The 70444-nt window shown below is 55.5% G+C and overlaps 3 protein-coding genes across 4 annotated transcripts in view; 2 read left to right on the top strand and 1 right to left on the bottom strand.

Annotated features, from left to right (window-relative positions):
- The window catches only part of tnfsf12 (TNF superfamily member 12), a 63472-nt gene extending 58112 nt beyond the window's left edge, over positions 1–5360 (top strand). Inside the window, exons 6-7 of the mRNA XM_070863531.1 lie at positions 156–274; positions 4458–5360. Coding sequence (XP_070719632.1) covers positions 156–274; positions 4458–4703 — 365 coding nt within the window. The 3' untranslated portion in view covers positions 4704–5360. The remainder of the gene's footprint in view (positions 1–155; positions 275–4457) is intronic.
- Positions 5361–30031: 24671 nt separating this feature from the next.
- Positions 30032–56576, top strand: tnfsf13 (TNF superfamily member 13). Its single transcript, XM_070863534.1, has 6 exons — positions 30032–30254; positions 45092–45236; positions 52501–52548; positions 53014–53126; positions 54629–54770; positions 56114–56576. Exons 1-6 carry the CDS (start codon positions 30063–30065, stop codon positions 56230–56232), a joined length of 759 nt encoding a protein of 252 aa, XP_070719635.1. The 5' UTR covers positions 30032–30062; the 3' UTR covers positions 56233–56576.
- Positions 56577–65987: 9411 nt separating this feature from the next.
- LOC139233024 (transmembrane protein 217-like) overlaps positions 65988–70444 on the bottom strand; it is a 13598-nt gene continuing 9141 nt past the window's right edge. For both annotated transcript variants that reach the window (XR_011588132.1, XR_011588133.1), the window contains exon 2: positions 65988–66063. The gene's annotated coding sequence lies outside the window, so the exon portion shown is untranslated. The remainder of the gene's footprint in view (positions 66064–70444) is intronic.

The following is a 70444-nucleotide window of genomic DNA, read 5'->3' as shown; positions in this document are numbered from 1 at the left end:
GAGGTTAGAAGGATAGGGAGGGGTGAGGCCACAGAGGGATTTGAACAGACGGGTGAGAATGTTACAATCCAGTGATATAATTGTTCCCAGTCCCCTGGTGTATTGAACCCTCGATAATGGGCCACGATTCTAGCGACTGATCTTGTGTGTTCCAGGGGGGATCATCAGGCAGTGGGCAGAGCGACACCTACAGCTCAAGAGTCCACTGTCGTACAACAACAGAACGGGAGAGTTCACTGTCCGCAAGGAGGGCATCTATTACATGTACAGCCAGGTAATCGCCTCGTCTCCGTGGGCCAGGGCACGCCTTATAGTCTAACTCCCCTCCGGCAACACCTCCGGGTTAACATTCACATTCTCCCCCTCGGCCTCTCCATCTCGGTCTCTCTCACTCTCTCCATCTCTGTCTCTCTCTCTGTCTCTCTCCATCTCGGTCTTTCTCACTCGCTCCATCTCGGTCTCTCTCACTCTCTCCATCTCTGTCTCTCTCCATCTCAGTCTTTCTCACTCTCTCCATCTCTGTCTCTCTCCATCTCGGTCTTTCTCACTCTCTCCATCTCTGTCTCTCTCCATCTCGGTCTTTCTCACTCTCTCCATCTCTGTCTCTCTCCATCTCAGTCTTTCTCACTCTCTCCATCTCGGTCTCTCTCCCTCTCACCATCTCTGTCTCGCCATCTCTCTGTCTCACTCTCTCCATCTCTGTCTCTCTTTCTCTCCATCTGTGTGTGTGTGTCTCTCTCTCTCTCCCTCTCCATCTCAGTCTCTCTCTCTCTCTCTCCATTTCTCTCTCTACCTCTCCATCTCTGTCTTTCTATCTCTCCACCTTTGTCACTCTCACTATCTCTCTGCCTCTCTCCCATCTTTCCGCCTCAGTCTCTCTCTCTCTCTGCCTCTCTCCCTATCTCTCCACCTCTGTCTCTCTCTATCTCCACCTCTGTTCCCCTCTCACTATCTCTCCAACTATTTCTCTATCTCTCTACCTCTGTCTCTTTCTATCTCTCTGCCTCAGTCTCTTCTCCACCTCTGCCTCCCCCTCTCTATCTCTCCAACTCTATTTCTCTCTCTCTCTCTCTCTATCTCTCCACCTCTGGATCGATAGAAGATTGGTTAACAGACAGAAAACAGAGTGTGGGAATAAATTGGTCATTTTCGGCTTGGCAGGCTGTAACTTGTGGGGTGCCACAAGGATCGGTGCCTGGGCCTGTAAGGGGTCCTCGGGGAGTGTTGTTGTGCCTTGGGTGTCTCTCTCTGGGCTTCTGCCCTCACAGCTTATGCCTGGCCTGTGAGGTACCCTGAATGCTGCAAGAGCACCCCTGGAGAGACTGTGTCCACAGCTTATGCCTGGCCTGTGAGGTACCCTGAGTGCTGCAAGAGCACCCCTGGAGAGATTGTGTCCACAGCTTATGAAGAGGGTTTTGAGACTTGTACGTCCCCACAGCTTATGCCTAGCCTGTGAGGCACCTGTGAGTGTCAAACACTCCGAACCCCTTCTTCCCTAGCCTGTGACACACAGTTGAGCATTTTCGAGGCGCTCCTCGCTTCCCTTACACGGTTCTGACATAAGACTCACGATCAGGAGATGTAATACAATAGAACTGAGACAAGGTGATTCCAAGAGGAACTTTAGGCTTCCAATTTATTTGGCAAGGTGTAACTCAACAAACAGCAATACACCAACAAAAGCAATCCCCCTAAATCCCACTAAACGGACACAACGAAAATCTTTACACCAGTTTAGCAGTACAATGCCCAACCTCCCCCCTTTCCTGGCCTAACTGAGTTGGGAGTTCGGAGGACCAGAGGTTATACTCACTACTGTGCCTTCCGCAGACTGGTGGTTTGTTTCTTCTATCTTCGGTGTCTTCGGACACTGGTTTTCCTTCAGTGTCGAGAGGCCTGTGGTTGTTGGAACACGAGGGCAGGGAACCACACACAATGCGTCAGAAACCCCTTTTTATAGCCAGATTATCCAGTCCGCCTCTCCTGCTGAAGTCGATTCTTCTCATTGGTGGACTTTGTGATTTTTGAAAAATGCAGCAGTTTTAGATTATTGCGGGTTTTTTCCACTGATGTTAACCTACTCAAGGTTTGAGTGGGTGTTGATTGTGTTGGCCTCCCGTAGCCATTGTGGAGGCCCTTGGGTTTGTTTTGGGTTCCCTAGTTTTCTGAAGGTCTGCATAATTTCCCTCCATAGTGTAAACATGGGGAAGACAATAGCCCGATAATGGCGATGAGTCAGTCCCACAGTTTTCGAGCAAGTGCTCTCCCATTGGCTTGAAAGCCCCATGCTTCGGGCTGACTCTGTCCCACCATTGGCCCTCCGGTGACCTCCCCCGTCCAATCACTGCTCTGCCACGGTCAAACCGTCTCGGTTTCAATTCACAGCACAGACCGATCCCACAGCCCTTTTCCTTCTGGGTAAAATGAGGGGGTTCCCGTCCTCCCCTACAGGCCCCAGCTATTCACAATCTGTATCAATGATTTGGATGAAAGGACCAAGTGTACTAGATCCAGGTGCGTTGACGATATGCAGCTCGGTGGGAATGTAAGTTGTGAGGAGGATGCAAAGCTCCTGCAAAGGGATATAGACAGACTGAGTGAGTGGGCAGTAGGGGGGGACAGTTGGAGTATAACGTGGGGAAATGTGAGGTTATCCACTTTGGTAGGAAAAATAAAAAAACAATCATTTTTAATGGCGGAGAAACGATGAAATGTTGTGTTCAGAGAGATTTGAGGGCCCTCATACAGGAAACACAGAAAGCGAGTATGCAGGTACAGCAAGCCATGAGGAAGGCAAATGGCCTTTATTGCAAAGGGGGATAGAGTACAACAGTAGGGAAGTTTTGCTACAATTATACAGGGCCCTGGTGAGACCGCACCTGGAGTATTGTGCACAGTTTGGGTCTCCTTACCTAAGGAAGGATAGACTTGCCATAGAGGGAGTGCTGCGAAGGTTCACCAGACTGATTCCTGGGATGGGGGGATTGTCCTATGAGGAGAGATTGAGCAGACTGGGCCGATATTCTCTGGAGTTTAGAAGAATGAGAGGTGATCTCGTTGAAACATACACAATTCCTACAGGGCTTGACAGGGTAGATGCAGGGAGGATGTTTCCCCCCGGGCTGGGGAGTCTAGAACCAGGGGTCACACAGTCTCAGGATAAGGGGTCGGCCATTTAGGACTGACAGGAGGAGGAATTTCTTCACTCAGAGGGTGGTGAATCTTTGGAATTCTCTGCCCCAGAGGGCTGTGGAGGCTCAGTCGTTGAGTATATTCAAGACAGAGATTGATAGATTTTTGGATATAAGAACATAAGAACATAAGAATTAGGAACAGGAGGAGGCCATCTAGCCCCTCGAGCCTGCTCCGCCATTCAACAAGATCATGGCTGATCAGGCCGTGTACTCAGCTCCACTTACCCGCCCGCTCCCCGTAACCCTTAATTCCCTTATTTGGTTAAAAATCTATCTATCTGTGACTTGAATACATTCAATGAGCTAGCCTCAACTGCTTCCTTGGGCAGAGAATTCCACAGATTCACAACCCTCTGGGAGAAGAAATTCCTTCTCAACTCGGTTTTAAATTGGCTCCCCCATATTTTGAGGCTGTGCCCCCTAGTTCTAGTCTCCCCGACCAGTGGAAACAACCTCTCTGCCTCTATCTTGTCTATCCCTTTCATTATTTTAAATGTTTCTATAAGATCACCCCTCATCCTTCTGAACTCCAACGAGTAAAGACACAGTCTACTCAATCTATCATCATAAGGTAACCCCCTTATCTCCGGAATCAGCCTAGCGAATCATCTCTGTGCCCCCTCCAAAGCTAGTATATCCTTCCTTAAGTAAGGTGACCAAAACTGCACGCAGTACTCCAGGTGCGGCCTCACCAATACCCTGTACAGTTGCAGCAGGACCTCCCTGCTTTTGTACTCCATCCCTCTCGCAATGAAGGCCAACATTCCATTCGCCTTCCTGATTACCTGCTGCACCTGCAAACTAACTTTTTGGGATTCATGCACAAGGACCCCCAGGTCCCTCTGCACCACAGCATGTTGTAATTTCTCCCCATTCAAATAATATTCCCTTTTACTGTTTTTTCCCAAGGTGGATGACCTCACACTTTCCGACATTGTATTCCATCTGCCAAACCTTAGCCCATTCGCTTAACCTATCCAAATCTCTTTGCAGCCTCTCTGTGTCCTCTACACAACCCGCTTTCCCACTAATCTTTGTAATATTAAGGGAACCGAGGGATATGGGGATCGGGCGGGAAAGTGGAGTTGAGGTCGAAGATCAGCTGTGATCTCATTGGATGGCGGAGCGGGCTCGAGGGGCCGAATGGCCGACTGCTGCTCCTGTTTATGTAGGAGCTGGTGGGGCCAGAGCGGGAGCCACGTTGAGCGGACGCGAGGGTAACGGTGCGTCTCTCTCTCTCTCTCTCTCTCTCTCTCGATGCAGGTCCACTGCGACGACAACACCACGGCCTACCTGAAGCTGGACGTGAAGGTGGACAACCTGGTGACCTTCAAGTGCCTGCAGGGCTTGCCCGCGACTCCCGTCTATGGCCAACAGCTGACTGTCCACTCCTGCCAGGCTTCCGGCCTGGTCCGGCTCCGCAGGGAGGCCCGGATCGTGGTCCACAGCATCGCGGGGGTGCGGCTGAAGACCAAAACTTTCACCTACTTCGGACTGTTCAAGCTTTAGAGCGGGGGGGGAGCGCGTCGGGGTGTTTGCGTGTGTGTGTGTGTGCACGTGTGTGTGTGTTTGCGTGTGTGTGTGTGTGCACGTGTGGGGGTCCGCTTGGAATTGTCAAAGACTTTGAACGCAGAGAAACACGGCCGCAAAGAAAGTAGGGACACCGTTTGCGAATGAACCACCCGGAGCGGTTGGTAGATTCCCTCCCGCTAACGCCTCCTCCCCCGGGTCACTCGCCTCCCGTTTACAAGCACCGGCAAAGTACTCACTGATCTGAGACTGGGCCCTTCGCCCCCTCCTGTTGCATTGGGTAAGGAAACGGGAACAGGCCTCGGCCCCCTTCGAGCCTGCTCCGCCATTCGATGAGGTCAGGGCTCAGCTCCACTTCCCCCCCAACGCCCCCCCCCCCCCCGCTCCCTGTAACCCTCGACTCCCCCCACCCCCCCTCCGCCTAAAATACCGGCATTCTTTCAACCCGGTTTACCGTGACTTGCTGGCGCTCCCCAAGGCCGATTTCGGAGGTGGGGCCCTGCTTTCTGCCGATGACCTCAGCCGCGGGGTGTTGACAGGGAGAGGAGAGCCTATCCACCGTCTAATTCGAGTTTTTTGTTTTTTTTATTCACATATCCCACTGGCGAGAGGGCCACTAACCATAGATCATCGATTTAAAACCATCGGCCAAAAGATTTGGAGAGGGGGAGACGGGTGGGGGGGCGGGGGGGGTGGGGTGTAGACAAGGTGGTTAAGAATACTTGCTTTTATTAGCTGAGGCATAGAATACAAGAGCAGGGAGGTTATGCTTGAACTGTATAAAACACTAGTTAGGCCGCAGCTGGAGTACTGCGTGCAGTTCTGGTCACCACATTACAGGAAGGACGTGATTGCACTGGAGAGGGTACAGAGGAGATTTACCAGGATGTTGCACTGGAGAGGGTACAGAGGAGATTTACCAGGATGTTGCACTAGAGAGGGTACAGAGGAGATTTACCAGGATGTTGCACTGGAGAGGGTACAGAGGAGATTTACCAGGATGTTGCACTGGAGAGGGTACAGAGGAGATTTACCAGGATGTTGCACTAGAGAGGGTACAGAGGAGATTTACCAGGATGTTGCACTGGAGAGGGTGCAGAGGAGATCTACCAGGATGTTGCACTGGAGAGGGTACAGAGGAGATTTACCAGGATGTTGCACTAGAGAGGGTGCAGAGGAGATTTACCAGGATGTTGCACTGGAGAGGGTGCAGAGGAGATTTACCAGGATGTTGCACTGGAGAGGGTACAGAGGAGATTTACCAGGATGTTGCACTAGAGAGGGTGCAGAGGAGATTTACCAGGATGTTGCACTGGAGAGGGTACAGAGGAGATTTACCAGGATGTTGCCGGGACTGGAGAATTTTAGCGATGAGGACAGATTGGATAGACTGGGGTTGTTTTCTTTGGAACAGAGGAGGCTGAGGGGAGACCTGATTGAGGTGTATAAAATTATGAGGGGCCTGGATAGACTGGATAGGACGGACCTGTTTCCCTTAGCAGAGGGGTCAACAACCAGGGGGCATAGATTTAAAGTAATTGGGGGGAAGTTTAGAGGGGGATTTGGGGGGAAATGTCTTCACCCAGAGGGTGGTGGGGGTCTGGAACTCACTGCCTGAAAGGGTGGTAGAGGCAGAAACCCTCACCATATTTAAAAAGTACCTGGATGTGCACCTGAAGTGTGGGTTACGGACCCAGAGCTGGGAAGTGGGATTAGGCTGGTTAGTTCTTGGTCGGCCGGCGCGGACACGATGGGCCGAATGCTAGTAGTTTCGTCGCTGCTTCCATCTCGGTTTCCAACAATGTCACCTCCATTTTTCCCGAACTCGATTTAGTTTCCTCATCAAAACAGGAAAGTGTGGGGGGAGGGGGGAGCCTCGAAGGCCTGAATTCGATCCCCGGTCCATCCTGGGTTAGTCAGCCCCCCGATTTGCGGCCTTGTAGTTGGGAGCCTTCCAGGGATTGCAGAAAGGTCAACTACAACAACAACTTGTATTTATATAGCGCCTTTAATGTAGCAAAACGTCCCAAAGTGCTTCACAGCAAACAGTTATAAGTCAAGTTAAATTTGACCCTGAGCCGCATAAGGAGAGATTAGGGCAGGTGACCAAAAGCTGGGTCAAAGAGGTCGGTTTAAAGGAGCGTCTTGAAGGAGGAGAGAGAGGCGGAGAGGTTTAGGGAGGGAGTTCCAGAGCTTGGGGCCCAGGCAATAGAAGGCACGGCCACCGATGGTGGAGCGATTATAATCAGGGATGCTCAAGAGGGCAGAATTAGAGGAACGTAGATATTTGGGGGTTGTGGGGCTGGAGGAGATTACAGAGATAGGGAGGGGCGAGGGCTATGGAGTGATTTGTAAACAGGGATGAGAATTTTGAAATCGAAGTGTTGCTTAACCGGGAGCCACTGTAGGTCAGCGAGCACAGGGGGTGATGGGTGAGCGGGACTCGGTGCAAGTTAGGACAGGGGGCAGTGAGCACAGGGGGTGATGGGTGAGTGGGACTCGGTGCGTGTTAGGACACGGGGCAGCGAGCACAGGGGGTGATGGGTGAGCGGGACTCGGTGCGAGTTAGGACACGGGGCAGCGAGCACAGGGGGTGATGGGTGAGCGGGACTCGGTGCGAGTTAGGACACGTGGCAGCGAGCACAGGGGGTGATGGGTGAGCGGGACTCGGTGCGAGTTAGGACACGGGGCATCGAGCACAGGGGGTGATGGGTGAGCGGGACTCGGTGCGAGTTAGGACACGTGGCAGCGAGCACAGGGGGTGATGGGTGAGCGGGACTCGGTGCGAGTTAGGACACGTGGCAGCGAGCACAGGGGGTGATGGGTGAGCGGGACTGGGTGTGAGTTAGGACACGGGGCAGTGAGCACAGGGGGTGATGGGTGAGCGGGACTGGGTGTGAGTTAGGACACGGGGCAGCCAAGTTTTGGATCACCTCTAGTTTACGTCGGGTAGAATGTGGGAGGCCGGCCAGGAGTGCATTGGAATAGTCAAGTCGAGAGCTGCTGTGATTTTGCTGCTCCAAATGCCGGCACTGGAACTCCAGGAAGCGGCGGGAAAGGGGGGGTGTGATGCCCGCCACAGTTGAATAACCCCCCGCCGTGGTAGCTCACCGACGGAGAAGGGCCTCCTGCGGGGAGGCGGCGGGAGCTGAGTAAGGAGAAAAGGAACGAGAAAATGAACTAGGGCGAAACCAACAGAGACGTTGCGGAGGTCGCTTGATTCTTGGACGCTCGGGGGATATGGGGAAAGTGGACTTGAGGTCGAAGATCAGCCGTGATCTTATTGAATGGCGGAACAGGCTCGAGGGGCCTGCTGCTGGTTCTTGCGTGGCAGCAAGTTCCACATTGTCACCACTCGCTGGGTAAAAATGTTTCTCCTGAATTCCCGATTGGATTTATTACTAACGCTCTCACATTGACCCCGGTTCTCGGCTGCGGGTCGCCTGTGGGCCGAGATCGCAGAAGTTCCGACTGGGAATGGAGAGAGATGCAGTAACTGTGAACCAAAGGTACCGGGGAAATAACCGGCCAATCACGAGGCCTGAATGTTTGCTGAGCCAGCTGTAATGTATTTGCTTCATCGGCTTTTCGCTTAAGAATTCATAGCAACATCATCATCATCATCGGCAGTCCCTCGGGATCGAGGAAGACTTGCTTCCACTCTAAACATGAGTCCTTAGGTGGCTGAACAGTCCAATACTGGAACCACAGTCCCTGTCACAGGTGGGACAGACAGTGGTTGAGGGAAGGGGAGGGTGGGACAGGTTTGCCGCACGCTCCTTCCGCTGCCTGCGCTTGGTTTCTGCATGCTCTCGGCGATGAGACTCGAGGTGCTCAGCGCCCTCCCGGATGCACTTCTTCCACTTAGGGCGGACTGGTCTTTGGCCAGGGACTCCCAGGTGTCGGGGATGCTGCACTTTATCAGGGAGGCTTTGAGGGTGGTCCCTTGTAACGTTTCCTCTGCCCACCTTTGGCTCGTTTGCCGTGAAGGAGTTCCGAGTAGAGCGCTTGCTTTGGGAGTCTCGTGTCTGGGACATGTGAACAATGTGGCCCGCCCAGCGGAGCTGGTCGAGTGTGGTCAGTGCTTCGATGCTGGGGATGTTGGCCTGGTCGAGGACGCTAACGTTGGTGCGTCTGTCCTCCCAGGGGATTTGCAGGATCTTGCGAAGACATCGTTGATGGTATTTCTCCAGCGACTTGTGGTGTCTGCTGTTCATGGTCCACATCAGATTCATAGCAACACACTGCTATTCAGAACCAGTTGGTTTATTAACATAAGGTTTAACAATCACACCACACATTACCGGTTCATCCACCAGGCTCACAACCACCTGCCCCATCGTGGATCCCCCGAACTCAACTGGCTGGGGTTTTATTGAGTCTTGTGAACGTCACGTGACCTGGCTAACCCACTCACAGCTCTACCGACCTGTGACGTCACAAGGCATACGGATGGCGTCATAACCGCCCCCTCTTTGAGTTCCACGGGAACAGGAGGAGGCCATTCGGCCCCTCGATTCTGTTCCACCATTCAATGAGATTCTTTGATATCCTTGCCGAACAAAATCTGAGCTTTGACATTTTCAAATGCCCTCCCCCCCCGTCCCCATTCCCCCCCAATTTCTGTGGGAGGGGTGTGTGGGTCACCTTTTACATATTATGAAATATATATATTTGTATTTAACCGTTGCAATTTGTCGAGTTGGTGTTGAATATTGTTGACATAATAATATATTAATGAGAGAGAAAGGTCCTTGTCTCGTTTTCCCTCCCCCGCGTCCCCACCCCACTGTGGGGGGGGGGGGGGCGCGTTTCCTCTTTAATGCGGTCTTAATTGAGTTGCGTCACATGGCTGGGCCGTGGGCTGCATTGCCAGGGGCCTCGAAGTGCCGCACACCCCTGTCTCGGGCGAGGATCCGAAGTCCCGAACGTCAATGGTGAGGAGGGTGGAACGTACCAACTCGGTGGGCGGGGGGCGGAATGGGTAACGACGCCTTGCTGTAGATTGAACTCCGACCTTCGACCCCTGGTTGGTGAGGCTCATTTTCCCCACCCTTTCACCGCCCCCCCCCCCCAATCCCGACCTCACACAATTTCGGCTGCCCACCCACCCATTTAACATAATTCGCGTATATTCCCATTATCTGGTGGTTACTGTCTCACGAGACAATCCCGTGGTGTATCAGATGCAACAGTTCAGTGTGACCTGTGCACAAATCGTAGCCTTGTTGTGGGCCTGTCCCGTGTGTTGTATAACCCACTAAGTGAAGGCAACCGTAATGTAATTGCTTAAGAATTCATAGAACTAGTCGGTTTATCACACCACACATTACCGGTTCATCCACCAGGCTCACAACCACCTGCCCCATCGTGGATCCCCCGAACTCAACTGGACGGGGTTTTATTGAGTCTTGTGAACATCACGTGACTTGGCTAAGCCACTCCCAGCTCAACAGCTCTCCCAACCTGTGAGCGTACCCACAGGGGCGAACGTTACAGCAACCTCTGTTGAATTTTACGATATTTGTACGAGTATACGGCTGATTATATCAGTACTGAGGGCTACCCTATTTACCGTAAGATCCTGTGTACACGCCGCACTTTGGGTGCCAGGTACCTTTAAGGTGCAGGTATAATGTAGAGAGGAAGGATATCAGTGACACGGCTCGCTCCTTTCAGTGGGTGAGTGTGGCTCAGAGTAAGTACTCACCTCTGCACGCCCTGCCCACAACTCTGCCTTAAGAGCAAGGCTTGAGCACAAATTCTAGGCCGACTATCCCGGCATGGTACTGAGGTAGTGCTGCACTGTCAGAGGGGCAGTACTGAGGGAATGCTGCACTGTCGGAGGGGCGGTACTGAGGGAGTGCTGCACTGTCGGAGGGGCGGTACTGAGGGAGTGCCGCACTGTTGGAGGGTCAGTACTGAGGGAGTGCTGCACTGTCGGAGGGGCGGTACTGAGGGAGTGCCGCACTGTTGGAGGGTCAGTACTGAGGGAGTGCTGCACTGTCGGAGGGGCGGTACTGAGGGAGTGCCGCACTGTCTGAGGGGCAGTACTGAGGGAGCGCTGCACTGTGGGAGGGGCAGTACTGAGGGAGCGCCGCACTGTTAGAGGGAGTGCCGCACTGTCTGAGGGGCAGTACTGAGGGAGCACCGCAGTGTGGGAGGGGCAGTACTGAGGGAGTGCCGCACTGTTGGAGGGGCAGTCTTTCAGATGAGACGTTAAACTGACGCCCCGTCTGCTCTCGGGTGGACGTAAAAGGTCTCGTGGCCACTATTTCGAAGAAGACCAGGGGAGTTCTCCCCAGTGTCCTAAGGCCAATATTCATCTTTCAACCAACCCCATCAAAAAGCAGTTTTTATGATGGAACATTAGTGTAGTGGTTTAAGGAGCTGTATGGCCCCTTTAAGGAGCTGCGTGGCCCCTTTAAGGAACTGCGTGGCTCCTTTAAGGAACTGCGTGGCCCCTTTAAGGAGCTGCGTGGCCCCTTTAAGAGGCTGCAAGGCCCATTGACAATTCCGTACAGGCGGAAAACTTTACATTGAAACAGACGGATGGAGAGGTGGGAGGGCTCGCACCTTTATAGGGAACGATGGCTGTTGTCTGGGCTGGGCCTATATCTGACCCCAGTCCCAGACCAACGTGGGTTGACTCTCAATCCCCCCCAGAAATGGCCTCACTCGGTCACCAGGGGCAACGAGGGACGGCCGAGCCAGCGACACCCACAGCCCCAGAATGGAGAAAAAGTAAGAAAGACTTGGATTTATATAGCGCCTTTCACGACCACCAGACGTCTCAAAGCCGCTTCACAGCCAATGATGTACTTTTGGAGTGTAGTCGCTGTTGTAATGTGGGAAACGCGGCAGCCAATTTCCGCACAGCAAGATCCCACACACAGCAATGTGATCATTTAAATGGGGAAAGATTGCAAAGTGCCGCAGTACAGCGGGACCTGGGGGTACTTGTGCATGAAACACAAAAGGATAATATGCAGGTACAGCAAGTGATCAGGAAGGCCAATGGTATCTTGGCCTTTATTGCAAAGGGGATGGAGTATAAAAGCAGGGAAGTCTTGCTCCAGTTATACAGGGTATTGGTGAGGCCACACCTGGAGTACTGCGTGCAGTTTTGGCTTCCATATTTACGAAAGGATATACTTGCTTTGGAGGCAGTTCAGAGAAGGTTCACTCGGTTGATTCCGGAGATGAGGGGATTGACTTATGAGGAAAGGTTGAGTAGGTTGGGCCTCTACTCATTGAAATTCAGAAGAATGAGAGGTGATCTTATTGAAACGTATAATATTATGAGGGGGCTTGACAAGGTGGATGCAGAGAGGATGTTTCCACTGATGGGGGAGACTAGAACTAGAGGGCATGGTCTTAGAATAAGGGGCCGCCCATTTAAAACTGAGATGAGGAGGAATTTCTTCTCTCAGAGGGTTGTAAATCTGTGGAATTCACTGCCTCAGAGAGCTGTGGCAGCTGGGACATTGAATATATCCAAGACGGAGATAGACAGATTTTTGAGCGATAAGGGAGTGAAGGGTTATGGGGAGCGGGCGGGGAAGTGGAGCTGAGTCCATGATCAGATCAGCCATGATCGTATTAAATGACGGAGCAGGCTCGAGGGGCCGTATGGCCGACTCCTGCTCCTATTTCTTATGTTCTTATGACCAGATCATCTTTTTTTAATGAGGGATAAATATTGGCCCCAGGATACCGGGGATAACTCTCCTGCTCTGCTTTGAAAGAGTGGCTGTGGGATATCTTACGCCCACTTGAGAGGGCAGACAAGGCCTCGGTTTTACCTCGCATCTGAAAGATGGTACCTCGAACAGTGCGGCGCTCCCTCAGTACTGCCCCTCCGACAGTGCGGCGCTCCCTCAGTACTGCCCCTCCGACAGTGCGGGGCTCCCTCAGTACTGCCCCTCCGACAGTGCGGCGCTCCCTCAGTACTGCCCCTCCGACAGTGCGGCGCTCCCTCAGTACTGCCCCTCCGACAGTGCGGCGCTCCCTCAGTAGTGCCCCTCCGACAGTGCGGCACTCCCTCAGTACTGCCCCTCCGACAGTGCGGCGCTCCCTCAGTACTGCCCCTCCGACAGTGCGGCGCTCCCTCAGTACTGCCCCTCCGACAGAACTAGTCGGTTTATTAGCAAAAGGTTTAACAATCACACGACACATTACCGGTTCATCCACCAGGCTCACAACCACCTGCCCCATTGTGGATCCCCCGAACCCAAATGGCCGGGGTTTTATTGAGTCTCGTGAAACATCACATGACTGGCTAAGCCAACTCCCGACTCACTGGCTCCACCAACCTGTGAGCAGACGGGCTGGTGCGGACATTACACAGGGCGCCTTGCGATCGGCCGGGCAGGCTTGCGGGAGTTGGGTGATAAAAGGTCATGGTTTGCCCTGGAGCCGTTGGCAAGCTACAACTGTCCAATCGAGAATCGGCTCGGGTAAGGAAGAATCTGCACTCCAATTGGCCGTGGGGGAGGGGGGGCGGGGTTCAGCGAGGACGGACGTGTCGGGCAGCCAATGGCGGGCGGGCAGGAGGTCATGTGATTAACACCACCTGGCAGAATTGGCGACCCCGACAGAAATGTTGTCTTAATTCCGTAACTGTGAAGCGCGAGTTGAAATTCTCGGCCTGTGATCAATGATTGAGTTGACGTGTTCCTCGCCCCTTTCAGTAAAGGGGAGGAGAAATCTCTTAGGAAGCTTTGTAACATTGCTGCTACGACGATGTCTTATCGGTATTATATTTTATTAAATATTTTTTATTCCCAGTTTATTCCCGCGTTTTCTTTTGGGGCTGTTCTGCACCTCCCCCCAACGCATGTTGTGTCAGCGAGAGGGAACGCGTGGCTCAAAGTCTTTCCTTGGAGAGGATGCGGTGGAGGTTAACCAGAACGGTTCCAGCGATGAGGGGCTTCAGTGATGGGGAGAGATTGAGAGCGGGGATTGTTCTCCTCGGAGCAGAGAAGGCTAAGAGGAGATTTCGTTGAAGTGTTCAAAATCATGATGGAGTAAATAAGGAGAGACTGTTCCCGGGGGCAGGAGGGTGGGGAACGAGAGGGACACAGATAATCGTCGATGGAACCAGAGGGAGATGGGGAGAATGTGTTCACGCAGCGAGTTGTTGTGATCGGGAACGCGCTGCCTGAAAGGGCGGTGGGAGCAGATTCAATGGTAACTTTCAAACCGGGAATTGGGTAAATACTTGACGGGGAAACATTCACCGGGCTGTGGGGAGAGAGTGGGGGGATGGGACTGATGGGATCGCTCGCTCACAGAGCCGGCACGGGCTCGATGGGCCCAATGGCCTCCTCCCGTGCGGTGAGATTCTGCGATAATTGGATGGGTATGTGTTGTGCTGGGTATTGGTCCCCAAGCGTTAGGAGTTGGGCATCATGTGGGCAGAGAGTTGTTAAACCTTTTGCTAATCAACCGACTCGTTCTGTCGGAGGGGCAGTACTGAGGGAGCGCCGCACTGTTGGAGGGGCAGTACTGAGGGAGCGCCGCACTGTCGGAGGGGCAGTACTGAGGGAGCACCGCACTGTCGGAGGGGCAGTACTGAGGGAGCACCGCACTGTCGGGGAGGCAGTATTGAGGGAGTGCCGCACTGTCGGAGGGGCAGTACTGAGGGAGCGCCGCACTGTCGGGGAGGCAGTATTGAGGGAGTGCCGCACTGTCGGAGGGGCAGTACTGAGGGAGCACCGCACTGTCGGAGGGGCAGTACTGAGGGAGCGCCGCACTGTCGGAGGGGCAATGCTGAGGGAGCGCCGCACTGTCGGAGGGGCAGTGCTGAGGGAGCACCGCATTGTCGGAGGGGCAGTACTCAGGGAGCACCGCACTGTCGGAGAGGCAGTATTGGGGGAGCGCCGCACTGTCGGAGGGGCAGTACTGAGGGAGTGCCGCATTGTCGGGGGGGCAGTACTGAGGGAGCCCTGCACTGTTGGAGGGGCAGTACTGAGGGAGCACCGCACTGTCGGAGGGGCAGTACTGAGGGAGCGCCGCACTGTCGGAGGGGCAATGCTGAGGGAGCGCCGCACTGTCGGAGGGGCAGTGCTGAGGGAGCACCGCATTGTCGGAGGGGCAGTACTGAGGGAGCACCGCACTGTCGGGGGGGCAGTACTGAGGGAGCGCCGCACTGTCGGAGGGGCAGTACTGAGGGAGCACCGCACTGTCGGGGGGGCAGTACTGAGGGAGTACCGCACTGTTGGAGGGGCAGTACTGAGGGAGCGCCGCACTGTCGGAGGGGCAGTACTGAGGGAGCGCCGCACTGTCGGAGGGGCAGTACTGAGGGAGCACCGCACTGTCGGAGGGGCAGTACTGAGGGAGTGCCGTCTTTTGAATGAGATGTTAAACTGAGGCCACGTCTCCCTCTCATGGCACTATTTTGAAGAAGAGCAGAGGGAGTTCTCCCCAGTGTCCTGGGGCCAATATTGCCCGTGAAGCGCGTTGTGACGTCCTGAGATGGTCAAAGGCACCATAGAAACATAAGTTCTTGCATTGTCTCTGGGCACGTTAGAAAATGTTATTAAACTGATCTTGGGCAAGAACCTTTCCCGCTTATCCGTGTTCCTGTGTGACTGCACCTCGTCCGCTCCTGCCTGGGGGTAAGAGGGATTCCTGGGGGAACGCCTATCCTGTTGGGAAGGGTGTTTCCAACCAGGTTTAAGCTCCCTGCCTGTGAATAACACACCCACACCAAACCGAAAACACAGGCTGAATTGCAAATATCTCCAAAACAATCCCACAGCTTCCGTAGAATCAGAGAACGGTTACAGCACAGGAGGCCATTGGGCCTGTCGAGCCCATGCTGGCTCTCTGCAAGAGCCCCTCAGCCAGTCCCACTCCCCCGCCCTTTCCCCATAGCCCGGCAAAATCAATTATTTCAGGTACTTTCCCAAATCCTCCTCGAAAGCCACGATTGAGTCTGCCTCCACCGTCCCCTCAGGCATCGCATTCCAGATCCTAACCACTCGCTGCCTAAAGTAAAAAATGTTTCCCCATCTCCCCCTCGGGTTCCATCGCCGATTATCGTCAATCTGTGTCCCTCTGGTTCCCGACCCTTCCACCAATGGGAACAGTTTCTCTCGATCTCCTCTGCCCAGACCCCTCATGATTTTGAACACCTCGATCAAATCTCCTCTCAACCTTCTCTGCTCCAAGTAGAACAACCCCAGCTTCTCCAGTCTATCCCCTGTCACTGAAGTCCCTCTTCCCTGGAACCATTCTACATTCTACACTCGACTCAGCAAGCACCAGGTGAGTGGGACTCGGTGCGAGTTAGGACACGAGGCAGCGAGCACAGGGGGTGATGGGTGAGCGGGACTCGGTGCGAGTTAGGACACGGGCCAGTGAGCACAGGGGGTGATGGGTGAGTGGGACTCGGTTCGAGTTAGGACACGAGGCAGCGAGCACAGGGGGTGATGGGTGAGCGGGACTCGGTGCGAGTTAGGACACGAGGCAGCGAGCACAGGGGGTGATGGGTGAGCGGGACTCGGTGCGAGTTAGGACACGAGGCAGTGAGCACAGGGGGTGATAAGTGAGCGGGACTGGGTGCGAGTTAGGACACGGGGCAGTGAGCACAGGGGGTGATGGGTGAGTGGGACTGGGTGCAAGTTAGGACACGGGGCAGCGAGCACAGTGGGTGATGGGTGAGTGGGACTCGGTGCGAGTTAGGATACGGGGTAGTGAGTACAGAGGGTGATGGGTGAGCGGGACTCGGTGCGAGTTAGGACACGGGGCAGTGAGCACAGTGGGTGATGGGTGAGTGGGACTCGGTGCGAGTTAGGACACGGGGCAGTGAGTACAGAGGGTGATGGGTGAGCGGGACTCGGTGCGAGTTAGAACACGGGGCAGTGAGCACAGTGGGTGATGGGTGAGCGGGACTCGGTGCGAGTTAGGACACGGGGCAGTGAGTACAGAGGGTGATGGGTGAGCGGGACTCGGTGCGAGTTAGGACATGGGGCAGTGAGCACAGAGGGTGATGGGTGAGTGGGACTCGGTGCGAGTTAGGACACGGGGATATCGAGCACAGGAGGTGATGGGTGAGCGGGACTGGGTGCGAGTTAGGACACGGGGCAGTGAGTACAGAGGGTGATGGGTGAGCGGGACTCGGTGCAAGTTAGGACACGGGGCAGTGAGCACAGGGGGTGATGGGTGAGCGGGACTGGGTGCGAGTTAGGACACGGGGCAGTGAGCACAGGGGGTGATGGGTGAGCGGGACTGGGTGCGAGTTAGGACACGGGGCAGTGAGCACAGGGGGTGATGGGTGAGCGGGACTGGGTGCGAGTTAGGACACGGGGCAGTGAGCACAGGGGGTAATGGGTGAGTGGGACTCGGTGCGAGTTAGGACACGGGGATATCGAGCACAGTGGGTGATGGGTGAGCGGGACTCGGTGCAAGTTAGGAGACCCCGAAGTCTCTCTGTCCCTGTACCCAGATATACACACACATCAGTACTGGAAAAGGAAATATTTGCCGGGGTAATTGGAGGGAGCAGGGGGGACAGGGGCTCACCTGGATGGCCCACGATGGGCAGCAGGGCCTCCTTCAATGCTGCATATCTAACTCAGCCTCTGCTCGAGCCATCTTTGATCTTTTAGCCCTCCCCATGTACGACAGTCCCCTGCTTTCCTTATCAGTACAAACAGCTCACTCACTCCAAGCTCAGGCTGGGCTCATTCCACGGCACGTCTCAATTGTCTGCCTTTATCGCCATGTCGATCGTATTGTTCTAACCGTTCCCCACATCCACTGTGACATTCATCCTTTGAGTCATTGCTTATCAGCAGGGCCAACATCCGATCAACAAACCCAACTTCTCATTGTCCAAGGTGGCAGCTCCCGGCCGTTCGTTCTCCCCGGTGTCCTGGGGCCAATATTGCCCGTGAAGCGCGTTGTGACGTCCTGAGATGGTCAAAGGCCCCATAGAAACACAAGTTCTTGCATTGTCTCTGGGCATGTTAGAAAATGTTATTAAACTGACCTTTCCCGCTTATCCGTGTTCCTGTGTGACTGCACCTCGTCCGCTCCTGCCTGGGGGTAAGAGGGATTCCTGGGGGAACGCCTATCCTGTCGGGAAGGGTGTTTCCAACCAGGTTTAAGCTCCCTGCTTGTGAATAACACACCCACACCAAACCGAAAACACAGGCTGAATTGCAAATATCTCCAAAACAATCCCACAGCTTCAGAATCAGAGAACGGTTACAGCACAGGAGGCCATTGGGCCTGTCGAGCCCATGCTGGCTCTCTGCAAGAGCCCCTCAGCCAGTCCCACTCCCCCGCACTTTCCCCATAGCCCGGCAAAATCAATTATTTCAGGTACTTTCCCAAATCCTCCTCGAAAGCCACGATTGAGTCTGCCTCCACCGTCCCCTCAGGCATCGCATTCCAGATCCTAACCACTCGCTGCCTAAAGTAAAAAATGGTTCCCCATCTCCCCCTCGGGTTCCATCGCCGATTATCGTCAATCTGTGTCCCTCTGGTTCCCGACCCTTCCACCAATGGGAACAGTTTCTCTCGATCTACTCTGTCCAGATCCCTCATGATTTTGAACACCTCGATCAAATCTCCTCTCAACCTTCTCTGCTCCGAGGAGAACAACCCCAGCTTCTCCAGTCTATCCCCGACACTGAAGTCCCTCATCCCTGGAACCATTCTACATTCTACACTCGACTCAGCAAGCACCAGGTGAGTGGGACTCGGTGCGAGTAAGGACACGTGGCAGTGAGCACAGGGGGTGATGGGTGAGCGGGACTCGGTGCGAGTTAGGACACGGGGCAGCGAGCACAGGGGGTGATGGGTGAGTGGGACTCGGTGTGAGTTAGGACACGGGGCAGCAAGCACAGGAGGTGATGGGTGAGCGGGACTGGATGAGAGTTAGGACACGGGCCAGCGAGCACAGTGGGTGATGGGTGAGTGGGACTGGGTGCGAGTTAGGACACGGGGCAGTGAGTACAGAGGGTGATGGGTGAGCGGGACTCGGTGCGAGTTAGGACACGGGCAGCGAGCACAGTGGGTGATGGGTGAGTGGGACTCGGTGCGAGTTAGGACACGGGGCAGTGAGTACAGAGGGTGATGGGTGAGCGGGACTCGGTGCGAGTTAGGACACGGGCAGTGAGCACAGAGGGTGATGGGTGAGCGGGACTCGGTGCGAGTTAGGACACGGGGCAGCGAGCACAGGGGGTGATGGGTGAGCGGGACTCGGTGCGAGTTAGGACACGGGGCAGCGAGCACAGGGGGTGATGGGTGAGCGGGACTCGGTGCGAGTTAGGACACGGGTCAGTGAGCACAGGGGGTGATGGGTGAGCGGGACTCGGTGCGAGTTAGGACACGGGGCAGTGAGCACATGGGGTGATGGGTGAGCGGGACTAGGTGCGAGTTAGGACACGGGGCAGTGAGCACAGGAGGTGATGGGTGAGCGGGACTCGGTGCGAGTTAGGACACGGGGTCAGCGAGCACAGGGGGTGATGGGTGAGCGGGACTGGGTGCGAGTTAGGACACGGGGCAGTGAGCACAGGGGGTGATGGGTGAGCGGGACTGGGTGCGAGTTAGGAGACCCCGAAGTCTCTCTGTCCCTGTACCCAGATATACACACACATCTGTACTGGAAAAGGAAATATTTGCCGGGGTAATTGGAGGGAGCAGGGGGGACAGGGGCTCACCTGGATGGCCCACGATGGGCAGCAGGGCCTCCTTCAATGCTGCAAATCTAACTCAGCCTCTGCTCGAGCCATCTTTGAACTTTTAGCCCTCCCCATGTACGACAGTCCCCTGCTTTCCTTATCAGCACAAACAGCTCACTCACTCCAAGCTCAGGCTGGGCTCATTCCACGGCACGTCTCAATTGTCTGCCTTTATCGCCATGTCGATCGTATTGTTCTAACCGTTCCCCACATCCACTGTGACATTTATCCTTTGAGTCATTGCTTATCAGCAGGGCCAACATCCGATCAACAAACCCAACTTCTCATTGTCCAAGGTGGCAGCTCCCGGCCGTTCGTCTTTTAACCCTCTCTCAGCCGTGGCTCAGTGGGCAGCACCCTCGCCTCTGAGTCAGAAGGTTGTGGGGTCGAGTCCCATTCCAGAGATTTAAGCACAAAAATCCAGGCCGACACTCCCTGTGCAGTACCGCACTGTCGGAGGGGCAGTACTGAGGGAGTACCGCATTGTCGGAGGGGCAGTACTGAGGGAGTACTGCACTGACGGCGGGGCAGTACTGAGGGAGCACCGCACTGTCGGAGGGGCAGTACTGAGGGAGTACCGCATTGTCGGAGGGGCAGTACTGAGGGAGTACCGCACTGACGGCGGGGCAGTACTGAGGGAGTACCGCACTGACGGCGGGGCAGTACTGAGGGAGTACCGCACTGACGGCGGGGCAGTACTGAGGGAGCACCGCACTGTCGGAGGGGCAGTACTGAGGGAGTACCGCACTGTCGGAGGGGCAGTACTGAGGGAGAACCGCACTGTCGGAGGGGCAGTACTGAGGAAGCGCCGCACTGTTGGAGGGGCAGTGCTGAGGGAGCCCCGCACTGTTGGAGGGGCAGTGCTGAGGGAGCATCGCACTGTCGCAGGTGATTAAATTGGCTGAGAGATTAAACCGAGGCCCTTTCTGCCCTCTCAGGTGGATGTAAAAGATCCCATGGCACAATTTCGAAGAAGAGCAGGGGAGTTCTCCCCCGTGTCCTGGGGTCAATATTTATCCCTCAACCAACATCACTAAAACAGATTATCTGGGTCATTATCACATCGCTGTGTGTGGGAGCTTGCTGTGCGCAAATTGTCGCTTCCCACATTACAACAGTGACTACACTCCAAAAGTACTTCATTGGCTGTAAAGCGCTTTGAGACGTCCGGTGGTCATGAAAGGCGCTATATAAATGCAAGTCTTTCTGGTTTTTAATGTTAAATTTGATGTTTCTTATTTAATCTTTTCCTTTAAACAGAAAAGAATCGTATTGCATTTCTACAGGGACATTCACGACCACCGAACGTCCCAACACGCTTTGGCAAGTGTGGTTATTGTTGTAATGCAGGAACCTGTTTTCCAACCTATCAGGCTTTTCTAAGAAATTCAATTTGCTTGTTTGTTTAATAAATTCCAATACGATTATACGAGAAAATGACCCCTCAGTACTTTCTCTGTGCTGGCATACAGCAGAGAGGCCTCAACAATTTGAGAACATTACCTTTAAATCTTTGCTATTCGCTTTGCAGATAAAATAATACAAACCGTTTAACAACGTCTCAAGTTCAAAATCGTTACGAAACTGTGTCCACTTCTTCAACGCACTCCTGGCCGGCCTCCCACATTCTGTCCGACGTCAACTCCATGTGATCCAAAACTCGGCTGCCCCGTGTCCTAACTCGCCCTGAGTCCCGCTCACCCATTGCCCCCTGTGCTCACTGCCCCGTGTCCTAACTCACATCCAGTCCCACTCACCCATCACCCCCTGTGCTCACTGCCCCGTGTCCTAACTCGCACCCAGTCCCACTCACCCATCACCCCCTGTGCTCGCTGCCCCGTGTCCTAACTCACACCGAGTCCCGCTCACCCATCACCCCCTGTGCTCGCTGTCCCGTGTCCTAACTCGCACCCAGTCCCGCTCACCCATCGCCCCCTATGCTCGCTGTCCCGTGTCCTAACTCACACCCAGTCCCACTCACCCATCACCCGCTGTGCTCGCTGCCCCGTGTCCTAACTCACACCCAGTCCCACTCACCCATCACCCCCTGTGCTCGCTGCCCCGTGTCCTAACTCGCACCGAGTCCCGTTCACCCATCACCCCATGTGCTCGCTGTCCTGTGTCCTAACTCGCCCTGAGTCCCGCTCACCCATCAGCCTCTGTGCTCGCTGGCCCGTGTCCTAACTTGCACCGAGTCCCACTCACCCATCACCCCCTGTGCTCGCTGCCCCGTGTCCTAACTCGCACCCAGTCCCGCTCACCCATTGCCCCCTGTGCTCGCTGGCCCGTGTCCTAACTCACACCCAGTCCCACTCACCCATCACCCCCTGTGCTCGCTGCCCCGTGTCCTAACTCGCACCGTGTCCCACTCACCCATCACCCCCTGTGCTCGCTGCCCCGTGTCCTAACTCGCACCCAGTCCCGCTCACCCATCACCCCCTGTGCTCACTGCCCCGTGTCCTAACTCGCACCGTGTCCCACTCACCCATCACCCCCTGTGCTCACTGCCCCGTGTCCTAACTCGCACCGAGTCCCGCTCACCCATCACCCTCTGTGCTCGCTGCCCCGTGTCCTAACTCGCACCCAGTCCCACTCACCCATCACCCCCTGTGCTCACTGGCCCGTGTCCTAACTCGCACCCAGTCCCACTCACCCATCACCCCCTGTGCTCACTGCCCCGTGTCCTAACTCGCACCCAGTCCCGTTCACCCATCACCCCCTGTGCTCACTGCCCCGTGTCCTAACTCGCACCCAGTCCCGTTCACCCATCACCCCCTGTGCTCACTGCCCCGTGTCCTAACTCGCACCCAGTCCCACTCACCCATCACCCCATGTGCTCACTGCCCTGTGTCCTAACTCGCACCCAGTCCCGTTCACCCATCACCCCATGTGCTCACTGCCCTGTGTCCTAACTCGCACCCAGTCCCGTTCACCCATCACCCCATGTGCTCACTGCCCTGTGTCCTAACTCGCACCCAGTCCCGCTCACCCATCACCCCATGTGCTCGCTGCCCTGTGTCCTAACTCGCACCCAGTCCCGCTCACCCATCACCCCATGTGCTCGCTGCCCTGTGTCCTAACTCGCACCCAGTCCCGTTCACCCATGTGCGGCGCCGACCGACATTGGCTCCCGGTTAAACAACGCCTCGATTTTGAAATTCTCATCCTTGTTTACAAATCCCTCCACGGCCCTCGCCCCTCCCTATCTCTGTAATCTCCTCCACGAGCGGAAGGAGCAGCATGGAGGCCTGGCCCAGCAGGCTGAGCGGCCCCCAGCCTGCGAGCACCATCGGAGCAGGCCGGGGGAGCGGGAGGAGCAGCGTGGGGACATACCATTCCAGGGGAGCAGCACGTGCTGGAGCAGGAGAGCAACGGCACAAAGAGCGACGTCACCAATGTCCAGGTCGCTGATTGCAGCGTGGGCAGGTACAGCAGGAGCGGCGAGGTCGGGGCGAAGGAGCGGCGAGAGACTGGAGAGGGACGTGATCGGGGCCCGGGAGAGGCGAGGGTCCAGGGGCAGCACGGGCCAGCCCACACTGCGATATGTGAGCACACTAGGTCCGTGCAGCAGAGCTGGTCTCCAGTCGTCCTGGTTAACCCTTGCCCCTGGACCAAGACCTCGCTCTGTCAAGCCCGTGTGGTGGCTGGTGTACAACGGTCACCCCACGTTAAACAATCCACCCACAGTCATCTTCCACCCTTCAGGATGTAGTTCGGGATCCGGAATATTAGGTCCTTCATTGAAACACCTGTGAACTCATCCTTTTTTGGCATGGAAGCAAGTCACCCTCGCTTCGAAGGACCGCCTCTGATGATGATAATGCCCCAAAGCGCGTTACAGCCAATAAAGTACTTATCGAGTGTAGTCACTGTTGTAATGTGGGAAACGCGGCAGCTAATTTGCGCACAGCAAGCTCCCACACGCAGCAATGTGATAATGACCCGGATAATCTGTTCCACTTTTGTTGAGTGAGGGATAAATATTGGCCCCAGGACACCGGGGAGAACTCCCCTGCTCTTCTTAAATATAATGGCCATGGGATCTTTTACATCCACCTGAGAGAACAGACGGGGCCTCGGTTTAACGTCTCATCTGAAAGACGGCACCTCCGACAGTGCAGCGCTCCCTCAGTACTGCCCCTCCGACAGTGTGGGGCTCCCTCAGTACTGCCCCTCCGACAGTGTGGGGCTCCCTCAGCACTGCCCCTCCGACAGTGCATCACTCCCTCAGTCCTGCCCCTCCGACAGTGTGGCGCTCCCTCAGCACTGCCCCTCCGACAGCGCGGCGCTCCCTCAGCACTGCCCCTCCGACAGTGCGGCGCTCCCTCAGTACTGCCCCTCCGACAGTGCGGCGCTCCCTCAGTACTGCCCCTCCGACAGTGTGGCACTCCCTCAGCACTGCCCCTCCAACAGTGCGGCGCTCCCTCAGTACTGCCCCTCCAACAGTGTGGCGCTCCCTCAGTACTGCCCCTCCAACAGTGCGGCGCTCCCTCAGTACTGCCCCTCCGACAGTGCGGCGCTCCCTCAGTACTGCCCCTCCAACAGTGCGGCGCTCCCTCAGCACTGCCCCTCCAACAGTGCGGCGCTCCCTCAGTACTGCCCCTCCAACAGTGTGGCGCTCCCTCAGTACTGCCCCTCCAACAGTGTGGCGCTCCCTCAGCACTGCCCCTCCAACAGTGTGGCGCTGACCTACATTGGCTCCCGGTTAAGCAATGCCTCGATTTCAAAATTCTCATCCTTTTTTTACAAATCCCTCCATGGCCCTCGCCCCTCCCTATCTCTGTAATCTCCTCCAGCCCCACAGCCCCCCGAGATGTCTGCGCTCCTCTAATTCTGCCCTCCTGACCATCCCTGATTATAATCGCTCCACCATCGGTGGCCGTGCCTTCTGTTGCCTGGACTCCAAGCTCTGGAACTCCCTCCCTAAACCTCTCCACCTCTCTCTCCTCCTTCAAGACGCTCCTTAAAACCTACCTCTGTGACCCAGCTTTTGGTCACCTGCCCTAATTTCTCCTTATGTGTCTCGGTGTCAAATGTTTTGTCGATAATACTCCTGTGAGGCGCCTTGGGAAAGGCGCTATATAAATACAGATTGTTGTTTTGTATAATGCACTGGTTATCAAGCACTGAGTGTGATTATGGTCTTTCACCAAATACGTGCATTTATATAGCACCTTTAACATAGTAGAACTTCCCAAGATGCTTCCCAGCAGCGATTATCAGACAAAATTTGACACCGAGCCACATAAGGAGATGTTAGGACAGGTGATCAAAAGCTTGGTCAAAGATGTCGGCTTTAAGGGATGTTTTAAAGAAGGAGAGAGAGGTGGAGAGGTTTAGGGAGGGAGTTCCAGAGCTTGGGGCCCAGGCAACAGAAGGCACGGCCACCGATGGTGGAGCGATTATAATCAGGGATGGTCAGGAGGGCAGAATTGGAGAAGCGCAGAGGTAAGAACGTAAGAAATAGGAGCAGGAGTCGGCCATACGGCCCCTCGAGCCTGCTCCACCATTTAATAAGATCATGGCTGATCTGATCATGGACTCAGGTCCACTTCCATGGGAGGGTTGTAGAGGTGGAGCAGGTTACAGAGGTAGGGAGGGAGCAAGGGGCCCTGGAGGGATGTGAACAGGAGGAAGAATTTCAAAATCGAGGCATTGCCGGACCGGGAGCCGATATAGGTCACGAGCACAGGGGGTGATGGGTGAGCGGGACTCGGTGCGAGTTAGGACACGGGGCAGCGAGCACAGGGGGTGATGGGTGAGCGGGACTCGGTGCAAGTTAGGACACGGGGCAGTGAGCACAGGGGGTGATGGGTGAGTGGGACTCGGTGCAAGTTAGGACACGGGGCAGCAAGCACAGGGGGTGATGGGTGAGTGGGACTGGGTGCAGGAGTAGGCCATTCAGCCCTTCGAGTCTGCACTGCCATTCAATGAGTTCATGGCTGAACATGCAACTTCAGTATCCCATTCCTGCTTTCTCACCATACCCCTTGATCCCCCTAGTAGTAAGGACTACATCTAACTCCTTTTTGAATATAGTTAGTGAATTGGCCTCAACAACTTTCTGTGGTAGAGAATTCCACAGGTTCACCACTCTCTGGGTGAAGAAGTTTCTCCTCATCTCGGTCCTAAATGGCTTACCCCTTATCCTTAGACTGTGACCCCTGGTTCTGGACTTCCCCAACATTGGGAACATTCTTCCTGCATCTAACCTGTCTAAACCTGTCAGAATTTTAAACGTTTCTATGAGATCCCCTCTCATTCTTCTGAACTCCAGTGAATACAAGCCCAGTTGATCCAGTCTTTCTTGATAGGTCAGTCCCGCCATCCCGGGAATCAGTCTGGTGAACCTTGGCTGCACTCCCTCAATAGCAAGAATGTCCTTTCTCAAGTTAGGAGAAAACTGTACACAATACTCCAGGTGTGGCCTCACCAAGGCCCTGTACAACTGTAGCAACACCTCCCTGCCCCTGTACTCAAATCCCCTCGCTATGAAGGCCAACATGCCATTTGCTTTCTTAACCGCCTGCTGTACCTGCATGCCAACCTTCAATGACTGATGTACCATGACACCCAGGTCTCGTTGCACCTCCCCTTTTCCTAATCTGTCACCATTCAGATTATGAGGAAAGGTTGGGCCTCTACTCATTGGCGTTCAGAAGAATGAGGTGATCTTATCGAAACACATCAGATAATGAGGGGGCTTGACAGGGTAGATGCAGAGAGGATGTTTCCCCTCGTGAGGGAGACGAGAACTAGGGGACATGGTCTCAGAATAAGGGGCCGCTCATTTAGGACGGAGATGAGGAGAAATTTATTCTCTCAGAGGGTTGTAAATCTGTGGAATTCTCTGCCCCAGAGAGCTGTGGAGGCTGGGTCATTGAATAAATTTAAGGCAGAGATAGACAGATTTTTGAACGATAAGGGGATAAGGGGTTATGGGGAGTGGGCGGGGAAGTGGAGCTGAGTCCATGATCGGATCAGCCATGATCCTATTGAATGGCGGAGCAGGCTCGAGGGGCCGTATGGCCAACTCTTGCTCCTAGTTCTTATGTTCTCAGCCCCTGCCAAAATGTGATCGAGACAACAAGGACAGGGAGGAGATGTAAGCAAGGCACTGACTCATGCATTCCCTTCCAGTACTCCCAACAACAGCTTCCAGCCATGCAGGACCTTCAAACCCCCAAGGCAATTCACGGGACCGATCATCAGACAAAGATTGGCACCCGGTCACTGAAGGAGAAATTAGCACAGGTGATCAAAGCCTTAGTCACAGAGGTCGGTTTTAAGGAGCGTCTTAAAGGAGGAGAGAGAAGTGGAGAGGTTTAGGGAGGGAGTTCCAGGCAACAGAAGGCACGGCCACCGATGGTAGGGATATTTGGTAATGAGCATCGGCAGGCTATTCCGTCATGGAGGGCACCACATCCTTTCTGAGAAGGAGCCAGCAAACTATCCGAGCTGCACTCCGCCCACTATCCCTCCCTATGCTGAAAAGAAAGACAGACTTGCATTTCTATAGCACCTTGCACAACCGGTCATACAAAAGCGCTTTGCAGCCGATGAAATATTTTTGGAGTGTAGTCACTGTTGTAATGTGGGAAACGCCAATTTGCGCACAGCAAGCTCCCACACACAGCAATGTGATAATGACCCGGATAATCTGTTACTTTAGTGATGTTGATCGAGGGATAAATATGGGCCCCAGAACACCGGGGAGAACTCCCCTGCTCTTCTTCCACCTGAGGGGGCTGATGGGGCCTCAGTTTAACGTCTCATCGGAATGACAGCTCCTCCGACAGTGCGGCACTCCCTCAGTACTGCCCCTCAGACAGTGCGGCGCTCCCTCAGTACTGTCCCTCCGGCAATGCGGAACTCCCTCAGTACTGCCCCTCCGACAGTGCGGTGCTCCCTCAGCACTGCCCCTCAGACAGTGCAATGTTCCCTCAGTACTGCCCCTCCGACAGTGCAGTGCTCCCTCAGTACTGCCCCTCTGACAGTGCGGAGCTCCCTCAGTACTGCCCCTCCGACAGTGCGGCGTTCCCTCAGTACTGCCCCTCCGACAGTGCGGCGCTCCCTCAGTACTGCCCCTCCGACAGTGCGGCGCTCCCTCAGTACTGCCCCCCTGACAGTGCGGCGCTCCCTCAGTACTGTCCCTCCAACAGTGCAACGCTCCCACAGTACTGCCCCTCCGACAATGAGGCGCTCCCTCAGTACTGTCCCTCCGACAGTGCGGCGCTCCCTCAGTACCGCCCCTCCGACAGTGCGGCGCTCCCTCAGTACTGCCCCTCCGACAGTGCGGTGCTCCCTCAGTACTGCCCCTCTGACAGTGCGGAGCTCCCTCAGTACTGCCCCTCCGACAGTGCGGCGTTCCCTCAGTACTGCCCCTCCGACAGTGCGGCGCTCCCTCAGTACTGCCCCTCCGACAGTGCAGCGCTCCCTCAGTACTGCCCCCCTGACAGTGCGGCGCTCCCTCAGTACTGTCCCTCCAACAGTGCAACGCTCCCACAGTACTGCCCCTCCGACAATGCGGCGCTCCCTCAGTACTGCCCCTCCGACAGTGCGGCGCTCCCTCAGTACCGCCCCTCCGACAGTGCGGCGCTCCCTCAGTACTGCCCCTCCGACAGTGCGGTGCTCCCTCAGTACTGCCCCTCCGACAGTGCGGCGCTCCCTCAGTACTGCCCCTCCGACAGTGCGGCGCTCCCTCAGTACTGCCCCTCCGACAGTGCGGCGCTCCCTCAGTAGTGGCACTGGGAGTGTCGGCCTGGATCTCAAGTCTCTGGAGAGGAACCTGAACCCACAACTTTCTGACTCTGAGGTGAGAGAGTGCTGCCCTCCATATGTATATATTAACAAGAGCACTGGTCCTAACACAGACGCCGGGGAAACACGACTGTAAACCTCCCTCCAACCTGAAAAGCAACCGTTCACCACCATCCACGCCTTTGTTACCTCCAGACTTAACTATTCCAACACACTCCTGGCTGGCCTCCCACATTCTACCCGACGTAAGCTAGAGGTGATCCAAAACTCGGCTGCCCCGTGTTCTAACTCGCACCCAGTCCCGCTCACCCATCACGCCCTGTGCTCGCTGCCCTGTGTCCTAACTCGCACCGAGTCCCGCTCACCCATCACCCCCTGTGCTCGCTGCCCCGTGGCCTAACTCGCACCGAGTCCCGCTCACCCATCACCCCCTGTGCTCGCTGGCCCGTGTCCTAACTCGCACCGAGTCCCACTCACCCATCACCCCCTGTGCTCGCTGCCCCGTGTCCTAACTCGCACCGAGTCCCACTCACCCATCACCCCCTGTGCTCGCTGACCTACATTGGCTTCCGGTTAAGCAACACCTCAATTTCAAAATTCTCATCCTTGTTTACAAATCCCTCCATGGCCCTCGCCCCTCCCTATCTCTGTAATCTCCTCCAGCCCCACAACCCTCCCGAGATATCTGCGCTCCTCTAATTCTGCCTTCCTGTCCATCCCTGATTATAATCGCTCCACCATCGGTGGCCGTGCCTTCTGTTGCCTGGGCCCCAAGCTCTGGAACTCCCTCCCTAAATCTCTCTTTCCCTTTTTTGCTGTGTGTGGGAGCTTGCTGTGCCCAAATTGGCTGCCGCGTTTCCTACATTACAACAGTGACTACCCTCCAAAAGTACTTCATTGGCTGTAAAGCGCTTTGAGAGGTCTGGTGGTCATGAAAGGCGCTGTATAAATGCAAGTCTTTCTTTCTTTCCTGATTCAAGATGCTCCTTAAAACACACCTCTATGACCAAGCTTTTGCTCTACTCGGAACTCCTTCACGGCAAATGAGCCAAAGGTGGGCAGAGGAAACGTTACAAGGGACCACCCTCAAAGCCTCCCTGATAAAGTGCAACATCCCCACCGACACCTGGGAGTCCCTGGCCCAAAGACCAGTCCGCCCTAAGTGGAGGAAGTGCATCCGGGAGGGCGCTGAGCACCTCGAGTCTCGTCGCCGAGAGCGTGCAGAAACCAAGCGCAGGCAGCGGAAGGAGCGTGCGGCAAACCAGTCCCACCCTCCCCTTCCCTCAACCACTGTCTGTCCCACCTGTGACAGGGACTGTGGCTCTCGTATTGGGCTGTTCAGCCACCTGAGGACTCATTTTTGGAGTGGAAGCAAGTCTTCCTCGATCCCGAGGGCCTGCCGATGATGACGATGGGCTGAGCTAATTTCTCCTTTTGCGGCTCGGTGTCAAATTATTTTTTTTATCCCACGACCCTCCTGTGAAGATCGTTGGGACGTTTCACTCATGTTCAAGGCGCTATACGAATGCAGGTTGCTGTCGTGGTTGCTCCCTGTTCTCTGTCCCTTCGAGAAGCTTTTAATCCCCTGCTATCCACTGTCTGATTAATCCCCTGGGCTTGAATTTCGCTGACCGGACTTGGCAAGATTATAATGTTTGAGCCCCCTTGGCAAGAGCGGAGAAGTTTAACTTTAATCCAAAGCCGGCTAGCCATGCCTTTAAATGCCTGTGGCAAATGGGAGTTGTGTGTCTGTTTGACTACTCGTTTCCCCTCCCATTTTAGGCCAAGTGCCAAGCTCCCAGAGCAGACTGCCTCTCTGCATGTGTGCCTGTGTGCGTTGGTGAGCGTCTGAGTTTTTATCCCGGCCCCCCGGTTGAACATGTCCCGCGACAGAGCACAGCAGCAGCCGCCGTTGCCGTGGCTGGCGGCGGCCGCTGGGATCTTGCTGTGCCTGGCGGCGCAGCTCTGGCAGTCGGCGGAGGTGGCGAGGCTGGGCCGGGAGCTGGAGAGCTTGAGGGACACGTGCGGGGCTCCGGCGAGCCGGGGAGAAAGGCAGCGGGTCACGCAGCAGGTCAGGGCCGCCGTTTCTGTTTCGCGGTTTTTCTCCGGCCGGCGCTTGCTCGCGAATTCCCCGGGCGCTCCCCAACCCCCCCCCTGCCCCCCCCCCCCCCGCCCCCCCGCCCCCGCGTGGAAAGCAGGTTCCCCCACCCACCCCACTCCGTCCTCCGCAAAAATAAATACAACCATCAGGAGCCGGTTGACTCACAGACTTAGTGCAATTTTAAAATGTGCCCTTCTGAAGCAGAGCCAGACGCTGTCAAATGTAATTGCAGGAAAAAGCCGATTCTTCCAGACAATGATCCCCTGGAATTCAGTGACTTGTTACGGTAGGGGTGGGGAGATGAGGAGCTAATGTGTTTTAATGCACACGCTGTGATCGAGAACGCGCTGCCTGAAAAGTTAGGTGAAGCAGATTCAATAATAGCTGTCAAACGGGGAGTTGGATAAATATTTGATTAGAGTCAGCCGTAACCCACTGGGCAGCTCTCTCGCCTCATGATTAATGAACGTTGAGGGTTTAAAGTCCCCACACCAGGGACCCAAGCACTTAAATCTCGGCTGATGCTCCCAGTGCAGGACTGAGGGAGGGGCAGTGCTGAGGGAGTGCCGCACTGCGCTGTCGGAGGGGCAGTACTGAGGGAGCGCCGTACTGTCGGAGGGGCAGTACTGAGGGAGCGCCGTACTGTCGGAGGGGCAGTACTGAGGGAGTGCCGCACTGTCAGAGGGGCAGTACTAAGGGAGTGCTGCACTGTCGGAGGGGCAGTACTGAGGGAGCGCCGTACTGTCAGAGGGGCAGTACTGAGGGAGTGCCGCACTGTCGGAGGGGCAGTACTGAGGGAGCGCCGTACTGTCAGAGGGGCAGTACTGAGGGAGTGCCGCACTGTCAGAGGGGCAGTACTAAGGGAGTGCTGCACTGTCGGAGGGACAGTGCTGAGGGAGCGCCGCACTGTCAGAGGGGCAGTACTAAGGGAGTGCCGCACTGTCGGAGGGACAGTGCTGAGGGAGCGCCGCACTGTCAGAGGGGCAGTACTGAGGGAGTGCTGCACTGTCGGAGGGGCAGTACTAAGGGAGTGCTGCAAAGTCGGAGGGGCAGTACTGAGGAAGTGCCGCACTCTAATTGTCTGCGCTCCTCTAATTCTGCCCTCCTGACCATCCCTGATTATAATCGCTCCACCATCGGTGGCCGTGCCTTCTGTTGCCTGGGTCCCAAGCTCTGGAACTCCCTACCTAAACCTCTCCACCTCTCTCTCCTCCTTTAAGACGCTCCTTAAAACCCACCTCTGTGACCAAGCTTTTGGTCACCTGCCCTAATTTCAACTTGTGCGGCTCGGGGTCAAATATTTTGTCTCATAATACTCCTGTGATGCACCTTGGGACGGTTTATTACGTTAAAGGCGCTATATAAATGCATGTTATTGTTTAACAATGAAACTGTACCCGCCTCTCAAGCAATGGCCCTATAACTAGAACAATCTGTGGTTAAGGTGACTTACCAAAATGCTGGCCTTAAACTGATGGTACAATGTTACTGCGGTTTCTGATGTAATTGGAGTGGTTTCAAGTCGCACTAATCACCCAGGGCTATTCACCGAGGAATCGCAGTTTCAATCTTTAATGAATAGGTCTTCCTTCATCCGCATATTTGTCCTGAAACGACAAGTGTGTGAGGTGCACCCATGAGGCACTGCGTTCAAACCCTTTCAGACAAGGGCTGAATTCCCTGGAATTTACAGGGTGTCATAACAACATCAGAAATAGGAGCAGGAGTCGGCCATTCGGCCCCTCGAGCCTGCTCCGCCATTTAATAAGATCGTGGCTGATCTGATCATGGACTCAACTCCACTTCCCCGCCCGCTCCCCATAACCCTCAACTCCCCGATAGTTCAAATGTCTGTCTATCTCCACCTTAAATATATTCAATGACCCAACCTCCACAGCTCTCTGGGGCAGAGAATTCCAAAGATTCATGACCCTCTGAGAGAAGAAATTCCTCCTCATCTCCATTTTAAATGGGTGACCCCTTATTCTGAGATTATGCCCTCTAGTTCTAGTCTCCCTCACGAGGGGAAACATCCTCTCTGCATCTACCCTGTCCAGCCCCCTCAGAGACTTATATGTTTCAATAAGATCACCTCTCATTCTTCTAAACTCCAATGAGTAGAGGTCCAACCTGCTCAACCTTTCCTCATAAGGCGACGCCTTCACCTCAGGAATCAGCCTGGTGAACCTTCTCTGAACTGCCTTCAATGCAAGTATATCCTTCCTTAAATACGGAGACCAAAACTGCGCGCAGTACTCCAGGTGTGGCCTCACCAATACCCTGTACAGTTGTAGCAAGACCTCTCCGCTTTTATACTCTATCCCCCTTGCAATAAAGGCCAACATTCCATTTTCCTTCCTGATGACTTGCTGTAGCTGCATACTAACTTTTTATGTTTCATGCACAAGGAGCCCCAGGTCCCGCTGTGTTGCAGCATTTTGCAATCTCTCTCCATTTAAATAATAATTTGCTTTTTTATTTTTTCTGCCAAAATGGATGACCTCACATTTTCCCACATAATGGGCCCAAGTTTCCACAGGATAAAAAACGGGCGGCCCTCCGAGCTGGACGCCCATTTCTCGCGCCTAATACGGCGGCAGAAAAAAAACGCGCTATTCTCGAGCGTTCTGCAGCTCCGTGTCTGTTTGGCGCGGCGCCCGGGGGGGGGGGGGCGGAGCCTACACTCGCGCCGATTTTGTAAGTGGGAGGGGGCGGGTACTATTTAAATTAGTTTTTTTCCTGCCGGCAACGCTGCGCGTGCGCGTTGGAGCGTTTGCGCATGCTCAGTGTGAAAAAAACATTGGCACTCGGCCATTTTTGTAGTTCTTTGTAGTTGTTTAATTTTTGAACATTTTTGAATAAAAGCACATTGCCATCAGCACATCAGCACTGAGGCTTCCCTTCTCACTGTCTCCTTCCCCTCCCTCCCCTCCACGGCAACAAGCCGCTGTCTCCTTCCCCTCCCCTTTCTCCACGGCAACAAGCCGCTGTCTCCTTCCCCTCCCTCCCCTGCGCGGCAACAAACGGCGGTTTCCTTCGAACAATGGCTGAAGCACTTTCACACAGGTAGGAAGATGGTTTATTTAATCTTTTCTTTGCTTATAAATGTTTATTCAGGTTGGATTTATTTGTATAATATTTGTAGAAGTATAAATAAGGATTTATTGTAGAATTTAATGAGTTCCCTTCCCCCCCCCCCCACCTCGTTCTGGACGCCTAATTTGTAACCTGCGCCTGATTTTTTAATGTGTAGAACAGGTTTTTTCAGTTCTACAAAAATCTTCACTTGCTCCATTCTAAGTTAGTTTGGAGTACGTTTTCACTGTGGAAACTTTCAAATCAGGCGTCAGTGGCCGGACACGCCCCCTTTTGAAGAAAAAATTCTGTTCCAAAGTAGAACTGTTCTACCTGACTAGAACTGCAGAAAAAAAAATGTGGAGAATTGCGATTTCTAAGATAGTCCGTTCTCCACCAGTTGCTCCTAAAAATCAGGCGCAAATCATGTGGAAACTTGGGCCCTATATTCCATCTGCCAAAAGTTTGCCCACTCACTTAGCCTGTCTATATCCCTTTGCAGATTAATTGTGTCCTCCTCACAACTTGCTTTCCCACCCATCTTTGTATCATCAGCAAACTTGGCTACATTGCACTCGGTCCCTTCATCTAAGTCATTAATATAGATTGTAAATAGTTGGGGTCCCAGCACTGATCCCTGTGGCACCCCACTAGTCACTGCTTACCAACCGGAAAACGACCCATTTATCCCGACTCTCTGTTTTCTGTTAGTTAGCCAATCCTCTATCCATGCTAATATATTACCCCCAACCCAGTGAACTTTTATCTTGTGCAGTAAGCTTTTATGTGGCACCTTATCGAATGCCTTCTGGAAATCCAAATACACCACACCCACTGGTTCCCCCTTATCCACCCTGCTCATTACATCTTCAAAGAACTCCAGCAAATTTGTCAAACATGATTTCCATTTCATAAAACCATGCTGACTCTGCTTGATTGAATCATGATTTTGCAAATGTCCTGCTGCTGCTTCCTGAATAATGGACTCCAGCATTTTCCCAACCACAGATTACGTGCGACATCCGTAAACTTTGAAATTATAGAAAGTAAGACTTGCATTTATATAACACCTTTCCCCACTGCCTGACGTCCCAAAGCACTTTTATGTCCACCTGAGAGAGCAGACGGGGCCTCGGTTTAAAGTCTCGATTGAAAGATGGCACCTCCGACAGTGCGGTGCTCCCTCAGTACTGCCCCTCCGACAGTGTGGCGCTCCCTCAGTACTGCCCCTCCGACAGTGCGGCGCTCCCTCAGTACTGCCCCTCCGACAGTGCGGTGCTCCCTCAGCACTGGCCCTCCGACAGTGCAGGGCTCCCTCAGTACTACCCCTCCGACAGTGCGGCACTCCCTCAGTACTGCCCCTCCGACAGTGCGGCGCTCCCTCAGTACTGCCCCTCCGACAGTGCGGCGCTCCCTCAGTACTGTCCCTCCGACAGTGCGGCGCTCCCTCAGTACTGCCCCTCCGACCGTGCGGCGCTCCCTCAGTACTGACCCTCCGACAGTGCGGCGCTCCCTCAGTACTGCCCCTCCGACAGTGCGGCGCTCCCTCAGTACTGCCCCTCCGACTGTGCGGCGCTCCCTCAGTACTGCCCCTCCGACAGTGCGGCGCTCCCTCAGTACTGCCCCTCCGACAGTGCGGCGCTCCCTCAGTACTGCCCCTCCGACAGTGCGGCGCTCCCTCAGTACTGCCCCTCTGACAGTCCAACCATAGCCCAACAACAACACCCGGTATTTATATAGCGCCTTCAACGTAGTGAAATGTCCCAAGGCGCTTCACAGGAGTGTTATGATACAAAACATTTGACACCGGGCCACATAAGGAGACATTAGCGCAGGTGACCAAAAGCTGGGTCAAAGAGGTAGGTTTTAAGGAGCGTCTTGAAGGAGGAGAGAGAGGCGGAGAGGTTTAGGGAGGGAGTTCCAGAGCTTGGGGCCCAGGCAACAGAAGGCACGGCCACCGATGGTGGAGCGATTATAATCAGGGATGGTCAGGAGGGGCAGAATTAGAGGAGCGCAGACATCTCGGGGATTGTGGGGCTGGAGGAGATTACAGAGATAGGGAGGGGCGTGGGCCATGGAGGGATTTGTAAACAAGGATGAGAATTTTGAAATCGAGGCGTTGCTTAACCGGGAGCCAATGTAGGTCAGCGAGCACAGGGGGTGATGGGTGAGTGGGACTGGGTGCGAGTTAGGACACGGGGCAGTGAGACAGGGGGTGATGGGTGAGTGGGACTCGGTGCGAGTTAGGACACGGGGAGCTGAGTTTTGGATCACATGGAGTTGACATTGGGTAGAATGTGGGAGGCCGGCCAGGAGTGCGTTGAAGAAGCGGGCACAGTTTTGAAATGAGTAACGGGATAGGCCAGGACTGGAGCCAGGGAGTTTACTGCACACAATGAGTAACACATGGAATGTGCCTCTCGATAAGGCAGTGGCGGCTAATACCATGCGAAAGAATAATTTGCATTTTACAGCATCTTATCTGCCAGGCACTTCCTGGAATCAAATTAATTAATCAAATTCACCACACAAGAGATTAATGTGCAAAGTTAAAGCACATGGGATTGAGGGTAGTGTGCTGACATGGATTGAGAACTGGTTGTCAGACAGGAAGCAAAGAGTAGGAGTAAATGGGGACTTTTCAGAATGGCAGGCAGTGACTAGTGGGGTACTGCAAGGTTCTGTGCTGGGGCCCCAGCTGTTTACATTGTACATTAATGATTTCGATGAGGGGATTAAATGTAGTATCTCCAAATTTGCGGATGACACTAAGTTGGGTGGCAGTGTGAGCTGCGAGGAGGATGCTATGAGGCTGCAGAGTGACTTGGATAGGTTAGGTGAGTGGGCAAATGCATGGCAGATGAAGTCTAATGTGGATAAATGTGAGGTTATCCACTTTGGTGGTAAAAACAGAGAGACGGACTATTATCTGAATGGTGGCAGATTAGGAAAAGGGGAGGTGCAACGAGACCTGGGTGTCATGGTACATCAGTCATTGAAGGTTGGCATGCAGGTACAGCAGGCGGTTAAGAAAGCAAATGGCATGTTGGCCTTCATAGCGAGGGGATTTGAGTACAGGGGCAGGGAGGTGTTGCTACAGTTGTACAGGGCCTTGGTGAGGCCACACCTGGAGTATTGTGTACAGTTTTGGTCTCCTAACCTGAGGAAGGACATTCTTGCTATTGAGGGAGTGCAGCGAAGGTTCACCAGACTGATTCCCGGGATGGCGGGACTGACCTATCAAGAAAGACTGGATCAACTGGGCTTGTATTCACTGGAGTTCAGAAGAATGAGGGGGAACCTCATAGAAACGTTTAAAATTCTGACAGGTTTTGACAGGTTAGATGCAGGAAGAATGTTCCCAATGTTGGGGAAGTCCAGAACCAGGGGTCACAGTCTGAGGATAAGGGGTAAGCCATTTAGGACCGAGATGAGGAGAAACTTCTTCACCCAGAGAGTGGTGAACCTGTGGAATTCTCTACCACAGAAAGTTGTTGAGGCCAATTCACTAAATATATTCAAAAAGGAGTTAGATGTAGTCCTTACTACTAGGGGGATCAAGGGGTATGGTGAGAAAGCAGGAATGGGGTACTGAAGTTGCATTTTCAGCCATGAACTCATTGAATGGCGGTGCAGGCTAGAAGGGCCGAATGGCGGTGCAGGCTAGAAGGGCCGAATGGCGGTGCAGGCTAGAAGGGCCGAATGGCCTACTCCTGCATCTATTTTCTATGTTTCTATGTCTATGGCAATTGGATATGCACTCGAATAGAGAAGTTCTGCAGGGCTGTGGGGAAAGGGCAGGGGGGAGTGGGACTGATGGGATCGCTCGCTCACAGAGCCGGCACAGGCTCGATGGGCCCAATGGCCTTCTCCTGGGCCGTGTGAACCGAGAGGGTTGGATTGTCCGTCTTCTGCCGCCCCTGTTAGCGCCCCGGAGATGCGGCAATGGCGGCGGTGAGCACGTGCGGGCGGGCGGCCAGCTCCCACCGCCCCGACGGGATACCCGGGGCCGATTTTGAAGTCAGGAGTGGGGGGGGGGGGGGGGGGTGTAGGCGGAGCATTACCGCCCGGGAGAGGCGAGCCAGTGTGCCAACACCGCCTGGTCGCGATTTGTGGCTCGCGCCCGCTCCGTAGCGCGGTGTAGAGCGCCCCCTGCTGGGACCGCCTGTGAAAGCGGGCGGCCTGAGCTGCAACAGCCTCAGTGAGGTCAGTAATGGCCGCCTCAGGCAAGTACGACTGGGTTTTATGTGATTTATGTGGTGGGGGTGTGAGGTATTGGGAATATTATTGGTGCTTTTTTTTTTGTTTCCCTCCCTCCCCGCGGCCTCTCTAATGGCGCTCCAAGGCCGCTTGTTTCGCTCGGGATTTTCGCTTGCTCAGCTGGCCTAGCGCCCCAAGAGAGGTGTGTAACGCCTCTCTTCATGCTCCGCCCCAAACTCATGGCCCAGTGGGTGAATTCTGCGGCGGCAGACGCAAAAAATTTGCAAAAATTTACCGCTCCGTCCGGGACACAGCCCCGACTGAGGAGCAACCGAACTTCCCCCCCCCAGTGATTCTTGTCACATCCTCAGGATCTCCCGAACCCTTTCACCTTCACGGTGCAAGCAATTACGAAAGCAAATGGTACGTTAGCTTTTGTTACAACGGGATTTGAGCACAAGAGTAAAGATGTCTTACTGCAATTATGTAGGGCCCTGGGAGGACAGACGCACCAACGTTAGCGTCCTCGACCAGTCCAACATCCCCAGCATCGAAGCACTGACCACACTCGACCAGCTCCGCTGGGCAGGGCCACATTGTCCGCATGCCCCAGACACGAGACTCCCAAAGCAAGCACTCTACTCGGAACTCCTTCACGGCAAACGAGCCAAAGATGGGCAGAGGAAACATTATAAGGGCACCCTGATAAAGTGCAACATCCCCACCGACACCTGGGAGTCCCTGGCCCAAAGACCAGTCCGCCCTAAGTGGAGGAAGTGCATCCGGGAGGGCGCTGAGCACCTCGAGTCTCGTCGCCGAGAGCGTGCAGAAACCAAGCGCAGGCAGCGGAAGGAGCATGCGGCAAACCTGTCCCACCCTCCCCTTCCCTCAACCACTGTCTGTCCCACCTGTGACAGGGACTGTGGCTCTCGTATTGGACTGTTCAGCCGCCTGAGAACTCACTTCAGGACTGGAAGCAAGTCTTCCTCGATTCCGAGGGACTGTCTATGATGGAGGGCCCTGGTGAGACCACACCTGGAGTATTGTGTACAGTTTTGGTCTCCTTACCTAAGGAAGGATATACTTGCCATAGAGGGAGTGCAGCGAAGGTTCACCAGACTGATTCCTGGGATGGGGGGATTGTCCTATGAGGAGAGATTGAGCAGACTGGGCCGATATTCTCTCAAGTTTAGACGAATGAGAGGTGATCTCGTTGAAACATACAAAATTCTAAAGGGGTTAATGCTAGGAGGATGTTTCCCCCGGGCTGGGGAGTCTGGAACCAGGGGTCACAGTCTCAGGATAAGGGGGCGGCCATTTAGGACTGAGATGAGGAGGAAACTCTTCACTCAGAGGGTGGTGAATCTTTGGAATTCTCTGCCCCAGAGGGCTGTGGAGGCTCAGTCTGTGAGTATATTCAAGGCCGAGATCGATAGATTTTTGGGAATCGAGAGAAATGGGGATCGGGCGGGAAAGTGGAGTTGAGGTCGAAGATCAGCCGTGATCTCATTGAATGGCGGAGCAGGCTCGAGGGACCGAATGGCCAACTCCTGCTCCTTTTCCTTATGTTCTTATGTGTTGAGCGCTGATAATCAGTGGCTGCCGATTCAACAACAACTTGCATTTATACAGTGCCTTTAATGTCTAAAACATCGCAAGGCGCTTTAGAGGAGCGATTATCAGACAAAACCTGACACCGAGCGACTGGTGACCAAAAGCTGGGTCACAGAGGTCGGTTTTAAGAAGCGTCTTGAAGGAGGAGAGAGAGGCGGAGAGGTTTAGGGAGGGAGTTCCAGAGCTTGGGGCCCAGGCAACAGAAGGCACGGCCACCGATGGTGGAGCGATTATAGTCAGTGATGGTCAGGGGGGCAGAATTAGAGGAGCGCAGATATCTCGGGGGGTTGTGGGGCTGGAGGAGATTACAGAGATAGGGAGGGGCGAGGGCCATGGAGGGATTTGCAAACAAGGATGAGAATTTTGAAATCGAGGCGATGCCAAACCGGGAGCCAATGTAGGTCAGCGAGCACAGGGGGTGATGGGTGAGCGGGACTGGGTGCGAGTTAGGACACGGGACAGTGAGCACAGGGGGTGATGGGTGAGCGGGACTGAGTGCGAGTTAGGACACAGGGCAGCGAGCACAGAGGGTGATGGATGAGCGGGACTGGGTGCGAGTTAGGACACGGGGCAGCGAGCACAGGGAGTGATGGGTGAATGGGACTCGGTGCGAGTTAGGGCACGGGGCAGCGAGCACAGGGGGTGATGGGTGAGTGGGACTGGGTGCAAGTTAGGACACGGGGGCAGCGAGCACAGTGGGTGATGAGTGAGTGGGACTCGGTGCAAGTTAGGACACGGGGGCAGCGAGCACAGTGGGTGATGGGTGAGTGGGACTCGGTGCGAGTTAGGACACGGGGCAGCGAGCACAGTGGGTGATGGGTGAGTGGTACTCGGTGCGAGTTAGGACACGGGGCAGTGAGCACAGGGGGTGATGGGTGAGCGGGACTCGGTGCGAGTTCGGACATGGGGCAGTGAGCACAGGGGGTGATGGGTGAGCGGGACTCGGTGCGAGTTAGGACACGGGGTCAGCGAGCAAACGGGGTGATGGGTGAGCGGGACTCGGTGCGAGTTCGGACATGGGGCAGTGAGCACAGGGGGTGATGGGTGAGCGGGACTGGGTGTGAGTTAGGACACGGGGCAGCGAGCACAGGGGGTGATGGGCGAGCGGGACACAGAGCCATACACCTTTCTACAACATTCCCTTTGGAAGAGCAACTGGAAAGGGGTTTGTACAGTGGCTCAATCTCCAGCGGACCGACACATTTCGCAGGGAACCCCTGAAGCCAGTCACGACAGAGAGAAGCCAATCGCCCTGACGAAACCCTTGCCCCCCTCTTATTTTTTTCTCCCGCACTCTACAGACGCTGACACACCCTCCACGTTATTCCAGAACGTTCCGTCTCAAGTTGCACCGCCAAGCGCGGGGCGGGGGTTTGAACCCGGACCTGTGCTGTGATGGGGGAACAGAAACCGGTCCCCTCCCCTCCCCCGCCCTCGGGCCATGCTAATGATGGCCTGCCGCCAAGGTCGATTTCACAACCGAAATTCCACTCCAATTTCCCGGAGAAATGAAATATTGAGCACACACGGTCCCGAGCCAACTGGATGAGAGTCAGGAGCAGCAAGCACAAACCAAATGCAGTCAAGGGGACCGATCTCTCCTTTCACTTAAAGAAAGACTTGCATTTATATAGCGCCTTTCGTGACCAGCGGACGTCCCAAAGCGCTTTACAGCCAATGAAGTGCTTTCAGAGTGCAGTCACTGTTGTAATGTGGGAAACGCCAATTTGCGCACAGCAAGCTCCCACACACAGCAATGTGATAATGACCTGGATAATCTGTTTTTGTTATGTTGATTGAGGGATAAATATTGGCCCCAGGACACCGGGGAAAACTCTCCTGCTCTTCTTCAAAATAGTGCCATGGGATCTTTTACATCCACCTGAGAGCAGACGGGGCCTCGGTTTGTCTCATCCGAAAGACGGCACCTCCGACAGTGCAGCACTGTCGGAGAGGCAGTAGTGAAGGAGCCCCGCACTGTCGGAGGGGCAATACTGAGGGAGCGCCGCACTGTCGGAGGGGCAGTACTGAGGGAGTGCGGCACTGTCGGAGGGGCAATACTGAGGGAGCGCCGCACTGTCGGAGGGGCAGTACTGAGGGAGTGCGGCACTGTCGGAGGGGCAATACTGAGGGAGCGCCGCACTGTCGGAGGGGCAGTACTGAGGGAGTGCGGCACTGTCGGAGGGGCAGTACTGAGGGAGTGCGGCACTGTCGGAGGGGCAATACTGAGGGAGCGCCGCACTGTCGGAGGGGCAATACTGAGGGAGCGCCGCACTGTCGGAGGGGCAATACTGAGGGAGTGCGGCACTGTCGGAGGGGCAGTACTGAGGGAGCCCCGCACTGTCGGAGGGGCAGTACTGAGGGAGTGCGGCACTGTCGGAGGGGCAGTAGTGAAGGAGCCCCGCACTGTCGGAGGGGCAATACTGAGGGAGCGCCGCACTGTCGGAGGGGCGGAACTGAGGGACTGCCGCACTGTCAGAGGGGCAGTACTGAGGGAGCGCCGCACTGTCGGAGGGGCAGTACTGAGGGAGCGCCGCACTGTCGGAGGTGCCGTACTGAGGGAGCGCCGCTCTGTCGGAGGGGCAGTGCTGAGGGAGCTCCGCACTGTCGGAGGGGCAGTACTGATGGAGTGCCGCACTGTCGGAGGGGCAGTACTGAGGGAGCGCCTCACTGTCGGAGGGGCAGTGCTGAGGGAGCTCCGCACTGTCGGAGGGGCAGTACTGATGGAGTGCCGCACTGTCGGAGGGGCAGTACTGAGGGAGCGCCTCACTGTCGGAGGGGCAGTGCTGAGGGAGCTCCGCACTGTCGGAGGGGCAGTACTGATGGAGTGCCGCACTGTCGGAGGGGCAGTACTGAGGGAGCGCCTCACTGTCGGAGGGGCAGTACTGAGGGAGTGCCGCACTGTCGGAGGAGCAGTACTGAGGGAGCGCCTCACTGTCGGAGGGGCAGTACTGAGGGAGTACCACACTGTCGGAGGAGCAGTACTGAGTGAGCGCCGCACTGTGGGAGGGGCAGTACTGAGGGAGCGCCGCACTGTCGGAGGGGCAGTACTGAGGGAGCGCCGCACTGTCGGAGGGGCAGTACTGAGGGAGCATCGCACTGTCGGAGGGGCAGTACTGAGGGAGCGCCGCACTGTCGGAGGGGCAGTACTGAGGGAGCGCCGCACTGTCGGAGGGGCAGTACTGAGGGACTGCCGCACTGTCAGAGGGGCGGAACTGAGGGAGCGCCGCACTGTCAGAGGGGCAGTACTGAGGGACTGCCGCACTGTCAGAGGGGCAGTACTGAGGCAGTGCCGCACTGTCGGAGGAGCAGTTCTGATGGAGTGCCGCACTGTCAGAGGGGCATTACTGAGGCAGAGCCGCACTGTCGGAGGAGCAGTTCTGAGGGAGCGCCGCTCTGTCGGAGGGGCAGTGCTGAGGGAGCTCCGCACTGTCGGAGGGGCAGTACTGATGGAGTGCCGCACTGTCAGAGGGGCAGTACTGAGGGAGCGCCGCACTGTCGGATGGGCAGTACTGAGGGAACGCCGCACTGTCGGAGGGGCAGTACTGAGGGAGCGCCGCACTGTCGGAGGGGCAGTACTGAGGGAGCGGCTCACTGTCGGAGGGGCAGTACTGAGGGAGTGCCGCACTGTCGGAGGAGCAGTACTGAGGGAGCGCCTCACTGTCGGAGGGGCAGTACTGAGGGAGCGCAGCACTGTCGGAGGGGCAGTGCTGAGGGAGCGCCGCACTGTCGGAGGAGCAGTACTGAGGGAGCGCCGCACATCGGAGGGGCAGTACTGAGGGAGCGCCGCACTGTCGGAGGGGCAGTACTGAGGGAGTGCCGCACTGTCGTAGGAGCAGTACTGAGGGAGCGCCGCACATCGGAGGGGCAGTACTGAGGGAGCGCCGCACTGTCGGAGGGGCAGTACTGAGGGAGCATCGCACTGTCGGAGGGGCAGTACTGAGGGAGCATCGCACTGTCGGAGGGGCAGTACTGAGGGAGCGCCGCACTGTCGGAGGGGCAGTACTGAGAGAGCGCCGCACTGTTGGAGGGGCAGTACTGAGGGAGTGCCGCACTGTCAGAGGGGCAGTACTGAGGGAGCGCCGCACTGTCGGATGGGCAGTACTGAGGGAACGCCGCACTGTCGGAGGGGCAGTACTGAGGGAGCGCCGCACTGTCGGAGGGGCAGTACTGAGGGAGCGCCGCACTGTTGGAGGGGCAGTACTGAGGGAGTGCCGCACTGTCAGAGGGGCAGTACTGAGGGAGCGCCGCACTGTCGGATGGGCAGTACTGAGGGAACGCCGCACTGTCGGAGGGGCAGTACTGAGGGAGCGCCGCACTGTCGGAGGGGCAGTACTGAGGGAGCGCCTCACTGTCGGAGGGGCAGTACTGAGGGAGAGCCGCACTGTCGGAGGAGCAGTACTGAGGGAGCGCCTCACTGTCGGAGGGGCAGTACTGAGGGAGTGCCGCACTGTCGGAGGAGCAGTACTGAGGGAGCGCCGCACTGTCGGAGGGGCAGTACTGAGGGAGCGCCGCACTGTCGGAGGGGCAGTACTGAGGGAGTGCCTCAATGACGAAGGGCAGTACTGAGGGAGCGCCTCACTGTCGGAGGGGCAGTACTGAGGGAGCGCCGCACTGTCGGAGGGGCAGTACTGAGGGAGCATCGCACTGTCGGAGGGGCAGTACTGAGGGAGCGCCGCACTGTCGGAGGGGCAGTACTGAGGGAGCGCCGCACTGTTGGAGGGGCAGTACTGAGGGAGTGCCGCACTGTCGGAGGAGCAGTACTGAGGGAGCGTCTCACTGTCGGAGGGGCAGTACTGAGGGAGCGCAGCACTGTCAGAGGGGCAGCACTGAGGGAGCACCGCACTGTTGGAGGGGCAGTACTGAGGGAGCACCGCACTGTTGGAGGGGCAGTACTGAGGGAGCGCCGCACTGTCGGAGGGGCAGTACTGAGGGAGCGCCGCACTGTCGGAGGGACAGTACTGAGGGAGCCCGCACTGTCGGAGGATAGTACTGAGGGAGCCCCGCACTGTCGGAGGGACAGTACTGAGGGAGCGCAGCACTGTCGGAGGGGCGGTACTGAGGGAGTGCTGTACTGTCGGAGGTGCAGTACTGAGGGAGCGCCGCACTGTCGGAGGGGCAGTACTGAGGGAGCGCCTCACTGTCGGAGGGGCAGTACTGAGGGAGTGCCGCACTGTCGGAGGGGCAGAACTGAGGAAGTGCCGCACTGTCGGAGGGGCAGTACTGAGGGAGTGCCGCACTGTCGGAGGGGCAGTACTGAGGGAGTACCGCACTGTCGGAGGGGCAGTACTGAGGGAGCGCCTCACTGTCGGAGGGGCAGTACTGAGGGAGCGCCGCACTGTCGGAGGGGCAGTACTGAGGGAGCGCCTCACTGTCGGAGGGGCAGTACTGAGGGAGTGCCGCACTGTCGGAGGGGCAGAACTGAGGAAGTGCCGCACTGTCGGAGGGGCAGTACTGAGGGAGCGCCGCACTGTCGGAGGGGCAGTACTGAGGGAGTGCCGCACTGTCGGAGGGGCAGAACTGAGGAAGTGCCGCACTGTCGGAGGGGCAGAACTGAGGAAGTGCCGCACTGTCGGAGGTGATTAAATTGGCTGAGAGATTAAACCGAGGCCCTTTCTGCCCTCTCAGGTGGATGTAAAAGATCCCATGGCACAATTTCGAAGAAGAGCAGGGGAGTTCTCCCCGGTGTCCTGGGGTCAATATTTATCCCTCAACCAACATCACTAAAACAGATTATCTGGGTCATTATCACATCGCTGTGAGTGGGAGCTTGCTGTGCGCAAATTGGCGTTTCCCACATTACAACAGTGACTGCACTCCAAAAAAGTACTTCATTGGCTGTAAAGCGCTTTGGGACATCCGCTGGTCGTGAAAGGCGCTGTATAAATGCAAGTCTTTCTGTTTTTTTTCTTTGGCAGGTCGCCTCCGTGCTGACGAACACCTTGGTCGCACAGCCACGCCGCGATCCCGCGGCACCAGCCCGTTCCCGCAACGGGGATCCAGCACGGCAGGCCCTCCGCGTGCAACGGGACTCCGAGGGGAAGAGGAAACGGAAGGAGAAAAGTGAGCGTCGCATCATTTCGCTTCCTTTGGGAGGGCGATAGGGAATAGACAGGCTCGGGGAATGGGCAGGCAAGTGGCAGGTGCAGTTTAACGCAGAAAAGTGTCGTAACGTGAGCACCTGTGAGTAATGCTGACAGGTTGGTGCAGCTGGTGTAGCCAGTGCCGTGAAGTTCACCAGATTCAATAAAACCCCAGCCAGTTGGGTCTCGGTCATCCACGAGGAGGTATGCAATTGTGAGCCTAGTGGATGAACAGGTAATCCACACCGGCCGACAAAGAGCCACCCAGCCTAATCCCACTTTCCAGCTCTGGGTCCGTAGCCCTGTAGGTTACGGCACTTCAGGCGTACATCCAAATGTGATGAGGGTTTCTGCCTCTACCACCCTTTCAGGCCGTGAGTTCCACCCCAGACCCCCACCACCCTCTAGGTGAAGAAATCTCCCCTCATATCTCCTCTATACCTCCCCCCAATTACTTTAAATCTGTGCCATCTGGTTGTTGATCCTTCTGCTAAGGGGAAACAGGTCCGTCCTATCCACTCTATCCAGGCCCCTCATAATTTTATACACCTCAATCAGGTCTCCCCTCAGCCTCCTCTGTTCCAAGGAAAGCAACCCCAACCTATCCAATCTTTCCTCATCGCTAAAATTCTCCAGTCCCGGCAACATCCTGGTAAATCGCCTCTGCACCCTCTCTAGTGCAACATCCTGGTAAATCTCCTCTGCACCCTCTCTAGTGCAACATCGTGGTAAATCTCCTCTGTACGCTCTCTAGTGCAACATCCTGGTAAATCTCCTCTGTACCCTCTCTAGTGCAACATCCTGGTAAATCTCCTCTGTACCCTCTCTAGTGCAACATCGTGGTAAATCTCCTCTGTACCCTCTCTAGTGCAACATCCTGGTAAATCTCCTCTGTACCCTCTCTAGTGCAACATCCTGGTAAATCTCCTCTGTACCCTCTCTAGTGCAACATCCTGGTAAATCTCCTCTGCACCCTCTCTAGTGCAACATCCTGGTAAATCTCCTCTGTACCCTCTCCAGTGTAACATCCTGGTAAATCTCCTCTGTACCCTCTCCAGTGCAACATCCTGGTAAATCTCCTCTGCACCCTCTCTAGTGCAACATCCTGGTAAATCTCCTCTGCACCCTCTCTAGTGCAACATCCTGGTAAATCTCCTCTGCACCCTCTCTAGTGCAACATCCTGGTAAATCTCCACTGCACCCTCTCTAGTGCAACATCCTGGTAAATCTCCTCTGCACCCTCTCTAGTGCAACATCCTGGTAAATCTCCTCTGTACCCTCTCCAGTGCAACATCCTGGTAAATCTCCTCTGCACCCTCTCCAGTGCAACATCCTGGTAAATCTCCTCTGCACCCTCTCTAGTGCAACATCCTGGTAAATCTCCTCTGCACCCTCTCTAGTGCAACATCCTGGTAAATCTCCTCTGCACCCTCTCCAGTGCAACATCCTGGTAAATCTCCTCTGTACCCTCTCTAGTGCAACATCCTGGTAAATCTCCTCTGCACCCTCTCTAGTGCAACATCCTGGTAAATCTCCTCTGTACCCTCTCCAGTGCAACATCCTGGTAAATCTCCTCTGCACCCTCTCCAGTGCAACATCCTGGTAAATCTCCTCTGTACTCTCTCTAGTGCAACATCCTGGTAAATCTCCTCTGTTTCCTCTCTAGTGCAACATCCTGGTAAATCCCCTCTGTACCCTCTCTCGTGCAACATCCTGGTAAATCTCCTCTGTACCCTCTCTCGTGCAACATCCTGGTAAATCTCCTCTGTACCCTCTCTAGTGCAACATCCTGGTAAATCTCCTCTGTACCCTCTCTAGTGCAACATCCTGGTAAATCTCCTCTGTACCCTCTCTAGTGCAACATCCTGGTAAATCTCCTCTGCACCCTCTCCAGTGCAACATCCTGGTAAATCTCCTCTGCACCCTCTCTAGTGCAACATCCTGGTAAATCTCCTCTGTACCCTCTCCAGTGCAACATCCTGGTAAATCTCCTCTGCACTCTCTCCAGTGCAACATCCTGGTAAATCTCCTCTGTACCCTCTCCAGTGCAACATCCAGGTAAATCTCCTCTGTACCCTCTCCAGTGCAACAGCCTGGTAAATTTCCTTTGTACCCTCGCCAGTGCAACATCCTGGTAAATCTCCTCTGCACCCTCTCCAGTGCAACATCCTGGTAAATTTCCTCTGTACCCTCTCCAATGCAACATCCTGGTAAATCTCCTCTGTACCCTCTCCAGTGCAACATCCTGGTAAATCTCCTCTGTACCCTCTCCAGTGCAACATCCTGGTAAATCTCCTCTGCACCCTCTCTAGTGCAACATCCTGGTAAATCTCCTCTGTACCCTCTCCAGTGCAACATCCTGGTAAATCTCCTCTGCACCCTTTCCAGTGCAATCACATTGTTCCTGTAATGTGGTGACCAGAACTGCACCTTTGTTAATGTACAATGTGATTGTTAAACATTTCTTAATTAACTAACTAATTCTTAATAGCAAACAATGTGTTGCTATGAATTCTTTAGCAAAGAACCTTTGAAGCAAATACATTACAAGTGTGAAGTGATACATTTTGGAGAACAAGGACAGACAATATAAACTGGAGGGTACAATACTAAAGAGGTGCATGAACAAAGAGACCTGGGGGTATATGGGCGCAAATCATTGAGAATACAGAAGCAAGGAGATTATGATGAACCTGTATAAAACACCGGTCCAACCTCAACTGGAGTATTGTGTCCAATTCTGGGCCCCGCACTTTAGGAAGGATGTGAAGGCCTTAGAGAGGGCGCAGAAAAGATTGACGAGAATGGTTCCAGGGATGAGGGACTTCAGTTACGTGGAGAGTCTGGAGAAGCTGGGGTTGTTCTCCTTGGAGCAGAGAAGGTTGAGAGGAGATTTGATCGAGGTGTTCAAAATCATGAGGGTCTGGACAGAGGAGATCGAGAGAAACTGTTCCCATTGGTGGAAGGGTCGGGAACCAGAGGGACACAGATTTAAGGCGATTGGCAGAAGAACCAAAGGCGACTCGAGGGAAAACGTTTTCACGCAGCGAGTGGTTATGATCTGGAATGCGCTACCTGAGAGGGTGGTGGAGGCAGACTCAATCGTGGCTTTCAAAAGGGAGTTGGATAAATACCTGAAGGAGAGAAAGTTGTGGGGGAGTGGTACTGGCTGAGGGGCCTTGTCAGGTCTCCTTGCTACTGGGGTGCGATGTTTTTTAAAAATGTATTCGTTCCTGGGATGTGGGCGTCACTGGCAAGGCCGGCATTTATTGCCCATCCCTAGTTGCCCCTTGAGAAGGTGGTGGTGAGCCGCCATTTCAGAGGGGCAGTTAAGAGTTGACCACTTTGCTGTGGGTCTGGAGTCACGTATAGGCCAGACCGGGTAAGGTCAGAAGATTTCCTTCCCAAAAGGACATTATATATTATATTAGAATGATCGCACAAACAGCGATGGACGCAGGATGATAGGAACAGGAGCAGGCCATTCTACAAGACTGTAGCTGATCTCTCGCTATGATCTCATCTCCCCACCATGGACCGCTAAACTCCCGCCTGACCCACCAGACAAGGCTGACCTCTCGGCCTAGATCGTGTGCTCGAGCCCTGGGGTATGGCTGCAAGCCCAGACCAGCTCACTCAGAGACTGCTAACACTGAGCCAAGCTGCCTCTTCCATTTACACGGCCATGACTCAGTGGGTCGCGCCCTCTCTCGCCTCTGAGTCAGAAAGGTCGTGGGTTCGAGTCCCACTCCAGCGACTTGAGCACATAATCTAGGCCAACACTCCCAGTGTAGTACTGAGGGAGCGCCGCACTGTCGGAGGGGCAGTACTGAGGGAGCGCCGCACTGTCGGAGGGGCAGTACTGAGGGAGCGCCGCACTGTCGGAGGGGCAGTACTGAGGGAGCGCCGCACTGTCGGAGGAGCAGTACTGAGGGAGTGCCGCACTGTCGGAGGGGCGGTACTGAGGGAGCACCGCACTGTCGGAGGGGCGGTACTGAGGGAGCGCCGCACTGTCGGAGGGGCAGTACTGAGGGAGTGCCGCACTGTCGGAGGGGCGGTACTGAGGGAGCGCCGCACTGTCGGAGGGCCGGTACTGAGGGAGCGCCGCACTGTCGGAGGGGCAGTACTGAGGGAGCGCCGCACTGTCTGAGAGCCAGTACTGAGGGAGCGCCGCACTGTCGGAGGGGCAGTACTGAGGGAGCGCCGCACTGTCGGAGGGGCAGTACTGAGGGAGCGCCGCACTGTCGGAGGGGCAGCACTGAGGGAGCGCCGCACTGTCGGAGGGGCAGCACTGAGGGAGCGCCGCACTGTCGGAGGGGCAGTACTGAGGGAGCGCCGCACTGTCGGAGGGGCGGTACTGAGGGAGCGCCGCACTGTCGGAGGGGCGGTACTGAGGGAGCGCCGCACTGTCGGAGGGGCAGTACTGAGGGAGCGCCGCACTCTCGGAGGGGCAGTACTGAGGGAATGCCACACTGTCGGAGGTGCCGTCTTTTGGATGAGACGTTAAACCGAGGCAGCGTCTGCTCTCTCAGGTGGACGTAAAAGATCCCATGGCCAGTATTTCGATGAAGAGCAGGAGTTAACCCCGGTGTCCTGGGCCAATATTTATCCCTCGAGTGAGGTAACAGATGATCTGGGTCATTATCACATTGCTGTGTGTGGGAACTTGCTGTGCCCTGATTGGCTGCCGCGTTTCCCACAGTACAACAGTGACTGCACTTTAAAAAGTACTTCATCGGCTGTGGAATTGTGCTTTGCGACGTCCTGAGATGGTGAGTGGCTCTACAGAAAGGCCAGATCTTTCTTGTCGGTCACTCCACTTTTCACAAGAACATTTTCAAATGTGCTCCCAGCTGCTCAAATTCCTTGGGCATCGGAAACTGTCCGTCAGACTAATTCTGCCCAGACGGACCTCCTCTTGGGTCGAGGCAGAGGGGTGACCCACCCAGTCTTTGCATTGTTCTTTATCTACACAGACAACTCAATCTCCTCGCTGAGCATAAGTAGCCATTTCCGTTTTAATAACTCGCCAAATCCTGGGATTTCATCACAGCTTGATCATTCCTGGGTTGCACAACAACAGCAGCCCGCATTTATATAGCCCCTTTAACGCAGTAAGACATCCCAAGGCGCTTCACAGGAGCATGATCAAAGAATAGACCACCGGACAGCTCAAAGCGTTTTATAGCCAATGACGTACTTTTGGAGTGTGGTCTCAAACAGCAATATGTTAATGACCAATCCACGTCCGGACCGGGGTCAAGCAGGGCTGCGTTATCGTTCCAACCCTCCTCTCAATCTTCCACGCCGCCATGCTCCACCTCACAGTCGACAAGCTCCCCGTTGGAGTGGAACTAAACTACAGAACCAGTGGGAAGCTGTTTAACCTTCGCCATCTCCAGGCCAGGTCCAAGATCACCCCAACCTCTGTCGTCGAGCTACAGCACGCGGACAACGCCTGCGTCTGTGCACACACAGAGGCTGAACTCCAGGACACAGTCGACGTATTTACTGAGGGTCGACGTATTTACTCAGGTGTACGAAAGCATGGTCCTTACGTTAAACATCCATACGACAAAGGTCCTCCACCAGCCTGTCCCCGCCACACAGCACTGCCCTCCAGACATCAAGATCCACGGCGCGGCCCTGGACAACGTGGACCATTTCCCATACCTCGGGAGCCTCTTATCAACAAGGGCAGACATTGACGACGAGATCCAGCACCGCCTCCAGTGCGCCAGTGCAGCCTTCGGCCGCCTGAGGAAAAGAGTGTTTGAAGACCAGGCCCTCAAACCTACCACCAAGCTCATGGTCTACAGAGCTGTAGTAATACCCGCCCTCCTGTATGGCTCAGCGACATGGACCATGTACAGTAGACACCTCAAGTCGCTGGAGAAATACCACCAACGATGTCACCGCAAGATTCTACAAATCCCCTGGGAGGACAGATGCACCAACGTCAGCGTCCTCGACCAGGCCAACATACCCAGCATCGAAGCACTGACCACACTCGACCAGCTCCGCTGGGCAGGGCCACATTGTTCACATGCCCGACCCGAGACTCCCAAAGCAAGCGCTCTACTCGGAACTCCTTCACAGCAAATGAGCCAAAGGTGGGCAGTGGAAACGTTACAAGGGACATCCTCAAAGCCTCCCTGATAAAGTGCAACATCCCCACCGACACCTGGGAGTCCCTGGCCCAAAGACCAGTCTGCCCTAACTGGAGGAAGTGCATCCGGGAGGGCGCTGAGCACCTCGAGTCTCATCGCCGATAGCGTGCAGAAACCAAGCGCAGGCAGCGGAAGGAGCGTGCGGCAAACCAGTCCCACCCTCCCCTTCCCTCAACCACTGTCTGTCCCACCTGTGACAGGGACTGTGGCTCTCGTATTGGACTGTTCAGCCACCGAAAGACTAACTTTGGGAGTGAAAGCAAGTCTTCCACGATTCCGTATGATGATGAATGACCAGATAATCTGTTTTTTGTTATGTTGCTTGAGGGATTAAATATTGGCCCCAGGACACCAGGGAGAACTCCCCTGCTCTTCTTCAATATATTGCCATGGGATCTTTTACGTCCACCTGAGAGAGCAGACGGGGCCTCGGTTTAACGTCTCATCTGAAAGACGGCACCTCCGACAGTGCGGCGCTCGCTCAGTACTGCCCCTCCGACAGTGCGGCACTCCCTCAGTACCGCCCCTCCGACAGTGCGGGGCTCCCTCAGTACTGCACTGGGAGTGTCAGCCTAGATTTATGGCTCAAGTGTCTAGAGTGGGACTTGAACCCACGACCTTCTGACCCAGAAGCGAGTGTGCTGTCCACTGAGCCACGGCTGAAATCAGACCAAATTTGACATCGAACCACATAAGTAGAAATTAGCGCTTGGTCAAAGAGATCGGTTTTAAGGAGCGTCTTGAAGGAGGAGAGAGAGGTAGCGAGGTTTAGGGAGGGAGTTCCAGAGCTTGGGGCCCAGGCAACAGAAGGCACGGCCACCGATGGTGGAGCGATTATAATCAGGGATGCTCAGGAGGGCAGAATTAGAGGAGTGCAGATATCTCGGGGGGTTGTGGGGCCGGAGGGGATTACAGAGATAGGGAGGGGCGAGGGCCATGGAGGGATTTGAACACAGTGTTATTAGATGGTGTATTGGTTCGGTGTTGTTGTGCGGTTTGCTGCGAGCAATGCTGGGGGAGGCGAGCTGCTACTGATGGCGACACGCTAATGCTGCCCTCTCTCATTCTGTGCAGGGAAAAACTCGCTGATTCATCTGGTGCCCTCCTCTTACCGATCGCAGGGTGAGTCACGGCTGTGTGGGGGGGGGGGGGAGGGGGCAGGGGATGGGGAAGGGGCAGGAGAGGTGGCGGGGGAGTGGGGTGGGGGGAGGGCGGGTAGGAGAGGGGGAAGGGGAAGGGAGGGGAGGAGGGGAGGGGGAGCGGGAGGGGAGGGTGAGGGTGGAGGGGGGAGGTGGATGGGGTGAGGGGAGGGAAGGCTGAGGGCAGAGGAGGAGGGGAGGGGGAAGGGGAGGAGGAGGGGAGGGTGAGGGCAGGGGAGGGGGAGGAGAGGCTGAGGGGAGGGTGGAGGGGTAGGAGGAGGGAGGAAGGCAGGGGAGGGGGTAGGAGGGGAGGGGGAGTGGGAGCGGGAGGGGAGGATAGGGGCAGAGGGAGGAGAGGGACAAAGATGGAGAATGGTGGTTACGAGGGGAGTCGGTGATATTTGAACCATAATGTTGACTCTGTTCTATCCCCCGCTGCTTGCTGTAGGTGACAGCACAGTTATACACTGGCAGACCACCTTACATACTGGCCAATCCTTCGAACAGAACAACAGCACCATCGCCATAAAAAGAGACGGTTATTATTTCATTTATACTCAGGTACGGTGTGTGGAAAATGCTGCACCTGGTAAGAATCCAGTGGCTCCTCTGTACCCTCCCCAGTGCGATCACTTCCTCCCTGTAACGCGGTGACCAGAACTGCACGCAGTACTCCAGCTGTGGCCTGACGCGTGTTTTGTACAGTTCAAGCATAACCTCCCTGCTCTTGTATTCTGTGCCTCGGCCAATAAAGGCAAGTATCCCGAAAAGGCCTGGTGCTCGAGGCCAAGCGCTCGACATGTGGCGTTGGTGAGCAGTGGCGGTGAGATTTAAGAGTGGTGCAAAATCCTCCAGCTCTATTTTAACTGGGGATCCGATGGGTCTAGGTGGTTCTGGTCTCCGTATTTAAGGAGAGATATATTTGCATTGGAGGCAGTTCAGAAAAGGTTCACTCGGTTGATTCCGGGGGTGAGGGGGTTGTCTTATGAGGAAAGGTTGAGTAGGTTGGGCCTCTACTCATTGGAATTCAGAAGAATGAGAGGTGATCTTATCGAAACGTATAAGATTCTGAGCGGGCTGGACAGGATAGATGCAGAGAGGATGTTTCCCCTCGTGGGGGAATCTAGAACTAGGGGGCACAGTTTCAGAATAAGGGGTCGCCCATTTAAGACGGAATTTACTGGAATTTAGAAGAATGAGAGGGGATCTCATAGAAACATATAAAATTCTGACGGGATTGGACAGGTTAGATGCAGGAAGAATGTTCCCGATGTTGGGGAAGTCCAGAACCAGGGGTCACAGTCTAAGGAGAAGGGGTAAGCCATTTAGGACCGAGATGAGGAGAAACTTCTTCACCCAGAGAGTGGTGAACCTGTGGAATTCTCTACCACAGCAAGTTGTTGAGGCCAATTCGTTGGATATATTCAAAAGGGAGTTAGATGTGACCCTTACGGCTAAAGGGATCAAGGGGGTATGGAGAGAAAGCAGGAATGGGGTACTGAAGTTGCATGATCAGCCATGATGATATTGAATGGTGGTGCAGGCCCCAAGGACCGAATGGCCTACTCCTGCACCTGTTTTCTATGTTTCTATGAGATGAGGAGGAATTTCTTCTCTCTGAGGGTGGTGAATCTGTGGAATTCTCTGCCCCAGAAGGCTGTGGAGGCTGGGTCATTGAATATCTTTAAGGTGGAGATAGACAGATTTTTGAGCGATAAGGGAATCAAGGGTTATGGGGAGCGGGCGGGGAAGTGGAGCTGAGTCCATGATCAGATCAGCCATTATCCTATTGAATGGCGGAGCAGGCTCGAGGGGCTGAATGGGCTAGTCCTGCTCCAATTCTTATGTGCAAGAGGTTTGGGTGTGACTGGTGTAATCGAGATCTCCCCCTAGTGGGCTACTGCTCCACCTAGTGGGCTACTGCGGCAATGCGACTGCTGCTGTAAATACAGTAAAAAGTCACATGGTGTGTTGGAGCCATCTTGTGTAGCGTGTTTGTTCGTGATGCCGTGAAGAAAATGTATTGCAACTGGAGCGTTCCAACCCTTGCCCTCTGTGCCCAGGTGCTGTATCGGGACCACACGTTCATCATGGGACACGTTGTGAAGAGGAAAGATCGAGGGTGGCGGAGGGATGAGGAGACGCTGCTCCGCTGTGCGCGGAATATGCCGGAGAAGCAGCCCTTCAACACGTGTTACAGCGCAGGTGGGTGTTGTCGGCTCCACCGAGTGCCCGATACAGCCGCTATCTCCCGCTGCCCCAGGGTAGGGGTGGTTCCGTGCGTGCTCTCTCACAGGGTGGCCATTCGTCCCGTGTCTTCGGTGGGCCAATGCGCTGAGGAACAGGTCATGGCCCACCGCTACCTGTCATCAACGTCAAGCCGAACGGGCACTTTTCGCTGTGGGTTTTCAAAATCCTTCACACGACGTGGACAGGGAGAGCCAAAACATAAGAACAGAAGAATTAGGAGCAGGAGTCGGCCATTCGGCCCCTCGAGCCTGCTCCGCCATTCAATAAGATCACAGCTGATCTTCGACCTCAACTCCACTTTCCCACCCGATCCCTCGATTCCCCCAGAGTCCAAAAATCTATTGATCTCAGCCCTGAATATACTCAACGACTGAGCCTCCACAGCCTGCTGGGGCAGAGAATTCCAAAGATTCACCTCCCTCTGAGTGAAGAAATTCCTCCTCATCTCAGTCATCATCATCATCGGCAGTCCCTCGGAATTGAGGAAGACTTGCTTCCACTCTAAAAGTGAGTTCTCAGGTGGCTGAACAGTCCAATACGAGAGCCACAGTCCCTGTCACAGGTGGGACAGACAGTGGTTGAGGGAAGGGGAGGGTGGGACTGGTTTGCCGCACGCTCCTTCCGCTGCCTGCGCTTGGTCTCTGCATGCTCTCGGCGACGAGACTCGAGGTGCTCAGCGCCCTCCCGGATGCACTTCCTCCACTTAGGGCGGACTGGTCTTTGGCCAGGAAGATGTTGCACTTTATCAGGGAGGCTTTGAGGGTGGTCCCTTGTAACGTTTCCTCTGCCCACCTTTGGCTCGTTTGCCGCGAAGGAGTTCTGAGTAGAGCGCTTGCTTTGGGAGTCTCGTGTCGGGCATGCGGACAATGTGGAGCGAGGTCGAGCGAGACCAAAACTGTACGCAGGACTCCATCTATACTACTCATAGAATCTATACTATTCTCGGGAAGTCCATTCAGGGAAGTCTATTCAGGGAGTTCCTGGCCAAAGACTGCCCTAAGTGGAGGAAGTGCATCCGGGAGGGCGCTGAGCACCTCGAGTCTCGTCGCCGAGAGCATGCAGAAACCAAGCGCAGGCAGCGGAAGGAGCGTGCGGCAAACCAGTCCCACCCTCCCCTTCCCTCAACCACTGTCTGTCCCACCTGTGACAGGGATTGTGGCTCCCGTATTGGACTGTTCAGCCACCTAAGGACATGTTTTTAAGAGTGGAAGCAAGTCTTCCTTGATTCCGAGGGACTGCCGATGATGACTATTCTACAGCAAAAGTAATCGATTTTTTTTGCATTCTGTTTTTTGAAGGTATCTATCGGCTACAGAAAGGGGACATCATAGAACTGGTGATCCCACGTCATTCTGCAAACATTGTCATGGAGAAAGATTCGACATTCATGGGGCTGCTGAAGGTGGGACCAATCTAGCGACGGTCTCCTTAACCTGACACCGTACCCCAGCAACGTTCCAGTGTCGTGGTCAGTGGCCATTGTGTATCTCGGACGTGTTTGCTGTCATCCCAGCCCAAACACGCCGGCTCCTCTACGCGCTCGTGAGTCAACCTCAGGATCTTTCGCCCCCTCGCCTTCGAGTCTCCCCGCGGCCCAGTTGGAAGGGGATCGCGGGAGCAGGAGGCAGCCGCTCGGCCCGCCCTCGAGCCCGTTCCGCCAATCGACGAGATCGCGGCTGATCCGAAGCGACACGCCGAGGAAGTCTCTCCGTCCCGCGCTGTCTCAGAGGAAGTCGGAGCAGGGCAGTCGGCGACCTGGCCTCTCGAGCCTGCTCTGCCATTCAATGAGATCGTGGCTGATCTGGTTGTGGCCTCAACTCCACTTCCCCCGCCCGCTCCCCGTAACCTCTTCCTCTGGATTCTTGCTCGTTCCCATTCCGTCCGCACCGCCATTTCCTCAACCGCACACCAAGGTTCTCGGGAACACTCTTCCACAAAGCTTGACCTGTTCCTGCTTCCCGAGGCCCCCTTACCTAACTCGAAGGTCGTGACCTTCGGCCCTGCTTTCTGCTTGGCATCTCTGCCTCCATTCCCAATAAAGGTGATTGGAGATGGAGTGAGGGGACGTTATGTGAATGGAGGCCGTTGCTATAGACTCCCGACCAATTTCCCAAAGGTACTCAAAGGTAGCAAATCCAGAAATACGACAGTACTGAATTGGTGAATTAATGCTCGTCTACCTCAAGACTTGACTATTCCAATGCACTCCCAGTTGGCCTCCCACATTCTACCTGATGTAAACTTCAGCTGATCCAAAACTCGGCTGCCCCGTGTCCTAACTCGCACCGAGTCCTGCGCACCCATCACCCTCTGTGCTCGCTGCCCCGGGTCCTAACTCGCACCGAGTCCCGCTCACCCATCACCCCCTGTGCTCACTGCCCCGTGTCCTAACTCGTACCGAGTCCTGCTCACCCATCACCCCCTGTGCTCACTGCCCCATGTCCTAACTCGCACCGAGTCCCACTCACCCATCACCCCCTGTGCTCGCTGCCCCGTGTCCTAACTCGCACCGAGTCCCGCTCACCCATCACCCCCTGTGCTCGCTGCCCCGTGTCCTAACTTGCACCGAGTCCTGCTCACCCATCACCCCCTGTGCTCGCTGCCCCGTGTCCTAACTCGCACCGAGTCCCGCTCACCCATCACCCCCTGTGCTCGCTGCCCCGCGTCCTAACTCGCACCCAGTCCTGCTCACCCATCACCCGCTGTGCTCGCTGCCCCCGTGTCCTAACTCGCACCGAGTCCCGCTCACCCATCACCCTCTGTGCTCGCTGCCCCGTGTCCTAACTCGCACCCAGTCCCACTCACCCATCACCCGCTGTGCTCGCTGCCCCCGTGTCCTAACTCGCACCGAGTCCCGCTCACCCATCACCCCCTGTGCTCACTGCCCCGTGTCCTAACTCTCCACCCAGTCCCGCTCACCCATCACCCCCTGTGCTCGCTGCCCCGTGTCCTAACTCGCACCGAGTCCCGCTCATCCATCACCCGCTGTGCTCGCTGCCCCGTGTCCCAACTCGCACCCAGTCCCGCTCACCCATCACCCCCTGTGCTCGCTGACCCGTGTCCTAACTCGCACCCCCTGTGCTCGCTGACCCGTGTCCTAACTCGCACTGAGTCCCACTCACCCATCACTCCCTGTGCTCACTGCCCCGTGTCCCAACTCGCACCCAGTCCCGCTCACCCATCACCCCCTGTGCTCGCTGACCCGTGTCCTAACTCGCACCCCCTGTGCTCGCTGCCCCGTGTCCCAACTCTCACCCAGTCCCGCTCACCCATCACCCCCTGTGCTCGCTGACCCGTGTCCTAACTCGCACCCCCTGTGCTCGCTGACCCGTGTCCTAACTCGCACCGAGTCCCGCTCACCCATCACCCCCTGTGCTTGCTGCCCCGTGTCCTAACTTGCACTGAGTCCCACTCACCCATCACTCCCTGTGCTCACTGCCCCGTGTCCTAACTCTCCACCCAGTCCCGCTCACCCATCACCCCCTGTGCTTGCTGCCCCGTGTCCTAACTTGCACTGAGTCCCACTCACCCATCACTCCCTGTGCTCGCTGCCCCGTGTCCTAACTCTCCACCCAATCCCGCTCACCCATCACCCCCTGTGCTCGCTGCCCCGTGTCCTAACTCGAACCGAGTCCCGCTCATCCATCACCCGCTGTGCTCGCTGCCCCGTGTCCCAACTCGCACCCAGTCCCGCTCACCCATCACCCCCTGTGCTCGCTGACCCGTGTCCTAACTCGCACCGAGTCCCGCTCACCCATCACCCCCTGTGCTCGCTGACCCGTGTCCTAACTCGCACCCATCATCCTCTGTGCTCGCTGACCAACATTAGCTCGCGGTTAAGCAATGCCTCGATTTCAAAATTCTCATCTTTGATTACAAATCCCTCCGTGGCCCTCGCTCCCTCCCTATCTCTGTAATCTCCTCCAGCCCCACAACCGCCCCCCCCCCGAGATGTCTGCGCTCCTCTAATTCTGCCCTCTTAAGCATCCCTGATTATAATCGCTCCACCATCGGTGGCCGTGCCTTCTGTTGCCTGGGCCCCAAGCTCTGGAACTCCCTCCCTAAACCTCTCTACCTCTCTCTCCTCCTTCAAGACGCTCCTTAAAACCTACCTCTTTGACCAAGCTTTTGGTCACCTGCGCTAATTTCTCCTTGTGCGGCTCGGGTGTCAAATCCTTTGTCTCAGAACACTCCTGTGAAGCGCCTTGGGACGTTTCTGTACGTTAAAGGCGCTATATAAATACACGTTGTTGTTGGTGACTGTGACCACTGGGAGCTGTAGCGAATCAGAAAAGAAGGATGGGAGGTAAAATCGTGTTTAAAGCCAAGACAGCCCTGGATGTGTCAGCACAAGGCCACCTGCCTTCAAACGCCACCCCACCGGACAATCCTGCCGACACGCCCACCCGCACACGTCCCGCCTTCCCACGGCCAATCGTAAAGCCCACAAGCTCTTTGTTACCCGATTGAGGGATTCTTGACGACGTTCAGGCTTGGGCTGATGAGTGGCGTTCATGCCACACAAGTGCCAGGCAATGACTATTGTAATGTAAAACGGGACTGCCACACTCCCATTCGGGCACCACAATGCCAATATATCCCTTCGCTTGCATTGGCCTTCTCATCAAAGGAAATGCCACCAAAAATGTCTTCATGAAGAAACCCCTATCCCCGTCACCATTTTGTAATGTATTTGCTTCATGGGTTCTTTGCTTAAGAATCCATAGCAACATTAAGAACTCGTTGGTTTATTAGCAAAAGGTTTAACAATCACACGACACATTGCCGGTTCATCCACCAGGCTCACAACCACCTGCCCCATCGTGGATCCCCCGAACCCAACTGGCTGGGGTTTTATTGAGTCGTGTGAACATCACGTGACTTGCTAAGCCCCTCCCCACTCAACATCTCCACAAACCCGTGAGCATACATTGCAGCTACCTCCAACAAGCGAGGGTCTAACCACCGCCCCTTGACAGTGAATGGTATTATTGTAGTAGATGCAAGCACTCCAATAACGACTCCATGAGGTAAGGGTATAGTACTTGAACTGTAGTGACCTTCGTCCTTTATTGCAGCTCCTAGAGTGAGGACACCAAGAGGTGAGCTCCCTTTTATACTGGGTTACCTGCAGTGTGCAGGTGACCCTTAGGCCTCCAGCAGTAGCACCCTCTGGTGGTACAGGTATAGTGTATACAGTATGAATGTATATTCAATGGCCTGGTGTTACAGTACACACAGTAACATGCATACATAACAATTACCATCGACGAATCCCCCACCATCAACATCCTGGGGGTCGCCATTGACCAGACACTTAACTGGACCAGCCACATAAATACTGTGGCAACAAGAGCGGGTCAGAGGCTGGGTATTCTGTGGCGAGTGTCTCACCTCCTGAGCCTTTCCAGCATCTACAAGACACAAGTCAGGAGTGTGATGGAACACTCCCCACTTGCCTGGATGAGTGCAGCTCCAACAACACTCGAGAAGCTCGACACCATCCAGGACAAAGCAGCCACTTGATCGACACGCTACCCACCACCTTCAACACTCACTCCCTCCACCACCTTCAACACTCACTCCCTCCACCACCTTCAACACTCACTCCCTCCACCACCTTCAACACTCACTCCCTCCACCACCTTCAACACTCACTCCCTCCACCACCTTCAACACTCACTCCCTCCACCACCTTCAACACTCACTCCCTCCACCACCTTCAACACTCACTCCCTCCACCACCGGCGCCCCCTGGCTGCAGTGTGCACCATCTACAAGATGCACTGCAGCAACTCGCCAAGGCTTCTTCGGCAGCACCTCCCAAACCCGCGACCTCTACCCCCTAGAAGGACAAGGGCAGCAGGCCCATGGGAACACCACCACCTCCACGTTCCCCTCCCAGTCACACACCATCCTGACTTGGGAAATATATCGGCCGTTCCTTCATCGTCGCTGGGTCACAATCCTGGAACTCCCTCCCTAACAGCACTGTGGGAGCACCTTCACCACACGGACTGCAGCGGTTCAAGAAGGGGGCTCACCACCATCTTCTCGAGGGGCAATTAGGGATGGGCAATAAATGCCGGCCTTGGCCAGCGACCCCCACATCCCGTGAATAAATTAAAAAAGAGCTTCTTCTTATGCTATTTCCCTGTGTCATGGTTACCATGTCTCTGTATATCAGTGTTGCTATTTTTTCTGCTTAGGTACAGAGTGGTTGTATTTTTGTACAGTGCACCAATTACCTTCTCCTCGATGTTGTAGGACGATAAAATGTTGATGTTTACAGTTATATGTATTTAAAAAAAGACTGGTTGTTCTTTCTGGTTTGAAACAGTGTTTGAAAAAGAAAGACTTGCATTTATATAGCACCTTTCACAACCTCCAGACGTCCCAAAGCGCTTTACAGCCAATGAAGTACTTTTGGAGTGTAGTCACTATTGTAATGTGGGAAACACGGCAACCAATTTGAGCACAGCAAGCTCCCACACACAGCAATGTGATAATGATCCAGATAATCTGTTTTTTAGTGATGTTGGTTGAGGGATAAATATTGGCCCCAGTACACCGGGGAGAACGCCCCTGCTCTATTTCCAATATTGCCATGGGATCTTTTACATCCACCTGAGAGAGCAGATGGGGCCTCGGTTTAACGTCTCATCTGAAAGACGGCACCTCCGACACTGCAGCACTTCCTCAGTACTGCCCCTCCGACAGTGCACACTCCCTCAGCACTGCCCCTCCGACTGTGCGGTACTCCCTCAGTACAGCCCCTCTGACAGTGCGGCGCTCCCTCAGTACTGCCCCTGCGACAGTGCAGCGCTCCTTCAGCACCGCCCCTCCGACAGTGCGGTACTCCCTCAGTACAGCCCCTCTGACAGTGCGGCTCTCCTTCAGCACTGCCCCTCCGACTGTGCGGTACTCCCTCAGCACTGCCCCTCCGACAGTGCGGCTCTCCCTCAGCACTGCCCCTCCGACAGTGCGGCGCTCCCTCAGTACTCCCCCTCCGACAGTGCGGCACTCCCTCAGTACTGCCCCTCCGACAGTGCGGTACTCCCTCAGTACAGCCCCTCTGACAGTGCAGCTCTCCCTCAGCACTGCCCCTCCGACAGTGCGGCACTCCCTCAGTACTGCCCCACCGACAGTGCGGCGCTCCCTCAGTACTGCCCCACCGACAGTGCGGCGCTCCCTCAGTACTCCCCCTCCGACAGTGCGGCACTCCCTCAGTACTGCCCCTCCGACAGTGCGGTACTCCCTCAGTACAGCCCCTCTGACAGTGCAGCTCTCCCTCAGCACTGCCCCTCCGACAGTGCGGCGCTCCCTCAGTACTCCCCCTCCGACAGTGCGGCGCTCCCTCAGTACTCCCCCTCCGACAGTGCGGCACTCCCTCAGTACTGCCCCACCGACAGTGCGGCGCTCCCTCAGTACTCCCCCTCCGACAGTGCGGCGCTCCCTCAGTACTCCCCCTCCGACAGTGCGGCACTCCCTCAGTACTGCCCCACCGACAGTGCGGCACTCCCTCAGTACTCCCCCTCCGACAGTGCGGGGCTCCCTCAGTACTGCCCCTCCGACAGTGCGGCACTCCCTCAGTACTGCCCCTCCGACAGTGCGGCACTCCCTCAGTACTGCCCCTCCGACAGCACAGTGCGGCACTCCCTCAGTACTGCCCCTCTGACAGTGCGGCACTCCCTCAGTACTGCCCCTCCGACAGCACAGTGCGGCACTCCCTCAGTACTGCCCCTCCGACAGCACAGTGCGGCACTCCCTCAGTACTGCCCCTCTGACAGTGCGGCACTCCCTCAGTACTGCCCCTCCGACAGCACAGTGCGGCACTCCCTCAGTACTGCCCCTCCGACAGTGCGGCACTCCCTCAGTACAGCCCCTCCGACAGCACAGTGCGGCACTCCCTCAGTACTGCCCCTCCGACAGTGCGGCACTCCCTCAGTACTGCCCCTCCGACAGTGCGGCACTCCCTCAGTACTGCCCCTCCGACAGTGCGGCGCTCCCTCAGTACTGCCCCTCCGACAGTGCGGCGCTCCCTCAGTACTGCCCCTCCGACAGTGCGGCACTCCCTCAGTACTGCCCCTCCGACAGTGCGGTACTCCCTCAGTACAGCCCCTCTGACAGTGCAGCTCTCCCTCAGCACTGCCCCTCCGACAGTGCGGCACTCCCTCAGTACTGCCCCTCCGACAGTGCGGCACTCCCTCAGTACTGACCCTCCGACAGTGCGGCGCTCCCTCAGTACTCCCCCTCCGACAGTGCGGCACTCCCTCAATACTGCCCCACCGACAGTGCGGCGCTCCCTCAGTACTCCCCCTCCGACAGTGCGGCGCTCCCTCAGTACTGCCCCTCCGACAGTGCGGCACTCCCTCAGTACTGATCCTCCGACAGTGCGGCGCTCCCTCAGTACTCCCCCTCCGACAGTGCGGCGCTCCCTCAGTACTCCCCCTCCGACAGTGCGGCACTCCCTCAGTACTGCCCCACCGACAGTGCGGCGCTCCCTCAGTACCGGCCCTCCGACAGTGCGGGGCTCCCTCAGTACCGGCCCTCCGACAGTGCGGAGCTCCCTCAGTACTGCCCCACCGACAGTGCGGCGCTCCCTCAGTACTGCCCCACCGACAGTGCGGCGCTCCCTCAGTACTCCCCCTCCGACAGTGCGGCACTCCCTCAGTACTGCCCCACCAACAGTGCGGCGCTCCCTCAGTACTCTCCCTCCGACAGTGCGGCACTCCCTCAGTACTGCCCCTCCGACAGTGCGGCGCTCCCTCAGTACTGCCCCTCCGACAGTGCGGCGCTCCCTCAGTACTGCCCCTCCGACAGTGCGGCACTCCCTCAGTACTGCCCCTCCGACAGTGCGGTACTCCCTCAGTACAGCCCCTCTGACAGTGCAGCTCTCCCTCAGCACTGCCCCTCCGACAGTGCGGCACTCCCTCAGTACTGCCCCTCCGACAGTGCGGCACTCCCTCAGTACTGACCCTCCGACAGTGCGGCGCTCCCTCAGTACTCCCCCTCCGACAGTGCGGCACTCCCTCAGTACTGCCCCACCGACAGTGCGGCGCTCCCTCAGTACTCCCCCTCCGACAGTGCGGCGCTCCCTCAGTACTGCCCCTCCGACAGTGCAGCACTCCCTCAGTACTGACCCTCCGACAGTGCGGCGCTCCCTCAGTACTCCCCCTCCGACAGTGCGGCGCTCCCTCAGTACTCCCCCTCCGACAGTGCGGCACTCCCTCAGTACTGCCCCACCGACAGTGCGGCGCTCCCTCAGTACTGCCCCTCTGACAGTGCGGGGCTCCCTCAGTACCGGCCCTCCGACAGTGCGGAGCTCCTTCAGTACTGCCCCACCGACAGTGCGGCGCTCCCTCAGTACTGCCCCTCCGACAGTGCGGCGCTCCCTCAGTACTGACCCTCCGACAGTGCGGCGCTCCCTCAGTACTCCCCCTCCGACAGTGCGGCACTCCCTCAGTACTGCCCCACCAACAGTGCGGCGCTCCCTCAGTACTCTCCCTCCGACAGTGCGGCACTCCCTCAGTACTGCCCCACCGACAGTGCGGCGCTCCCTCAGTACTGCCCCACCGACAGTGCGGCACTCCCTCAGTACTCCCCCTCCGACAGTGCGGGGCTCCCTCAGTACTGCCCCTCCGACAGTGCGGCACTCCCTCAGTACTGCGCCTCCGACAGTGCGGCACTCCCTCAGTACTGCCCCTCCGACAGCACAGTGCGGCACTCCCTCAGTACTGCCCCTCTGACAGTGCGGCATTCCCTCAGTACTGCCCCTCCGACAGCACAGTGCGGCACTCCCTCAGTACTGCCCCTCCGACAGCACAGTGCGGCACTCCCTCAGTACTGCCCCTCCGACAGTGCGGCACTCCCTCAGTACTGCCCCTCCGACAGCACAGTGCGGCACTCCCTCAGTACTGCCCCTCCGACAGTGCGGCACTCCCTCAGTACTGCCCCTCCGACAGCACAGTGCGGCACTCCCTCAGTACTGCCCCTCCGACAGTGCGGCACTCCCTCAGTACTGCCCCTCCGACAGTGCGGCACTCCCTCAGTACTGCCCCTCCGACAGTGCGGCGCTCCCTCAGTACTGCCCCACCGACAGTGCGGCACTCCCTCAGTACTGCCCTGGGAGTGTCAGCCCAGATTATGCGCTCAATCTCTGGAGTGGGACTGTGAACCCAAACCTTCCATCTCACAGGGGAGGGTGCGACCAACTGAACAACTGAACCATAGAGTGACACTGAGGCTGCAGTCTATCTGTCTGCACTGACAAGACTTGTACCTGACATCTCAGATGTTATAGATTGCAGGCAAGCTTCAGTCTGACTGACCCAGGGTTCATAGAAACATAGAAAATAGGTGCAGGAGTAGGCCATTTGGCCCTTCGAGCCTGCATCACCATTCAATAAGATCATGGCTGATCACTCCCTCAGTACCCCTTTCCTGCTTTCTCTCCATATCCCTTCATCCCTTTAGCCGTAAGGGCCACATCTAACTCCCTCTTGAATATATGTAACGAACTGGCATCAACAACTCTCTGTGGTAGAGAATTCCACAGGTTCACAACTCTCTTGAATGCAGAAGTTTCTCCTCATCTCAGTCCTAAATGGCTTACCCCTTATCCTTAGACTGTGACCCCTGGTTCTGGACTTCCCCAACATCGGGAACATTCTTCCCGGAACCAACCCTGTCCAATCCCGTCAGAATTTTATATGTTTCTATGAGATCCCCTCTCATTCTTCTAAATTCCAGTGAATGTAAGCCTAGTTGATCCAGTCTTTCTTCATTTGTCAGTCCTGCCATCCCGGGAATCAGTCTGGTGAACCTTCGCTGCTCTCCCTCAATAGCAAGAATGTCCTTCCTCAGATTAGGAGACCAAAATTGTACACAATATTCCAGGTGAGGCCTCACCAAGGCACTGTAGTAAGACCTCTCTGCTCCTATACTCAAATCCCCTTGCTATGAAGGCCAACATGCCATTTGCTTTCTTCACCGCCTGCTGTACCTGCATGCCAAACTTCAATAACTGATGTACCCATGTCTCGTTGCACCTCCCCTTTTCCTAATCTGTCACCATTCAGATAATACTCTGCCTTCCTGTTTTTGTCACCAAAGTGGATAACCTCACATTTATCCACATTATACTGCATCTGCCATGTATTTGCCCACTCACCTAACTTGTCCAAGTCACCCTGCAGCCTCTTAGCATCCTCCTCACAGCTCACACCGTCATCCAGCTTAGTGTTATCTGCAAATTTGGAGATATTACATTCAGTTCCTTCATCTAAATCGTTGATGTATATTGTAAATAGCTGGGGTCCCAGCACTGAACCTTGCGGTACCCCACTAGTCACTGCCTGCCATTCTGAAAAGGACCCGTTTATTCCTACTCTCTGCTTCCTGTCTTCCAATCAGTTCTCTATCCACGTCAGCACACTACCCCCAATACCATGTGCTTTAATTTTGCACACTAATCTCTTGTGTGGGACCTTCAGAGACTGTAGAGTTTGCTCTTGTAGCTGGGAAACGGGGCCGAAAAAGTGCCCCACTCCATGGGGCTGTGATTGGACTGATATTCAGCTCTTCGATTTTTTTTCTGGGTGGGGCGGTGTTGAGGGGCGGAAGTGCCGTTGGAGCGGGGCGGCCGATGCTCGGAGCCATCAGAGCCACGCTGACACGTCTCAACATCCCTCCCCTTCAGTTAAAGGGGAAGGCCGCTGCGAGCTCTGCAGTTGGTTCAGTTTGGACAAATAGCAGAAAATGTGCAGCCGCAAAAGAGCGCCCTCCCCTTTAAGGGCGGACGCGACGCCCAGCCACACGCAGCTTCCCGCCGGGGGGAAGCAGTCGGGGGCACCGAGCGGCAGTGGAAGATTAAAGCATTCCCGTCATGCGACTGTGGAGCTCCCAATCAGACCCTGGAACACATCATTGAGCACTGCCCTCAGAGGGAATTCGCAGGCAGCCTGCGGTATATCCACGCTGTTACACGGGAAGCTTTGGCCTGGATATCTGGCTTAGATACTGACATTTGATTTGCTTTGCTGCTACACGTTGAACCTCCCTTATCCAGAACTCCCTTATCCAGAAACTCCCTTATCCAGAACTCCCTTATCCAGAACTCCCTTATCCAGAATTCCCTTATCCAGAAACTCCTTTATCCAGAAACTCCCTTATCCGAAACTCCCTTATCCAGAACTCCCTTATCCAAATACCCTTATCCAGAACCATTCCCGGCCACCGGGTGGCGCATGCGCAGAACTCCGACACGAACAAATTGAAGTCCTTCCTCGCTGCCGACTCCCTCAATCGCTGGCCTGACCCCGCGATCCACCGCCGCCCTCCCCCCCATGATCTCTCTGCTGCACTCCCAGCCCCAAGCCAGCCAGCCCCGATATCCCCTTGCTCAGTACCTGTACCATCCAACTTAACATGACCACCCCTCATCTGGAAAAATCCCTTATCCAGAACAGGTCAGGTCCCGAGGATTCCGGATAAGAGAGCTTCAACTATTTTTAGTTGCATCTGTAAATCAAACGTCCCCTTATTAAAGAGGCACTAAAACCGACAATTTAAACAAATTAAACTTTAAATGGTCAAATTAAAATGTGGTTGCCGGGGGTGATGATGCACTCCAGTCCCTCCGGCGCCCACCTCTCGCGGAAGGCCGCGAGCGTACCGGTGGACACCGCATGCTCCGTCTCCAGGGACACCCTGGCTCGGATGTAACCGCGGAAGAGAGGCAGGCAGTCGGGCTGAACAACCCCCTCGACCGCCCGCTGCCTGGACCGGCTGATGGCCCCTTGGCCGTGCCCAGGAGCAGGCCTACGAGGAGGCCCTCGGTCCTGCCCGCTCCCCTCCGCACAGGGTGCAACCAGAATTTGAGGAGCAGCCCCTTCAAATAATGTGCAACCTCGCACGTTAAACATAGACGTGGAACACGGACTCCTCCAGACCGCAGAAAATGCAAGATGCCTGGGAGTCCATGAAGCGACTTAAAATCTTATTGCACGGGACTGCCCCGTGCACCACCCTCCAGGCCAAGTCCCCAATAAATAAGGGGAGGACTCCCGTGTAGAGAGCACTCAACTGGGGACCCAGTCCTCCTCCGGGTGGCAACATGGTGTGCCATGGCGTGTCCGGACAGCAGACGAGGATGGCAAGGTGGAGAGTGTGCAAGAGCAGCCCGTACAGGAATCCCCTCCCTCCGCCCGGAACTGAAAAGCACGGAGGGGATTTCCCGGAGGAGGCTCAAGTTGTGCGGCGCCGGCTCCCGTGGGAGGTTTCGGGGCTTGGTGCCGATGAGGAATTCCTAAGTGAAGTTCAACCTATACCATACGAAAGAAGAAGTGTATTCCAGATCATAACACACTGTGTTAAAACAAAAATCTCCTCATCGCCCCCTCTGGTTCTTTTCCCAATTATTTCAATCCGTGTCCTCTGGTTACTGACCCTTCTGCCAATGGAAACAGTTTCTCCTTAGTTGCTCTATCAGAACCCTTCATCATTTTGAACACCTCTGTTAACTCGCCCCTTAACCTTCTCTGCTCCAAGGAGAACAACCCCAGCTTCTCCAGTCTATCCACATCACTGAAGTCCCTCATCCCTGGAACCATTCTGGTCAATCTCCTCCGCACCCTCTCTAAGGCCTTCACATCCTTCCTAAAGTGCGGGGCCCAGAATTGGACACAATACTCCAGTTGAGGCCTAACCAGTGATTTGTAAAGGTTTAGCATAAGTTCCGTTTCTTGCGTACTCTCTGCCTCTATTTATAATCACTTCAATCTGAGCTATTGCACACACAGAGAGGGAAGAGCTAGGGGTTGGAAATTCGGCCGGGCCTCTGTTGCGGTGTTAACCCAGGCGGAGCGGTAAATTTTGCGCCAGGAAATGGTCCAGACGCAAAATTCACCAGCTGGGCGCTGAGTGTGGGGCGGAACGCTAAGGGTGGCGTTACACACCTCCTCTAGGGAGCTAGGCCAGCTGAGCAAAGGAAAACTACCGAACTAAACAGCCGGCCTTGGAGTGCCATAACAGAGGCCTCGGGGGGGGGGGGAAATTTGAAAAAAAAACGCTAGAAACATTCTCCACAAATACCTCACGCCACCACCACGTAAATCGCAAAAATTATTAACATAAAACCCAATCGCCCTTACCCGAGGCCAGCATTACTGACCTCACTGTGGCCGCTACAGCTTGGGTTGCCCGCTTTCACAGGCGGTCCCAGCAGGGGGCGCTCTACGCAGCGCTATGAGTCACAACTCGAGCCGGTGTCGCCTCCGGGGCGCTAACAGGGGTGGCAGCGGACCGAAAATCAAGCCCTAAGTGTTCAATGCTCGAGGCCCCCGATACTGACAATCTTTCCTGTCATGTACTCAACCAGCAATGTAACCCATGTATAATCTGTACACTGTGAGAACAATGACCACTAGGTGGTGAACTTGTGGGAGACACTCCTAACCTGGACCTTCAGATATAAAAGGGGAAGCTCCACCCACTTCCTGGACTTGAGTGCTAAGGAATAAAGGACAGGCCACAGACTGACCTTCTCTCAAGCATGGGCCTCTTGTGCATTTATATTGTATAGTAAGGACGTATCAGTGGCGACGAGAAACTGGGATTTAAACCACGCGAGCATGGCCACGAGCAGAACAGACGAGAGGGACTGTGTTAAGGAATGGTTGGGACAGAGATTCAACATTGTTAAAGCAGCACACAGTTCTCCAGGCAGACAAGGGCAGTCAGGCATGCCCCAATATGTAGTCAAACCCAGGGAGGCGAGTTCGACAGAGACAATGGCAAGTTGAACGGCGATTCACACCATTGCAAGGGACAATGCGGCCAGTAATGGGGCCATCAACACCTGTTAATGGCGCACTCAAGGACAATCACAGGGGCAGTCAGGGACGATCGACTGGCAAGGGACCTTTTGTTTCCAACAGCAGCTCATGTTGGAGGCATGGAGGCATACATTCAGCCGGAGTTTGCAGAGATGAGCAAAATACCTGCAGAAATTGCAGAAATGGACACTGGGGAAAATTGCTGGAAGCTGAAGTTCAGCGAGTTCATGTGGAGCACGTATACAGTTCATACACCAGGACGTCACCGATAATGATGAAAGTGCTTCTCAATGGCATCCCAGTATCAATGGAGCAAGACACGGGGGCCAGCCAGTCCCTGATGGGTATCAAACAATTCGAAAAGTTGTGGGCGTCCAAGGCCAGGAGGCCAAAATTATCGCCGATTGACGCACAGCTACGGACATATACAAAGGAGATAATTCCGGTGCTAGACAGCGCCACGGTAGTCGTGACCCACAAAGATTCGGAGAACAGGTTGCCACTCTGGGTTGTCCCGCACTACTGGGAGGAGTTGGCTTGCTGTCATGAACTGGAAATGGGGCGTTGTCAATGCAATTTCCTCTGTGGAGCGAGTATCATGCTCACAGATCTTGGACAAATTTGACTCATTATTTCAACCCGGCATCGGCACTTTCATGGGGGCCAAGGTAGTGATTCACATAAACCCGGACGCCAGGCCAGTACACCACAAGGCCAGAGCGGTGCCGTACGTGATGCAGGAAAAGATAGAAGGCGCATTGGACCGCCTGTTGAGGGAAGGCATCATCTCGC

This window comes from Pristiophorus japonicus, chromosome 20 (assembly GCF_044704955.1).
Source record: "Pristiophorus japonicus isolate sPriJap1 chromosome 20, sPriJap1.hap1, whole genome shotgun sequence".
NCBI lineage: Eukaryota > Metazoa > Chordata > Chondrichthyes > Pristiophoridae > Pristiophorus > Pristiophorus japonicus.
Note: the sequence above shows the minus strand (reverse complement) of the source record. Positions and strands in the feature narration are given on the sequence as shown.

What these genes read in the sequence shown, in the direction of transcription:
- tnfsf13 (XM_070863534.1), top strand. Translation starts at nt 30,063, where the DNA reads ATGTCCCGCGACAGAGCACAGCAGCAGCCGCCGTTGCCGTGGCTGGCG. An exon ending in GGCAGCGGGTCACGCAGCAG is followed by an intron (nt 30,255 to 45,091) that starts GTCAGGGCCGCC and finishes TTTCTTTGGCAG; the next exon opens with GTCGCCTCCGTGCTGACGAA. An exon ending in GAGGAAACGGAAGGAGAAAA is followed by an intron (nt 45,237 to 52,500) that starts GTGAGCGTCGCA and finishes CATTCTGTGCAG; the next exon opens with GGAAAAACTCGCTGATTCAT.